Genomic DNA, 72,089 nt, shown 5'->3' with positions numbered 1-72,089 from the left:
AGATATAGTTACAAAGCTTTCATGTTTAAGCTTCAGTCATACAATGATTGAACACCCATCCCTCCACTAGTGCACATTTTCCACCACCAATGTCCCCAGTATCCCCCGCCCCTCATCCCATCCCTCCCCCTGCCTCTATGGCAGACAATTTTGCCCATACTCTCTCCCTACTTTTGGAATTATGGTTTCCTTTCTGCAGTCTTTGGACATTTGGATTTCTTACATATCCCACCTATTAATGTAAGTGCTTCAATAAACATAGGTGTACATAGATTATTTTGAATATAGTTTTTGTGGTTTCTGGGGTTAATGCCAAGAAAATGAATCAGTGTTTTGTATGGGAGGTCTTTCTCTTTTGAGGAATATTCATATTGTTAAGGAAGAGACTTTTGTCTGATGATTCTGCCCTTGGTACATTTTTCCTCAGCCCTAGTGCCTGGCCCATCACCAGCTGGGTGGGAACACTGAGGCATAGCCCTGCCCTTAAGGGTTCAGGTGCAGGAGGCTCCAGGTCTGCACCTTCCTAGCCTGGCGTTGTCCCTGCCTGCCTTCCCCATGGAAACTGCCACTTTGATTGGCTTCTGAACCACAGAGAAGTCTGCAAGGAAGAAAGGAACCTGTGAACTAGTCCTAAGAGCACATCATCTACTTTCTTTCCCTTATTAGCCTAAGAAGCACAGTGTCACTCCCACATAAATACAACACAAATACCAACCCATATCTTACACCACAGAGTCTCATGTGCACACACACACTTAGGTTGTATAGACACACACACACACAGACTCATACCTCAAACTCATTCCATACATGCACATTCCAAAGTCAACACTCACCATACTCACAGTAGTCTTCATGCCTCACAGATAACCACATTCTGTTGTGCACAAAGCATCCATAACACAAATACACATACTCAGCATAGACATATGAGCTAGGTGCCTAAAACCACACCACAAATGAGCCGTAGCCACATCTAGCCTCAAGAATACATCCTTGCACTCAGTACACTACTGCATCACTGGGCACATACCACAATACATGCACAACACGCACACTCCCACACTACACACATGTACCTTACTCAGACCCATCCACACACCATGTAACACAATGCACAAATTGCACATGTGCATGCATACACACATCTGTGTACACACCCCCCTCTCATGCATTCACTGCTTCTCACTTTCCTTTGTGTTTGTGGGCTTTGATTTTAATGTGTGTGTGTGCGTGTGTGTGAAGTACGATCGTTTTTATTGAACAAAACTTGCTTAGGAAGATGTGAGAGGAGAGAAAGAGAGGAAATATATGTTCAAGAGAGAACACTGGCTTCTCCAGAGTGGAAGAAGCAAGCAAAGAGACACGTAGACAAGCAAATGAACTACTTGTTCAAAGGAGAACACAGGCTTGAAGAGCAAGCTCACCCTCATTGTTGACTCTGCTTATTCTTGGGCAGCCCTGCCACAACCCTAGGGGAATTTCCAACCCCCTTCCTTCTTAAAGAGATGACAGGCTGGAGTTTATAACGCAACTTCTAGGGGGAAAGAAAAAGCAGATGTAAAGTGACTTAAAGAAGAATCATCATGCAATTTACTGTCCAAGGCATAGTGAGAGTGAAAGATAGGGCTGAACGCCATGAGTGAACATTATGGGTTACTGATAGGCATAAAAGGCCTATCCTGATAGTACTGGATCCTGTGGACCTCCCACGTAAAGGGACTAGCAGTGTCATGTTCCCTGCCTCTAGAGGCCTATGAAATTAAAACATCATGGAAGAGGGGAGGCAGAACAGTATATTAGGATGCTATAGTTCTATTAGTTCTATTTTTCTTTCTAAAATGGCAGCAATGACTCCTCATACTTCTGTAACTCAGCTATTTCCTCTCCTCCATTCTCTGATTCCCACTGCTAGGTGAAGAGAAGAAGGAAGCCAGGGCTGCTCAAGTCTCTGACTCACTTCTCTAGCCTCTGACTAGTCCCTCAGAAGAAGACGGACCAAATTTCCTTTGCAGACATTTTCTACCACCTCTATAAGGCAGGTGTAGGTGTACGGCTTGGAGGGGCTCACAGGACAGAGTTAACAACTGTGCTTCCTGATCTTCTGGGATCTAACTAACAGGTAACTTCTGATGCCACAGGGCCAGAGTGGGACTTCTGTCCTTTTGACTGACCAACCACACTTTGAGAAATGGGAAGTTTTGTTTAAACCAAATGAATCCACATTAGACCCTCTCACCAGGACCCTAACACAGCACTGGCAGGAGGCAGGGTAACATGTATTTCCCACAAAGAGCCTCTGGTGGCTGCCCCAGGATATCTGGTCATTTCACTGCAGCGAGGAAGGAAGGCAAGGGCACAGCATGAATCATTGCAGTTCCCATAATCCAATTTTCAACTAAGATCTGGTGCCATCCTTCTGAATCTCAATTACTATTCATAGGCTTCTTGAAGGAAAAATGGCATTTATTGTTACATATTAGTAAAATGCAAAGATACAGCATAACTGAGAGGAGGGTGGAATCCATACTGCTCTGGGTTTAAATCCAGAATGTACTAGGAAATTAGTAGTTTTCTTTGAACAAAATTAAACTCTATTTTTAAAAACTGAAACAAGAGGCCAATAACCCCACCTCTGGATCTTGTCAATGAAATCTGGAAATCAATCTGTGACCCACTGTAGGTCCTGTCTGACACAAGCTAGAGTTTCTGACCATACCTGGGATTGTTCTAACGAAGCAATTCTAGCAATTCACCTACATAGGCAAATATCACTAAAAACTCAAGGACCTGTAGACCCTGAAGAAGTCAGGTAAGACCCCAGGCTACAGGAGAGAGCCACAGACTGGGCCATAACAGTCATGGGGACTCAGGCTGGCTTTTCAAGTTCACTAGGTCATGGAAAATGAGTGACAGGAGCACGCTTGTAGAAGTGACTGCTGGATTCCTTAGTAGACCTCCAAAAGGGAGTATCTGGAGGATCGGTCCTCACTAGACACCTGCAAGGACCTTCACCTCCACTAGACACCTGCATGACACCTTCACCTCCAGCTTGGCTCGCTTCTATTAGATAAAAGCAAGAGCGATTGTCAAGTCCTGTGGAATTAACACAAAGATTGGCATGTCTACAGATCTCAAATAGAGACCGTTGTCAGAAAGTCTCAGCAAAGATAAGTGTGCTACAGCTCAACTATCTTGAGGTAGTGGACCACCTCTGCTTGGTCTTGTACACAGCGCACACAATCCCACCATTTTTTGACTATTGAGTCATTGCAGCTCTCACTCCAGACCAACCAACCTGCAGACACTTTAGAGATGCTGGAGTGAAAAGATGGAGATCTGCGAAGCTGGGAGCAAACACACAGGACCACTATTTTTAAAGGAATGAGCTCCAAAGTGTACAGAGGAGCAGACACTGTCATTTCTCGGCAAGCTTGGAGGAGACAAGGCTCACAAGCATTTGGGAAGAAAGTGGTGGTCTCTATGAGGTGACACACGTTCTCGAAGAGAAAGTCATTCCAAACTAACCTCATTTCCTGTTTTGACGAGCTTCACCAGAACAGTCAATTAGGGGAATGCCCCAGAAAGTGTGTCTTGCTTTCAGTAAAGCATCTGAAAACCTCTCATTGTATCCTATGTACATAAGATACAGAGATGGGCCAGATGATAATATGACCAGCACGACTCACAGAGAGTTCAAATACTCTCCCCAGGAGGCTGGCCCACGACACTGCTTCGGTGCTGCTACCTAACTCCCACTTTCTCTGCTGGAGATGGACAGGGCACTCAGAAGCTCTCAGGTGGACATATGAGAGGGGATTGGGGATTTACTCCCACAGGAAAATGTGCTTTGAGATGCCTCTCCATGACTCCACATATGGAGGAGGGGGAGGATTCTAAGGTGACTGGGAGGTTTGCACTGGATCTGTCCTTGGGAGGCAAGCAGGAATGGCACGTGGAGAGTCATAGGACCCTGTCTGTGCTCTATCCCACTGGCTTTTATGGAAGGCTTCAGGAATGATGGCATTGTTGCCACATTTGGTGGTCCTCTGGGGCTATTCCCATACCTCCACTATCTCTTCAGTCTCCTACCAACTATTTTTTAAATAGCTTGGAGGGAGAGAAATATATATATATATGTATATATATATACATATACATGTATGAATATATATACATTTTTGCAAATCTCTAGAAAAGGTTGCCTCAGAACACCCAGTTCCTAGTCTTAGGAAGCCTAAAAGAACCACCATGAGCAAAGCTCCTCTGCCCGTATTCCCCGGTCTCCGGCAACTCAGCAGTCATGCCCATAAGCCACCTCTGGCTGGTGCCAGATAATATGGTCATCAGCCACCATCCAGATCGCATGTCCTTCTCTCCCAGAAAGGAGTATAACATGACACTCGCCATGACCATGCTGTTGGACACCGAGTCAGGCTGTTTCATGCAGTGCGTCCATAGGAAGGGGGTGGCTGAGAGCCCTCCCCGCTCCAAGGGACCCAGCCCCAGCAGCAAAAAACCTCCAGAACTCAACCGCCACCATGCTCACTGCTGCTCTCCACATGCTCAGGCTGAGCCTCACCCATGAGTGAACCTGTTCTTGGACCGCGCAGCTGCACAACACTTTATACCACATACCCTACCTATACTCCAAGAGTATCGCACCACATTTGATGGGGTTTAAAGTAAGAGGCAACCAATCTTAGAGGGAAACATTTCTTTTCTTACATATATGTATATATACATATATACATACATATACATATATATATATATGTAAATACACAAGGCTCAACCTTTAACAACATGTTAGTGATCTCTTATAGAAGGGCTTAATTGCCCCTGAGTGAAATACAATAATCTTCACACTCTTTCCTCTAAGGATACTTTTTTGTAACATTTTCAGCAGGTTTTCATAATAAATAATGCAAAATATATTATTTAATTTCTGCTTTGGGGCAGGGATTGGGGTTCGGTATGGAAACATCCAAAATATGGTGGTGGAAAGGTATAATGGTGGTAGGATTGGTGTAATCATACATTGCGGACTACTTTGAAAAATAAAAAAACATTTTTTTAAGAACCACCATGAGGTGATTGAGTCTTGGACAAATACAGTCCCTTGTAGGAGTACAAAATCTAGGTGACATTAGACTCTAGTGATTCTACAGGGACTTGAGTATGACAGAGATGACAGCACAAGACTTCCGAGACTTCACTTTACAGTCTAATTCTTTCCACAGCTGTGAGCATTTTCTCAGGGTGTTAGGCCCTCGGTTCTCCCCCTGCACTCACGTTATGACCTTATTGTGAGGAGTAAGTAAGTCAGAGATGGTTTACACGCTTTGAAAAAGGGAAAGCTCTGAAATTCAAAATAGTGTTATTACTTGTCACAAGGTGCTTTCCCTCCAAAAGGGGGGGAAAAATCTGACAGTCAATGAGTGATAGCAGAAAATGATTCAGCTTCGGCATCTCTCTCTCTCTCTCTCTCTCTCTCTCTCTCTCTCTCTCTCTCTCTCTCTCTCTCTCCTCTCTCTCTGGTTCCAACCTTCAGTTTGCTGAGCCTCAGGAAGTTCATCTCAAAAGTCTTAACTCCCACAGTTTTCTCTGGTACCTGCTCTTCCCAAAGTTCTTCCTGGAAGTCCTGCTTCCCACTGTCCAAAATTTTAGCATGCAAGACCTCCATGGCGATCTTGGAGGAGGGCAGACAAATGCTGACTGGAACAAAGCCCTGGCAACTGCTTCCCACACTCCAAAGTTGCCACCGCCTCCAGCTGGACCCCACAACCTCAAGACTGAACACCACAGAGATCCTAATCTGCCCCAAACTCCACGTACATGAGTCTTTGTAGGAAAACTCAAGGTCTTCTTGGAGTTGAGGTGAGAGAACTCCCCCCATCTTCCTGTAATTTTGGAAGATCTGGAAACCATGCTCAGTTAAATATTTAAGTGCTTGAGGGGTGGTTTGAAAAATGGAGACAGTGGTAGAGGGAAGGTGAGGGTGGTGGTGTGATTGGTGTTAGAATATTGAGTGCATGTAACCGATCATTGTGATAAGTTTGCAAACCATGGTGTTAAAATAAAGTGCGGATGATGAAAAGAAAATTATAGCATGGCTGTGATAAAATAATTGTTCAGAAAGTTTCTTTTTGGGGCCTGGGTACTCTCAGATGCACTCTGGGGAAAAGGCCAGACGAATGGTGGAAACACTTGGGAATTGGCATCAAATGATGGCAAGTATTTTCAGTTCTCCTTGTTCCCACTATACACTGCTTTGAAAGCATGTCACTCTTGGATAAGCCCTGGTTGATATAAGAGATGAAAAAATTATATTGCAAACTCAAGAAGGGCAAATTGTTCTTCAGGACCACAGGATCAGTTTAACATCATGAGGCAGTTTCAGGGCTAGATCTCCCTGCGAGCCAATGGGCGAAGAGAACTTGCTGCTTGATACTTGCTACTTGCACCTCTGCTGTCCAATATGGGAGCAGTAGTCACATGCAGGCATTTACATTTCAATGAATGAAAACAAGAAGAAATCAGTCACTTCCTCAAGTCACCCCATTTGCCCGTCACAAAGAGGGTATGGTTACTAAAGCAGGCAATACAGTCCTAAAGCAAGAATTCTCAACTTTGGTTACATGTTGGAACTATCCAAGGGAGTTTTTTTGAAATACTGATATATCCCCACCCCCGCCCTCCATCTGGAGAAATAGCACTACTCCCCACCCAGCCACCATCGAAGCTGAGTATGACTGTTGTAAAAACTTTAAAAAACATAACCACTCTTAGACAATTCCAATATGTGACCAGTGTTTAGAAACACATTCCATCTAGGATGGATGGTTAGTTCATGTTTGCTCATTTTCCTGCTATCTGTGTAGATCAGCATCTTGATAAACACCATAGCCTCCATGTTTTCCAGATCAAGAATGCCCAGTTATATATATATATATATATATATACACATATGTATGTACATATATATATGTATATATAATATATATACATGTATATAATTTCATTTATTATGTTATTATCACTTGTATCACATTGCTTGTCATCCCGTTGCTCATCAATTTGCCCAAGTGGGCACCAGTAACGTCTCCATTTGTCTCTGTCGTATGCTAGTGTAGCCCAATGGCATCTGCTCGCTCCACGGACAGGGAGAGCCTTAAACTGTTCATTCAGGATTTTGATGAAGAAGTCTGACCATCTCATAGGTGGGTGGCCACGCAGTCTTTTGACATCCCATGGAATCCAGTCAGTAACAGCTCTAGTTAAGCAGTTGTCTGCTTAACACTGCATTACGTGTCTGGCCCATCTGATTTTTGATGCCTTGGCAAACGAGACAGCGTCCCTGATTCTTGATTGTCATCAACAGAGGTCAGAATTCTGGATTCCTTCTCTCACTTGAGTGAAACATGATATTCCAAGCATAGCTCTTTCAATTCCTCTTTGGGAGACCTGAATAGTGTTCTTATCCTGTTTTTGTAGAGCCCAAGTCTCTGAGGCATATGTTAGTGCAGGAAGAATGGTAGAATTGAAAAGATGTGCCCGAGCCAGAGGTTCTTTGTCCTCTTAACAATTTCTTCGACGCTCTTGAAGGTATTCCACGCTGCTCTCTTCCTCCTGCGTAGCTTAGGTGCCAGGTCGTTCGTCATGTTGAGTTCTCGACCTAGATATACATAACTGCTGCATTTGGAGACATTCATTCTGTTGAGAGCAAATGGAACATCAGGAACTAGTCAGTTTCTCATGAACATTGTCTTCGTGAGATTCAGCTGCAGTCCGACCTTTCCACACTCACAGTAGAAGTCGGCCAACATTTGAGCCACTTGGCTGATGTTTGGTTTTATTAGAACATGTCAGCAGTGAAGTGGAGGTGGTGTAGTTGCCGACCATCTATCTTCACTCCCATTCCTTCCCATTCCAGTCATCGCTTGACGTTCTTGAGGGTGGCACTGAAGAGTTTTGGTGAAATGGTATCTCCCTGGGGAACTCCTCTCTTTACATCGATGATCACTTCCTTGTAGAATGGTGAGATCCTGGTGGTGAATTCTTAATACAACTCATAGAGGATCCTGATGTACTGAGTTTGAATGCCCTGTTTGGCTAGGGCTTCGATGACCACTTCAGTCTCAACAGAATCAAAGGCCTTCTTTAAATCGATGAACGTTAGACAGAGCAGCATCTTTTTTTTTTTTAATTTTATTGAATCACTGTGAGATAGTTACAAGCTTTCATGTTTGGGTTACAATCACACAATGATCAAACACCCATCCCTCCACCAGTGAACATTCTGCACAACCAATATCCCCTCTAGCGAAATCTCACTGAGCTTGGTCACCATGTAGATATGGTCAATTGTGCTGAATCCTTTTCAGAACCCAGCTTGTTTGCATGGTTGTCCTTCATCTAGTGTTTTGCCAATCCTATTCAGGATGACTCGAGTGAATAATTTGTAGACGATGGACAATAGGCAGACCAGGCCACAGTTATCAATGTTGTGGATGTCTCCCTTCTTGTACAACTGGACAGTCTTGCTGGTTTTCCATTGGGACGGAACCTTACATTCAGACAGATAGCATGTGAAGAGCCGAGTCAGTGTATTGATGAGTGCTGGTGGCAGATTCTTCAGGTGTTTGGGTCTGACCTTATCTGTATGCTTGTATGTGTGTATGGGTGCTGTATGCTTCCTTTTTCTCTGCAGGTGCTGTGATGACCAGGGGTAGTACATGTTCTTGGTTGTCATATTTTCTGGGGCCATACTTTTTTCGCTGGACGTTTGTGCACATACTCACCAAACATGGTCACTTTTTAAAAACAATTTGTCTATGTATTTTTTTTTTTTTTTTTTTTTTTTGAGGATCTGACTATTTGTTGAAGTTTGTGTTTTATTAGGTGACTGTCATTTGAATGTCACATAAATGTACCTGGGTCTCTCTTTTTATCTTAATTCTATGCGTACCAGAACTTTAAAAGAATTATTAATGCTTATGTCACAAGCTTAACACTCTATGTTTGATAGATACAGTTACTGCAACTTACCATCACCAAAATGCCCAAGACACTCCACCATTGTCCTTAAGTCACTTCTAGTCCATGTCTTGATACCATCTACAACTCCTCCCCACTGTGCAGTAATCTCCGTTTTGTAATTCAAGGTTTGTCATCATTTGATACTACAATTTTCCTCATTTGAACAGTCAAGGATAATTTTATATGACCTCAGTATAAAAGGACAGACTGAAAGAATGTAGTGCAAGACCTATGAATCATCTCCTTGACCAGGCCCTCAGAGAACTAAGTTGTCCTATTTGGACTGAGAAGATATGGGGAATATGTAGAAGGAATACTTTGATATTTACCCATTTTCAGACATGTTTAATTATCAGGTGCAGGGATTTGGATTTGATGGACAGATTTATGAAATCAGAGCAGAGCATCAAAAGGAAATGGCAATGCAGTACATTCCACATGACCAGCACCATACTCCCCCACACTTTGTGGGCAAACCTCAGCAATGGCCACCAGAGAACTGTGAAGGAATGAAGTTCGAGGTGTGTGATATCCTACCTCTCTGAATGGAAGGGATAGCTGAGATGACAGAGGTTTCCAAAAACAACTCACAATAGGGAGATGTGGGAAAGTCACTATTTACAGGCCACAACCGAAGTGTGCATGGAAAGAGGCTTCTCTGGGGCTGGAGTGATAGCACAGTGGGTAGGGTGTTTGCCTTGCACTCAACCAACCCGCATTCTATTCCCAGCATCCCATATGGTACCCCGAGCACTGCCAGGAGTGATTCCTGAGTGCATGAGCCAGGAGTAACACCTGTGCATCACCAGGTGTGACCCAAAAAAAGCAAAAAAAAAAAAAAAAAAGAAGAAGAAAAAGAAATGGCAGGGTAATGAGAGAAGCAAATTAAGCACACGTTATCAAGATGTCATAACAGTCTATGTGGTCACGGCAGGGTTTAACTTCAGTCTTAAAGAAATTAATCTTAAAGAATATTTAGCACCCTCTAAATCTGTGAGTTTCAACCTTTCCCCAATCTTGTTTCCTTGTGGTCTCCTGTTTTACTGGTTGACTCTCCCATGCCTGGTTTACATTGTTTTCATCTCTGATCCCCTTAGAATATTCTGGGGCCAACAGTGTGCCATAGGGCCATCGGTGGAGACACACTGCTCTAATTTAGTGTTCAAGTGCAACTAGCACACAAACGACTCATGTTTGTTTAGCTTTGCCTTTAATAAGGGAGAAGGAATTAAGACACAAGACATAAAAGTAAGTTGCACAAACAGAAGACTGACCAGACTAGACCATGACACAACACCCACCAATGTTGAGGCCCTTAAAGTCCATGACAATTGCACCCATCCCAGGATACAAGCCTTTGCCCGTATTCAAGCTGTAGGCAGTGAAGAGCAGGTATCAGCGCTGGAGGGGGGTGAGTCCTGCTTTTCTTTGTCTGTGTCATTTTCGATCAAGTGTGTCATAGCGCTTCCTGTTTCATCTCCCAGTTATTCTGAAACAAAAACATGCATTAAAAAAAAACATACACAGGTCACTGCCAACCGCATTGAGAGACATCCAGTACCTAGAAACCAAAAAAGGGAATAAAATCATTAGTGTTACTGTAAGCTGGGGGCTCAGACTGATGAGCCTCTATTCAAATGGCCATCCATAAAAATTGAGGAGGAGGATGACAGGCGGGGAGGGCAGGGCATCTGTTTAAAAATAATTCACCAGAGACTGAAAAGGCAGATGTTCCCAGAAGCCCACTGCCTATTTACTGAAAAGTTTAAGTCAATCTGACCCTCTGGGTTGGGAGTCTGATCAGTGCACTTTAATGCTCTTGCTGCATGTCTAGCTGAAGATTCATATAAGACAACCTCCATATTTGCACTGGGGTGGTCAGAGTACCCCTCCCCCCAATAATTCAAAGAGCCTTGAAGGCTTGGGGGAATTCCAGTTCGATGAAGAAGGGCGAGGAAGGTGATGGTAGAGCCTCTGAGGCCCTCTTTCTTCCTATCTCAGAAGAACTGGCCTCTCGGTACATAAAAGCAATGTGAGCTGTCAAGATAGCCCCAAGAAGCCTCCGAGGGGTGGCAGGAATGTAAGGTAGAAGGAGGTTAGTGCCCTAGCCAGGCAAAGACCCTGAAGGCAGCACAGGGCGGCTGAAATAGCCTCAGAGACTATGATTACTGCTTTACCATTTATGACCAGTATGGTCTGATTCCCAAGCAACACAGGACTTGTAGAAGCTCATTCTCAGTTCTCCTAGACAAGTTGAAATGATCATTCCAAAGACACAGGAGCAAACTCTATGGAAATAAGATAGTGTTTTCTCCTACCACCCCCATTCCCAATCTATTCTGTATCCCAAGTAGAAAGCTTTGCACCTAAACTGAAGTGCTCTTAAGTCAGAGAAGGCTCAGAGAGAGCCCAGGGAAAAATAAAGGGATGAAGGTCAAATAAAAGTCTGCCCACTATTCCTCATCATAGCCCATGACCAGACAAGATGTAGGAGAAGAAATGGGCTCTGTCTACAACTACTCAAAGCTTCTATCTCCTCCACATGCAAACTGCCCAAGAAAAGTTCACTAGGAAAACCAGGGGTCTCTAGTACATATTAATGTTTATCAATGGGTTGGAGCGATAGCACAGCGGGTAGGGCATTTGCCTTGCACACGTCCAACCCAGGTTCAATTCCTCCGTCCCTCTCAGAGATCCCGGCAAGCTACTGAGAGTATCTCGCCCTCATGGCAGAGCCTGGCAAGGTCCTTGTGGCATATTCTATATGCCAAAAACAGTAACAACAAGTCTCATAATGGAGACATTACTGGTGCCCGCTCGAGCAAATCGATGAGCAACGGGATGACAGTGATACAGTGGTATAAAAATCTCTGGAAAAAGGGAGTGGTGTGTGTAATTTTTTAAAAGCACTCTCCATCCCTTAGAGATTCACTCACAAAGTACACCAGAAAATTTGAAAGACCCTGCACACTTAGAAACTTTTTGAAAAATATTTTAAGTTTACTTCGGTCTGCCCTGACATATCTGGGTATAACATTTTTTTTTTATCCACAACCCACCTTTACAGTTGAACTCAGCTGAGCCCTACGAAAACCAGGTGTGATCCTTGTCCCAAGGGCTTTTAGTTGTGGGGATACTCTTCATAGCAGAGGGTAAAGCTTCTCAATCGGTCCAGATGACACTCTTGTGTTTGGCTTTAAAACTCAGCATTTTCCCTCTGTATAGATTTCTCCTACAGCCCACTTGTATGAATTATATGAATGCCTGCAGCACATACTTTCTTCTCAATGGTTTCGTTTGCCAGAAGCTGTGAATACTTTCTGAGAGGTGATATCTGGCTCTGTGGTTCCTTACACTCTGGAGGAAACTCTATGCAGACAAGTCTGTTGGGAAAGTGCTCTTTGTGATTCGAGTTCTATGAGCTAGCATTTTCTAACATGACTTGATATCCAGCATGTGGGCCCAAACTTTCACAAGCTGTGTCTAACTGGGTGTAGAGAGAAACAGGAACTAAGAAATGCATCAGTGGCCGACATGGTCAAAGGGGAAACCAGGTTCTTAAGCTTCACCACTGCAGTAGCTGGAGGCTAGCAACCTGGACTTCTCTCCACTTATCCAACTTCTGGGTGTAAGAAAAAAAACAAGGTGTTACAGCTTCCATGGGCTTCACATATGGCATGCCCAACCATGTGGACTTGGACCAAAAGCACAGAGTGAGAGAGGGAGGGCCTTAAGGGTCAATTAGCCAACCCTTGAGTTCACAAGAATACAGAGGGGAGGAAGCTGGTGACCCTCTCAAAGCCACACTGGAAAGGAGCACTGTAGGGACTGAGTCTTGGGTCTCTCCATTACTCCTAAGATTCTGAATTCCAGCTTTCCTCTTGTAAGGCCTGAGCTGACTTGTTTGGCAAGGATGAGACTTATCCCAGGTGACTCTATAGATCTGGCTGACTAGCTATCACTGAAAAAACCCAAGGTACCCATCCCAGAACTTTGAAAATTTAGACCCTATATGGTAGCTATTGCCACTGCATGTCAGGGCACACTGGGTGTGGATACCATCAGAGTCTGTCAGAATAGCCTTAGAGGAGCTTCTGGTCTCACATGGGACACTCTTGTGTGTGTTCCAGTTAAGTTTGGGATTCCTGAAGGTTTCAAATATCCAAAAGTTCCCATTAAGCGTATGCAACCCAATATATTACCCAATTCTGTCTTCCCCAGGATCCAAGGAATAGCTTTGAGATTTTCACTTAACACACAGTGAGTTCAAGCCCTCATCAAGAAGCTGAATAGGAAACCAAGCCATGTCCTGGCTTCTGAGATAGCCCCCAACTCATGCCTTTTTTGTTTCTGATGGAACTCAGAGGACTGGTTCTGGTATGAGAAATGAAGAAGAGGAGAAAAACAGTAATGTCAACAGCCACTCCTAGACTAGATGGGATATTTTATCCTCAATTGGGTCCAAGTCTATCTTTAGGGCAGTAAGCCACAGGGACCACATCCCTCTGTTTTCTGTTGAATCCAGGGTACTGCTAGCACAGAACTACAAGCCACAGTTGTTTTATATATATATATATATATATATATATGTTTATATATATACATATATATATAAATGGAGAGAGGGGAAACTAGTGGAGGGAAGTGGGCACTGATGAAGGGGTTGGTGTTAAAACAATGTATGCCTGAAATCTAATCATGAATAACTTTGTGATCTAAAATTAAATTAAATTAAAAAATAGCTTTTAAAAGAAAAAATAAGGTGCTGCCAGCACCTTTCAACTGAGAGGCCCCTAGAGACACAGAGCTCAGATGTCCCTGAGATCTCACTCTCATTCTGCCTCTGTCTCCTTGGGTTGAATTTCCACCTTTTTGCGATCTCACAATAGGTGCCCAGAAGAGCAGGGTGTGCTCCCCAGCATGGCGCTACTCTCTCGGGACCCTCCTCTGTTTGTGTCTGGAAAGATGAAGCTCAACAGGGCACATATAGTTCTTTGTTTTTTCCTGACTAAAGAACTTGAGATATGGGCCCTTGTGTCGATGATTGGGCTTTTGGGCTGCTATAAATGGCAGAACGGGGAAGAAAGAAAACCTATATTTGAGAGGGGCCCTGCCCTGTTGCTGAAGGGAGATCTCGTTTCTAGAGCTAAAGCCACATAACTCTCAACAGGCGTGGAACCTTCCTTGAAGGGACCTCCCCTTGAGAGGCAATTTTTGTAAATTGTTCCATGCATCATTACAGACTACACATGGTTCAGTAACACTCTGTGTCCTTGTATACTCCTGTCAGAACAGGACTGACCCCAAACACAGTGATAGAGCTGCCATTTACTCAGCCTGTCCCAGATGCCAGGTGTTACTCCTGACCTTGGCTCCCAGTGAAGCAATGCCCATATCCTCTCGGGTGGGTTCTATCAGGGTCACCTCTATCCTCTCGGAAGAATCCAAGACACAGGAAAGTCCCACCATGAGCTGGGAAACGGTGGCGCTCAGCTTTCAATCCAGCAGACTATGAAGTGTTTCTTCCTCCTGGGGAATAGGCTCCTGAACACCCCAGTGATCTAGGATGTTTGCCTCCTTTTGGTAGAGAATGCCCTTAGTTTACACTAAGGGTTGGAAGAGAGGCAAGCGTAGGCAACCTATGATCCCCACTCCATAGTTTCCTGGTCCAGCTTTGCCCACTTTCTTTATCCACAAGCCAAACCCACCTTTCCAAGATCTAAACATCCGAAACATGTTAGCAAAACTGGTGGCCAGTATGAAACGGCTGCTTTTGCAACGTCCAGGATCCAGCATGTTGAGGGACCCCTGTTTCCAAAGAGGCTCTCAGATGTGGAACCCAGGTCTGCCTGGGTGCTGGCACCTACCATCTGTTGACAACCCGACTGTACTGCACTGTACCCCAGCTCCTCACAAGAAGGTTCTTTTGTCCACAATGTCCACAATGGGAAGAAAGAGCAAGCAGCTCAGATGCATCCTAGATCAGATGGAGTCTTGAAGAATTTCACCAAGTTACTGAGAGACATGGGGGAAATACCGTTATGGTTCGTTCCTTAGCCTCCACTCTGGATGCAACTTTGTTGTGCGGGGTGCTTAGTGATGTTAACCCTGCAGTGTGGCCACCATCTATACCTGCTAACTAAGCTTTATCACTACAGCACCACCACCAGCACAGAAACTACCAGACCAGCACCACCACCACCATCACTACCCACCAACACTAACCACTACCCACCATAAGCATTAGCTTGACTTCCAATGTCAGCATAAGGACCAGCAGCAACGCCAACACCAACACTATTACCAGCACCAGCAACATCACTAGTACCGCCAACACCATCAGCACCACCACCACCTCTATCACTGGCATCAACACCAGCACTATTACCAGAACTACCACCAGTGTCAGCAACATCACCCGCACCAGCATGGTGTCCCCTGTCTTGGTACACTTTGCCTACACACAGAGACTGCTCCGCTTGTTGGCATTTCTAAACCAGGAGGAGAGGTTTTCATCAGTTTGATCCTTCTGGCCACCTAGGAGGAGAGGGGTACACAGTCCACCTTGCTTCAGCAGTCAGCTCCCGGAAACCCCATAGGACAACTTATATAGGGAGCACCAGATAGGCAGATGGTACCAGGCAGCAAAGCCAAGAAAAACTTTTTTTTTTTTTTGCTTTTTGGGTCACATCTGCCAATGCACAGGGGTTACTCCTGGCTCTGCACCCAGGAATTACTCCTGGCAATGCTCAGGGGACCATATGGGATGCTGGGAATTGAACCCAGGTTGGCCCCGTGTAAGGCAAATGTCCTACCCACTGTGCTATCACTCCAACCCCAAGAAAAAAAAAATTTTTTAGTTTGTTTACCATTTAAAGAACCAAAAAAAAAAAAAAAACCACAACACTAACCTCACATAGGAAGTATGAAAAGAAGTAAAACACAAAGTTGGGTGAGTGGCAGGGCTGGACACAAGTGCCATTTTTGTTCCAGATGAAAATGCTGCTCTCAGGCCCATGTTCTACTTGGAAGGTGTGGGGATGCAGGAAGAGAAGGAGAGGAGTTACAGGAGATGGCAACGAACCAAGAAAGGCCACCCACCTTTATTCCACACCCAGGCAAAGGACAGCGTGTGTAGGAGCAAGACCCACTCAGGGCCACTGCAGGTGTGGCCCAGCCAGGCTGGAAGAAGACACCTAAAACAGAAACCATTATCCAGGCCACCCCACCACCCTTCCTCCTGAGAAGATCCACAGCCCACCACCCGCCCCACCCCTACAGGTGACTAGCAGGCCTCAGGCCAGCAGGAGACAGCCCCCTCACCAGCCTAACCCCCTCATTTCCCTATGTCCCCTTCACCCTCCCCCTGCAGGTCTAGCTGCATGTGTAGATCACGAACGAGAGGCCAGTGAAGGCAGACAAGCCAAAGATCAGTGCATCCCTGACCCTATAACTGTCTATCCCACTCTGAAGTGTGGCTCAACTGGATTTTTAAAACTAGAATCAGGGAATTCAGAAACAGAGTGGGACCAAACAGAAATGGACATTTCCTCTTTTATAGCACCCAACAATAGGAGGAGAGGAAATAGGAATCCTCCATCTCCATGATTAAAAGTAAAGACAAGCTCTATAAACTATGCATACTTTGGAAAGATGCCAGCTGAAGAATTCAAGTCATTTCTGTCCATATCAAAGTCAGTCACGGGGTGGGGGGAAGAGAGAGAAAGAGAGAGAGAGAGAGAGAGAGAGAGAGAGAGAGAGAGAGAGAGAGAGAGAATTTCTGTACATCAAAATCTCAAAATAGAAACAAAACCTGCAAATACAAAACCTGCAAATCATACTCGGGAGTCTATTGTGAACCCATGCTTTAGCATACTGTTGAAAAGGTTAATAATTTTCCTACCGAAACTGAATGTGGGTTGTGAAAGAACATTAAAATGAAGAAAATTTCCCCGTGGCTGCTATTTTATTATCACCAAAGCCATCGAGTTTCAGTTTGAGTTATTTGTATTTATTTGTGAAAACAAAGATTAGATAAGTAAAAACACCCTATTTATTACCCAGAAGTATCTAATTTTTAATACAGAAAAATACAACCATCACCTCCATATACACAGACAGTTGATAAAAGAAGGGTGCTCTCATCTTCCATCATTTGGAAAAAGTATATTGTCTCCTGTAAAGCATTAATATTTGTTTACAAACTGTGAAGTTACTTGGAAAGTCCTGGTAAACCAAGTTGTGGAAATTTTAGTTGACTACACGCTCAGGTAGAGAACTCCCTTTAAATTGCAAATCATAATTTTTGTTTTACATCTGTAAAGGTGTCCTACTAGGTGGAGACTTCACTGTTGGAGATTTGAGGAGAATGGAGTTTTAGTGCTGCTTTCAGAGATGAAATGATGTGCTGCTTGGAGACATTTATGACCTGAGAGGACCTGGCTGGAACTTGAGTTGTAGATGTCAAACTGGGTTTTAACTGAAATGTGTGGCAAATGCTGATGAGTAACTTGGTTTCTAAAGGTTTAAAATAAATCCACGGGCTGAAATGGTTAATCAGAACTGATGGGTGAGCAAAAGTTCTCTTCATGTACTTCCAGCACAACATAAACATCAGAGTGAAAAAAAAAATAACATGCAAAAAAATCTTTAGTGGTCTCACATCACCGAACAAACTGTTTTTCTACCTATTTTGTGATGCTGGCTTTTGTTATCAGCCCAATCGGCAAGTTGTGGCCAATTTTGTCATGGTTTAAGCAGACATTTTGTTCCCAAACTGCTTTCAACATTTTAGCTACCAAATACAGCTTATGAGAAATTGAATAAGCCACAATATAAACAGAAAAGGTACCGTTCTTCTAATTTACCTCTTTTTAAGGAAAAAACACACACAAAGATTTTTTAAAAGAATTTTAGTAAAATCAAATTCTGAAACAACTGAATCAGACTTTCTTGAAAGAAAAAAAGAATAATTAATGATTAACCCACTTATTTGATTTTGAAATCAAACTTCTCATATTCCCCAATTTTGACAACCATCACACCATAAAACTCACTTTTAATGTCACAACATGTAATTGGTTTTACACATGCACACCCCAAATATTATTTGAACATGATGAGCAGAATTCTGAAGCTGCCCATTGAATTCTGCTAAAGTTAAATAATCAGTTAGGCAGTTATTTACTACTGAAAATAAGCGACACCCACGTAGTTCATGTTATATATTAATATTGAAACCAAATGTTAGTCTGATACCGCAAATCATTTCATAAAAACACCGATTGAGTGAAAAGTTTATTTTATGAAACATTGCATATTCAGCTTAAAATGATAGAAAGTTGACATGACTTTTCGAATTTGGTTTGTACTCACTTCTAACAAATAGCAAATTGAAAATAAAAAAGACTGAAAGACTCCTCACTAAAAAAAAAATCCCAAAATAACTGCTAATCAGAAAATCAGAATTTCAGACACAAGACTGAAGAAAACTATTCTCTTTTTTTGTAATCCTCTCACATTTGAAGGCAAAGCAGCATGTACAACATTTTCAGCCTTTTAAAATACCAGCATGCCCACACACTATCTCAGATTAAACCAAGGAGAAAATGACACATTCTGAAACCATTTTCTAAAGCTTCTTTTCCTGATAACACTAAGGCATTTACAATCAAATTAATGAGTTTCTAAAAAGCCCAACAGCTCTCCATAAAGAGACAGAATTGTTCACGATTCTGTGAATATTTCTAAATTTTTTAGACAACACTGAGAGCTTGAGTCATTTGGTATTTTCATTTAGAAAAAAAATCTCAAGCTGTTTCTAACATCTATCTTAGAAACTATTCAGTTCTTCGGCTAATTAAGCTGAGTTACAATTGGGATAACACCAGTTGCTCAGGATTTCCCTGAGTCCAAACAATTAAAAAAATTGTTAATTCTCTCCCACCCCTCCACGTGTTCTTTTCACGAATGTGTATTTTCATAATCAACTCCTACTTGAAAAAGTCTTAAGTAGTAAAGAAAGGAAACACCCACAGACAAAAAGAAGTCATTATTTCATCTGAAAGTGGATTTTTTTTTCTTCAAACATAGAACCAGCAAATAAATAGTGGAAAGACTAAAAACAGGTAACTAAGCTCAGAGAGAACCCTGGAAAGCTCTAGAGACTGACATGAAACTTCTTTGGAGAAACTTCAATTCACTAAGAAAGATCACCACATTTGTTGTCAGTACCAAGAAAGTTCAAGGACAGGCAGGCAATGCTCTTGGTCGACTTGAAGCAATGCTAGAATTAATATTATACTATCTTCTATTCAACATAAAAAGTCCTGTCGTCAGACACCTTGTACAGAATGTATGATTCAGAATTGACACTTGATAAACTTCATGTTCTAATTCTCTGAATCTCATGGGACTCCTCTGATACTTTCAAGCAAGTACCCTGATGTCTGTTTAACGATAACAAACAAACCAAAATATGAAGGAGTTTTACCATGAAAGATGACAGATACTATGATGACTATGGTCTGCAACTGAGTTTGTGAGTGTCAGACATTTTCTGAATTAGTGTTTTGCCCTCAAATATCTGTCCTCCTGGGGCCAGCACTATCGAATGCTTGCATTCAGAAAGAGCTTGATTTCAACTAATACTTGCCACTCTTTGAGACCACGCAAGTCCCCTTTCCCCGATGTATGACTTGGGAGATGATGGTGATCTTAGTCATCTGGAAAGAGTGAAATATGACAAGGTCTTAAAGCACTTTCTTCAGAACCGTTGTCATTGTAACTCTGCCTTGCCACAGCTGAAAAGGCCGTGCAGACGGAACAAGTTCACCTTCAACTTTATCTGTAACCCGGCAATTTCTTTAGCGCCTACGTGGCACGGTGCAAAAGCTTTCATGACACAAAGGTTTAAAGATTTAAAAAAATTCTCAGTTTTTTAAAAATAAATATATAAGTAAAAAATATGAGCTCTTTCATATAAAAAATTAATGTTTTTAGAACAATGGCTTCAGATGCAGACAGCTAACTTGTTCTTGCTCTTGTCTATTTTTCCACAAAATGCATTTATGAACACCAAGATTTTAAAATACCCTGGTTATATTTAGAGACATTCTAAAGTATAAATAAAATGTAGTTTTCCCTTCATTTACTAGATATACCTTTTCACTTGAGAGCAATCTATCATGTATAAAATGAGACAACAATTTTGTTAGAACCGTCTGGCTTTCAGGGTTAAAGCAGGTTCAACTGTAAAATTAGAAGACCAAGTTATTGTTTTTTTTAAGAGCAAGTAATAATTTTCCAGAATCTAGAAATAACTGCACTGGAAAAAAATAATTAGTCAGACAGATAAGAGTGAGAAAAGCCCAGAATTCTTGTCCTAGAAACAGGGGCATTTTGAATTTCATTTTCTTATTTTCTGCAAAGAAAAAGCAAATAACTTTCTAGTCATAAAATTAAATGCACAAAAGCTAATAAACACAGATATAATGAACACTAGTTTATCTAGTTGAACCCAAAACACAAATTACATACCTTGCTAGTAATGAACTCAGCACCCTAGGTTAATGAAATGTGATGGTTGACACAGACCCGGACACTGAATTAGACAATTGAATCGATTTTACTCCCCAAATTATAGAATATAGGATGATTTCAATTGCAAATACAAAATAAACCTAACTAGTTCTCTCCCAGCAGGATCTATTGGCACAATTTTAGAGTATAGTGGGGAAAACGTGAACCATAAAGAATAGAGTATATTTCTGAATCTAAAACTTGTCATGGATGTTGGCTTGAGAGCTGTTTAATTAGCGTAGGATGGCAACCAATCTCTTTATCAAAGCCAGCTGAAAACAAAACTGAGAGAAACAGCTTGTGGTTTTGCAAAAAATCTATGTACATGAAGTATATTTTAAAGGGAGCTTGATCACTAGGTACAGTGTCTTCCGTGAGATGCAGTGGATTTGACATTTAAAGATGTCAGAGTTTGTCAGATTTGTCTCCAGTCCATCCTGAGTTCAGATGGCACCAGTTCTCTGAGCAGACTTGGTTTTGTTGTTTTCCAGCTCAGAAATCTAAGATTGGACTCTTCTTAACCAAACACAAATCCTCTCCAAGTTCTCTCACATCTTTTCCTAAGAGCTACCAAAAAGAAAGTGGAGCTGTAGGTGACAAGTGGAATACAAGTCCACTTTCATGCCTAATCGCCAGGATGATGACAGAGGAAACAAACCACATTGAACAAAGCAGGGAGGGAGAGAGTAGTTGATGAGACGGGTGTTTCCTGAAATAGACAAAGGTCGAACTTTCTGCCCACTTCTTCACTGCCATGTATTTGAAAAAAAAAAAAACACTGATTAGACAGACTTACATTTAACAGTGTCAATGATGATGAAGGAAAAAATCCAGTGTGACACCCAATGTTTTTACCCTGATTAAAACTATATTTTGAAAAATCCCATCAAAGGAGCCAAAAACTCAGGGAAACACATGCCTGCAGTATTTCAACCAGAAACATGAGTCAATCACTTAGTCTCCCTGTTTAATAATCAGAAATTAATGCTTTATGTTTTATGAAGAGATGGGGCAAGGGAATCACCTCTTCCCAGGAAGTGATTCTTGTCATCATCATTCCCTCTTTTCTGAAAGTCTCTTTCTGTCTTAGCTAATTTGATGGGAATGGAAATTAAACTCTGAGAGATGAATACAAGTCAAGCTGTAGCAGACAGACCCAAGTGAAGACGTCAAGCTGTAGCTAACAAAAGCCCTGAATCACAGAACCTCAGGCACGGAACCACACAGATCTCTCAAAAAGAAAGGGAAATGGTGGCTGGCGTTACGTGACAAAAATGCACATTCAGACAGGAACACTGTGCCCTACAGCCCCTCTACCTTCATTTAGGTTGCAAACGTCTGTCAGTCCTAGGATAAGAATGCAAGGACAACATGCACTTAGCACTGGTTTTTGTTGTTATTGTTGTTGGTGGTGGTGGTGGTGGGAGGGGTTGTTTGTTTGTTTAGAGGATTCCAGAAAAGAAAAAGCTTTGTAAAACTGTACAACTGTTGTGATTGATTTCTTTCCAGAGTTAATTTCAAATGATTTTCTTCCCCCAAACAACTCACTGTTAATTATTTTGTTTTTAAAAAAAAGGCAACCACACAAAACTTCTCTCCATATAGGTTGTCATTTGTTGAACAGCAGGAGATCCAGACCAGAGGAAATCCCCACCTGGGGTTCTAATAAAGCAACTAAAAATGGAAGCAGTACAGGAACCAAGGAAATACGTATCACTGTATCACCGTCATCCCGTTGCTCATCGATTTGCTCAAGCAGGCACCAGTAACATCTCCATTGTGAAACATGTTGTTACTGTTTTTGGCATATCGAATACGCCACGGGTAACTTGCCAGGCTTTGCCGTGAGGGCAAGATACTCTCGGTAGCCTGCTGGATTTCCAAGAGTCCACAGGAGCCAGGGATATGGCTCAGAGGCAAAGCACATGGACACACACAAACAGAGGTTGAGCACATGAACACACATGCAGCCAGCCTGTGGCTCAAGCACAGAGCATGTGGGCCACAACACACACACACTCGTACACACACACACACACACACACACACACATATACACACGCACACACACAAAGCAGAAGAGTTTTTAGTAACCTCTCCCTTGACAATTCTCTGGACCACAAGAACCTAGACCCTAAAAGCAACAAGTAAGTTCAAGTCTGGTAACAGTATCCTACAGAGTGCTAACATGTATCCGATACACTTAGGGCTTAGGTAGCTAGAAGTCCGATGTCAGGCTCAGGTCCAAATTGTTTCACCAAATTCTGCATATTTTTTATTTCTTTAACTCTTTTCAGTCCTACTGGAGTTCTTAATAGCTTTCCCTACAGTACTCTCAAGTTTTTGAAGTTGAAATAATCAAACCATTCACACTGCTGGCATTACTCAACAGGAAGTTGAAAACTAACAAACCTAGGGCACAATCCAGAGTTCAGAAAATGAACCAGGTGACCAGATGCTTCAGAGTCTACTGAATTCCTTCACATCTAGCAACTCTGACCTTCACAAAGCAAACCTGGAATATGCAAAAAAAAAAAAAATTACCCTTTACAGTTTATGCAACTTACGAAAACAGCTCCTTTTTAATTAGAAGAGTTGAACCTGAGTTAAAGAGAAACACACACACACACACACACACACACACACACACACACACACACACACCCCTCAAATGGAATCCAAAGAGTAAATACGAGAAAACATTCCTCTCCTCCCACATTCGCCCAATGGGCGTGGGACCCATCAGACCACACCCCACTTGCACAGGTTCTACAGCCCCGAGAGCCCCACTGAGTTCCCGCACCCTTGTGTCTGTCCGGGTCACAGGGCAGGGCTACGTGCCGGGCACAAGCAAGACTCCCTCTGGGGTGAAAGCTCAGGTCCCTGCAAAGAACAGGGTGCAAAGAAGAAGGGCAGCCCGAGGTGGCTCCCAGGCAGGGGGCCACCGACGGCAACCACGCGCCTAAAAGGAAATAAGTAGAGGGCAATAATAGTTGCAACCTCTTATCTGCCTTGCAACGATTTTATTAGCTGCAGAGAGCAACTCTCCTTCCAACCTCAAAGGCACCTGGGCCCTTTCTATTTCAAGCTTTTCTTGACAGTCTTGTGGCCTTCGTGCAAGAAATGACCAAAACCGGTACCTAAATACCAGGAAAGTTGGTCTCTAGGGAGGAGCGGGTGAATGGGGTTTTACCCTTCCATCTAGGTCTTCCCGCAGGGACCCTGAATGCCAGATTGCGGTTTTAGTTCTGAGTCCCTGCACTGAGGTCCCAGGGATAGCTTATCAACAGATTTGCTTTATGGATTGGTTTTGAAAAAGATGAATAAAAAGAGTGACAATATAGCACTACAGCAATGATGATAGAACTCATTTAGAAAGACAATGCTAACCCGCAAAGTAAATGGTGATATCATCTATTTCCGCAAAGGGACTTCCCATATCACCTCCCTCTTTCTCCAATCCTACCCCCACCAGGACAAAAAGTCCGAGACGCCACACATTTTGCCACCCCTACTCCCCTTCTGTGACTGCCTTTCTTGTTGTTGACACTGTTCCTGCTGTGTTTATGAAATGACACTGCCTGGCAAAGCTTTCTTTCTGCTGCTGCCTGTTGCTAGGGAATGTGCCCTAATCTCTTCAAGAGAACAAGGGTGGCCGCAATTCTCACTTGGCAATGAACAAGTACAAATGGCTGCTTTTTGTGACAAAGTAGAAATAATACTTGAAAAATATTCTCAGTTACATTTTTCCTCCCAAGGATGGGCTGATCCACCCTGCCAACAGGGACTGTATATTTTCTTCCTCCCCATGCCATGTGGAGTGTGTTTGGAAGGAATCTCATGTCTGTCACGAATGTCTGTCTTCCGTTTACCACCACTGTGCCTGAAATGACTGTGGACTTCTAGATTAGCTTGACTGGGGACCTCACTCAGTTGTCAGCTTTTATTTACTTTTATTTTTTTGGAGAGGGAAGCAAACCACATTGCCAGTGCATTTAAAAACACAAACCAAAGGAAACTGGGTTTCCAGGCTTTAAGCAGACACTAGTTACCCACGATTGATTTCTAAGAAATAACTTGGAAACCATTGTCATCTGTCATTAGGATTCATTTTAAAGCACAATTCAATTCAAAGGTAGTCACACAGATTACCTGTTTCTATTTCTTGCCAGTAAGAAACAAAAGGCAATGTTTGCCTGCTAGCCCAGACTCTTCTCCATAGGGCTGCCAGGCACAGCTCCTGCTGGTCGCTCTGAATGAAGATGGGAGACATGGCATGAGTTGTTCTCTCTGGGTACTGTCATCCTCCACTAAAGATAAGCCTAACTGTCACCTTGTGGCCTGAAAGACAACCTCCCTTAACTTCTCTCTAGGAGGATGAACCTTGTCACCAGGCAATATATAGTCCTGTTTCTCAGGCTTCCCTCAAGTAGTCATACCCCAAGGATGAGAAAGAGAGATTGGCTCCTTAAAGCTTGGAGGGCAGTAGGAGTGGAGAATGAGGAGGGGGATTAACATTACCCCCTCCCCCTTCACACACACAAACACATAAACATGTCAGCAGGTGTCTGACTCCAAGTTGACACTAAACGGGTAAGAATAGGCCCAGTGGATTTCCCAAGTGTGGGTGGGTATGGCTGACTTCCTAACTTGGGATGCCACTGAGTTCCAGACCCACACTGATGGCACCACAGATGAGGAAGACTGAAATTTGCCTTTGTCTGAGGAACCATCATCCTAGGCACATGTATAAATTATCTATTTTGTCCATAATTATCAAAATTGAGTCATAATTTGTTTCCTTCACCTTGAGAGAAGGGAAGAGAGTTGTATGCCAATCCTGAACCAGAAGTTCAGGATGCAGAAAGGACAGAGGATGCCTTTATGTCCTCAAACCCATGTTTGAAGTTGCCATTGAGGTTGGTGACCACCACCCTGCAAACTGTGACAGTCTGTCCATGGTGGCTGTTGGTCCATGAATTCCTGTGTGTGCCTGGTCTGTGACTTCTTCAGGACAAATCTTATCTTACAATCAGGCTCCCTGAATGAAGCACAAGCAAGTGCATGTGTTTCATGTTTTCAGAAGCCTTTATTTTTAAGAAGTTGTTTTCCATTTTTGCTTATAAGTATGTCTAAGGTAAAAAAGAAAACTTCCATGTTGGAGGTTTAAGCTTATACTAAGGGGCTGAGATCTCCAAGCTTGCTCAGATTGGGTCTGGGCCTCCTCCACTCAGATCCCCCTCCACCCAGATCCCCCATTTTCCAGTAGCTTGGCAGCCACACCCACAAACTGCCCCCAGTGCTGTGTAATCCCATCAATGGCCAAAATCCAGAGACCATAAAACAAAGCTCCTGGAAGCCAATGCAGCTGTGCAACCTCTTATAACCCAGTTCTCCCTCTCGGAGAACCTGGCAAGTTACCGAGAGCATCCTGCCCACACAGCAGAGCCGGGCAAGCTCTTTGTGACTTATTCTATATGCCAAATACAGTAACAATGATGGATCTCATTCCCCTGAGCCTGAAAGAGCCTCTAATGTGGCACCGCTGGGAAGAGCGAGTAAAGAGAGGCTGCTAAAATATCAGGGCTGGGATGAATGGAGACATTACTGGTGCCCGCTTGAGCAAATCGGTGATCAACGGGATGACAGTGATACAGTGATATTAAGGAAATATACATATACTCACCATATATCTGGGCCACCTCAGGTTCCTATCTGTTCAAAAAGGGACCAAGTATCCCCCCAACCCCCGTGCAAGGACAGATCAAACTCTTTTGCTCAGTGGAAGAGCGCATTCTGGGGGGAAGTAGAGACTTCAAGGGACAAAGGAGGGAGTATGGCTGTGGGCAGCTCCACCAGATTGTTCCTTCTGTGAAAACAGCATCATCTGGGGACCTATGCTGAACCACCTGCAAACATGATCACTAGCCCACGTCTGGCGCACCTAATCCAATGTTCTGCTGACAATTACCCTGGGCAGAGATGAAGAAGAAAAAAAAAGAGCTCTCCTAGGTGAGAGATGTTGGGAATGAGGAGGCCTCTGTCCACTGTATCTACACAGAGGAGCAAGGACTGGGCTGTAGGGGGCTTGACTGTGGGGAAGGGAACAAACCAATCAGGCCAAGAATGGAATCCAGCTTGATTTTCATAGCAATTTGGAGATTAGATTGATGAACAAAATGACAAGCTCCTTTTTTTCTCTGTGTTTGCAAAGTGCCCCAGTCTACAGGGATTTATAGCTATAGTTGCATCTGAACCTTAAATCTGTCCAGAGGGCTGACAAGACCCAGAGTCATAAAACTCAGGTTGGTGGCCGCCCAGGCAAATCACAGTTGAGCAGAATTAGGTCTGAGCCCACTGGTGTGACTTCCAGGGGTCTCCAGCTTCCAGGACAGTGCTGAGGTGTGGTGTCTGGAGAGCTTTTGTCCAGATTGAGTCAAAGCCTGAGGATAGAAGTGAAAGGGGGGATACCTTGGATCAGAGATCCAGGAGCAAGTGTGTAGTGCCATATTTGGGTTAAAATCCTTGAGTGTTTTGGGGGCTGGAGGAATAGTACAGCTGGTAGGGTGTTTGCCTTGCACGCAGCCCACCCGGGTTCGATTCCAAGCATCCCATATAGTCTCCTGAGCACCGCCAGGGGTAATTCCTGAGTGCAGAGCCAGGAATAACCCCTGTGTGTTGCTGGTTGTGAACCAAAAAGCAAGAAAAAAATTTTTTTTAATATCCTTGAGTGTTTGAATGGTCTGTGGTCCAAGTCTCTGTGCTGGGCTTTTAGGAAGTGCTTCCCAGAGGAATGAATGCTGTCACTGCCATAGACCACACTCTCTTCTTCAGGGACCCAAGATCAGGCATCTTAGGGGCTGGTAAAATCATACCCAAAATAGTAGCAATTTCCCCCGACAGACTTGGGAAATGATTAGGCAAAGTCGTGGACAGCAACACAAATGCCGTGCAACTAAAGACACATAGACTGGCTTCTGCCCCTCTCACCTACCTACCCTGAGTCACTGCACTGGCAAAAAGAATATACTGTGCAGCAGGAAAAGAAAGGAAGAGAGAGGGCAAGACGGATTTTCTTTCCCTGTGTTCAAACATACTTTGGACTTCCCTTGACCTGTAGTGTTCCCCCCAGGACTCTTCCCACCCCAGGTCTGCTTCAGCCCCTAAATCAACTCCTCCCACCCCCTCTCACTGGTTATCCTCCTGCAATCCCTCCACAGACTAGAGAAACAGAGCGCGGGTCTCTGGTTGTGGGGCTCAAGTCTCTGGGAGGGCATGAACACACTCCCGGACTCCTGTGTGTCCAGGAAACTCTAAAGGTGAAGAACACTAAGAGAAGTCCTAGGTGAGCGGTCAGGCCTCCTGTCAGGCCCTATTTGGGTGTGGGAGGAGGCAGCTGTGACTGGCTAAGAGATGTCTGGAGACAGGCTCACTCAACAAGCAGATAGTCGGGTCCATGGAGTTTCCCACAGGCCCTTGCCTGGTTTCTGCTTTGTCAGGTCTTCCACCTCACCTACAAGTCTCCAGGAGGGTGGGTGAACCCCAGACCACCTTGGTCATCGTGACAATTTTGTTTGCTCTGAGCTGTGGCTTGACAGCTCATATCACCCGGTTGCTGGGAGCATGGGCCTGTGTGAGTGAACCCTCAGCTGGAAAAAATGAAAAGGAAAAGTGGTGTTTCTAGTATTTGCCACTTCACCTCTGTTTCTTTTCTTCCTGTAAGCTCCTATATTTTGGCAATAGTTTCACTGATTCATTCTTATCTTTTTTAAAAGTAGAAATAGAAAACATTTCTTAGGTATACTTACTGTTTTTTTTTTTTAAATTCAGTAAGCAGAGACTGCAGCGATAGCACAGCGGGTAGGGCGTTTGCCTTGCACGCAGCCGACCCAGGTTCAATTCCTCTATCCCTCTCGGAGAGCCCGGCAAGCTACTGAGAGTATCCTGCCTGCATGGCAGAGCCTGGCAAGCTACCCGTGGCACATTCAATAAGCCAAAAACAGTAACAAGTCTCACAATGGAGACGCTACTGGTGCCCGCTGGAGCAAATCAATAAACAATGGAATGACATTGCTACTGACAGTAAGCAGAGAATATGAGGAGCTAGAAGGAAGAGCAAAAGGAAAAGAAGGTCTGGCAGGTCTGGGAAAGATGCAAGGGAAGAAGAAAGGAAGGAGGTAGGGAGGAGATAGCCCCATAACCCCCGGCAGCAAGAATGAAAGGTGCAGGGGCATCCCCCTTTTCTGATTCAAACAAAGTGTAGGACGCAAAAGGAAAGAGGTTGGGTTTTAGACTCTCACTGTTCAGTGGAGCAGAGGATTCTGAGCTCATCTGTTCTCATCCTTTTACTGCTCCCAGCTTGTTAAAAAATGGGGCTTGACCTATCCAGTCTTAGAACAGGGCCCTGTTTACAGTCGGACAGCACCTGAAGCAATTATCAGCTTGACTGTAACATCAGGAACTCCCGTAAGGGAAGTTAACCTCAGTGGGAGCATGATGTTCCTTGAGGGGTGTCTGAGGGAAGGGTTGAGGGCTCCAGCAAGGGCCATTTCTGGGCAGTGCAAATCGAGTTTTCATAGAAAATATTTCCACATTACCGACAATTCTGTCAAAACACTGTTATTAATTTAAAAAAGAGGAACACCAGAGAGACTCTCTGTCCCTCCCAGTTTTGGTCCTGTGAACCCTGCCTCAAGTGGATATGGGGCCTTTCACAAAATTGCCACTGTCAAGTTTGATAAGCCAGGTCCTGCGGTAACCAGACTCTTAAGTTTATGAACAGAAAGATGCAAGGGCTTCCCAAACATACAGTTGCCCTGCGTCCAGGAGCAGACCTGTGTGGGTTGACTTAGCTTCCACGTTCTGAGTTTGGAAGGAGACTGACAAAACTCCCTCCCGTGTCTGAAGCCAGTCCTCAGTGCCTGGTCCCCATTGAAGGCTCTCCCTGTTCAAGGGCTTTTCGTTCTAACCTTTGCAGCAGAACTGGAGGGCAGCTTTTCCTCTGAAAAGTTCATTTCACACTCTAATGGACACGTGCCTAGTGGAAGCTGATTTCTCATATACTAAGATACCCTCCCTTGGATCCACCCCATTACACAGGTTACCGTTTTCATTGTGGCAAACATTTAAAAAAAAAATCTCCTGGGCATTAGCAACCTTCACCTAGGTGAGAGTTAATACTCCTCTTCCCAGGCAAACTCCTTCAGGCAAGCTCACCAGCATTAGATTCTTGGGGTGGTTTCTTCCCAGGATATGGTTCCTGATTCCTTCTGTCATTTTTAGTTCCCTTTCCTCCATGTAGGAGTGCCCCGCTGAAAACACGTGGCTGGTTTCTGAGGAAGCTCAACATCAGGAAAACACTTAGCAGAATAGTATAGACATTCTCCTGTGAGTCCCAATTAGTGGAATTATAAAACTAAACGACTGGAACATCCCTGACGTGACAGGCCTTGCTGCTAAGTGGCACAAAATTCCCAGGGCCACTCCCCCACCCAGCAGGTTGGGCCATATCTGCTCGTTTCCTGAACACCACTGAAATGTCCACAGAAAGGAGGGATTTCAGTGTGTGTCTTCTCCAGCAAGACGCAGCGTAGAAAGCAAAAGGCATGCCAGTGTTTTGGCTGTGCTGCTGCCTCATTTGGAAAGAAAAAGTATGTCCTGCTTTTGTTTCCTCTAGATGCCTGTCTCACACATTTGTGGTCCTTTGCTCCAGCAATTTCTCTATTGCCCCTCTGCAGCCTCCTCCCAGGGTCATTAACACTGACCTTAGACACGGAGGTGTGACAATAAAACTGCACCCAGGCGAGGGGCTCAGAAATGCCATGTTGACAATGGCCGAGGACAACAGCTCGTGTGGGATTCAAGAGAATTAGGGTTAATTTCAACAAGGTGGATTAAAAAATACATATACATATATACACATGTATATACAGGCACATACATGTATCACAGAAGAAAGACAATGGTGGACAAAAAGAAGGACATAAAGACTAGGGTGGATGATCTCATTATTTGTGGCATATGTAATAACAGTTCAAGGAAATGCAAGGTATCAAAGGGGAAATACTTAGGTTACATCTGACCCTAGGTTTTAGAAATGAGGAGGACAGGGAAGGGAAAAAAATTCAAGGTGGGAAGAAGCAACAGATACCAGTAGAATTGAGGGGCCTCAGGCAACACTTCTGTGGGGTAGAGGTATGGTATATATATCACTGTAGCTCTATCCTCCCACTGTTCATTGATTTCCTCTAGCAGGCACCAGTAATGTCTCCATTGTGAGACTTGTTGTTACTGTTTTTGGCATATCAAATATGCCATGGGTAACTTGCCAGGCTCTGCAGTGCAGGCGGGATACTCTCGGTAGCTTGCCAGGCTCTCTGAGAGAGGGCAAACACCCTACCTGCTGCGCTATAGCTCCAGTCCATGTATATAACAAATATCCTACAATATTGCAAGCATGAGATCAAAACCACAACAAGCAAACTTAAAAATGTGCCTGTCAAGGAGGCAGGCTGGGGGGTTGGAGGGAACTTGAAGAAATTAGTGGAAGGAAGTTGGCACTGGTGATAGCACTGTTGTCAGAACACTATGCTATGAATATCTTTGAAAAGCATAGTACTTTAATGAAAACCGAATAAATAATGGTTTTTAAAATATCAAAGGTGACATGTGTGTTGAGAGGACACATACTGGAGTAAAAAATAAATAAGATGTAATAAAGTCCCATAGAAAAGACTTGGCAGGGCCGGAGCAATAGCACAGCAGGTAGGGCATTTGCCTTGCACGCAGTCAACCTGGGTTCAATTTCCAGCATCCCATATAGTCCCCTGAACACCACTAGGAGTAATTCCTGAGTGCAGAGTCAGGAGTAAGCCCTGTGCATCAGCAGGTATGATCCAAAAAGCAAAAGGAGAGAGAGAGAGAGAGAGAGAGAGAGAGAGAGAGAGAGAGAGAGAGAGAGAGAGAGAGAGAGAAAGAGAAGACTTGGCAAATTCTAGTCCTAGGTCAGGATGCAGAAATTGGTTTCATGAGCTAATTTAAACCACTTGCAAAAATCCAATGGATAGTTCTTGCCTACTTTCTTCTTGTAGTAAAATGACATACTTAAGGACAGGACACAGGGACTGATGACCAAGCAGATGGTTTACAGGGCTGGAGCTTTTCCATGGGAGAGCCCTGGGTTCCACCTCCCATTCTGAATAATCTCTGGGGCACTGCACCAGAAGTAGCTACTAAGCACCACCACACGTGGCCCCCCAACCAAAACATTAAAAACAAGGAAATGGAAACTAAATATAAACAAAGATGGTAAAGCCTGGACATCCCCTAATAATGCAGTCTGGGCCTCACCATCTTGGTTTGCATTTAGTTTCCATTCGCCAGCTCGCACACAGTGTGCTAGACACCTTGTGTTGCTGACTGGGAGAGCGCAGGCCTGCATGCAGGGTAAGGGGACACTTTGGTTTCTTACATGATTTTTTTTCTCTGAAATTGAAAAAAAAAACACTGGGTCTCCAGACACTCTAAGGTCATGGGGTGCAGTGGAAGCCACTCTGGTCTGGGAACCTTCCCCAGATACGTACCCGCCAAACTCACAAACCATATAGATGAAAGGCTGCAGGATTCAACATCCTGACTGCAGGGCTTATCAGCAAGCCAATCTAATCAGTGGCACATTTCCTTGTGGGGGAGGAGTGGCTGTTACAGGGGAGGTTGCAAAGGTCAGCGAAGAGTCCTAGACTGTGCCCCACCCCGCCCCATCAATCAGGGGCTGTCCAAGCTCCCTCTGGGCCTCCCATCCAGACTGAGGTGCTACCAGATGTGACTCATGAGACACCGCTTGTATTTCTATTATTTTTCTCAAATCAATAGTAGCTCTTAATGAGTCTCTAGCATGAGCGACTCAAAATCTCCACGCAAGTATATTCCTTTTACTGTGGCAAAATATACCTGACATAAAATTGATGACTTCAACTGGTCTTAAGCCCCCGACTTAATGTCATTTAGCACATTCACATTTCTCTGCACTTAACCCCAGCATCTGTGGAACATTTCCCCACCACCAACAGAAACAACTGCGACCCTTTAAACAATACCTCTCCATTTCTCTTCCCTATCCCAGCCCCTGTTAACTTGCACTGCACTTCCTTCTCTTTCCCCTGTGAATTTAGCTACCATTGAAGTGAAATCAGACAATACTTTTTTTTAATATTCATAAACATCATTAGCATATAAAGACTTCAAATGTATTTGATAACGCTATTCCCATTTCTGTCCTACTAAAGCAGAGAGACGGGAGCACGGGTCTTAGCTATTCTTTCATCGGTTTGGAAAATGGAAGTTGGACCCAAGCATGGAATTGCATTTGCAGTGTTTAGACAGAGTGTTCATGGGTAGACTTTAGGAGTTGCTGTTTGGGTTTGGTCAAAGACACATACAAAGGATTCTTTCCAAAGTCAATTCAGGAGTAAAATAAACAATCTACTATCTCGTACCCACTGAGTGCACTGCACACGAACACATACGCTCTCTCTCTCTCACCACTGAGCAAAGTTATATGAAACAACAGGAAACTCATCATGGATCCTGACAGTAGGCCCCGTGACTGTGAGCAGAAAATGCAGTGAGTAATTTCCCTGAAGATGCAGATGTGGATAACCCAGCTTGAGTCTTTGGTGTTTAAAAAACTAAAAAAGGACAAACTGAAAAAAAAAAAAAGGAAGGGGCAAGAAAAAGAGAGATATTCTTTGTTAGGAAAAGGCTAGTTTTAATGCTAAAATTCATCCTATTAATAAATGACTGATGAAGATGTTTGCTTCTAACTAGAAAGAATCACACACTTTGCTCCTTTTATAAAATGTGTATGCTTCAAAATCAGTTGTGACATCCCAGAAAATTAATTGAATCAGCAAGCAAATATGAAGCTCACAGGTATAAAATATCAATTTCATAGGCAAGCAAATATGAAATATTAATGTCATGCTGGGGGTAAATGTGGAGATAGCATCACTGCTCAGTATGTGATCTATTGATTAAAGAGCATTATTTACCATATCATAATAACAACAAAACATGTGAGTGGCCAAGTGATAGTTTTTACTTGAAATAATAATTGCTTAAGTCATATTTACTTAGATCTGAAGAGCTCTGCTAGTGTGCAAATTTACTAAGGCTTCACAGAAAGGAAAAAATCATGAAGCTAAATTCTACATTTTAATTAAAAACTGAGCAAATGCTAACTTGTTTTAATTTCTGCACCTTCTTTTATGGAGCTAGCTTTTCCCACAATACCCTTTTTGATATTGAAAAGAAATTGAAGTTAGTCAATGGATATATTTTAAAGGCCTCAGATAGTTTGAAATATATTGGCTATATAAAATACGCAGTATTTTTAGATAGTAGGTGTAAAGGATTAGATCATTCAGAAGATGATCTACGAAGTTATTAAAAGGCTTCTTAAAAAGAAATGAGAAACACTAGAAAAACAAATTCTCTGTTTAATGCAATTTAATGTATGCTTTCTTAATGATCTGGAAGGAGAAGTTAGAGGGGGAATATGTTTATATCTATGTGTGAAGAGACTGGATCTTTTGAACTCACAACCAAATGTGCAAGCTCTAAAATTATACCACTTTTGAACAAGCCCAGTACTGACCCTGGACCAGTCCTGTGCTGTTTGATGCAAAGGCAGACTGGGTGCAGCTCACCCATAGCAGAACCAGGCTCTGCGTCTGACCCCTCTTGCTCCATAGAATTTTGAAATCACTAAGTCACTAGACCACACACCAAGCAAGGAGTTGATCACATCACCAAGAGCAAATAACAAGGTTTCAAATGGAAATATTGTTAACTTTGGTCTGAAGCTGGTAAGACAACCTTTGGGGAAAGTTCTAACTGAAGTAGATCAAATTCCCTTTCAATCTGAGACTAGAAAATATTAAAGAATTAAAATATGCCAATCAAACTCTGTGTGCTGATGTTTTCAAGTGATCTAACATAATATACACTTGTCATGAAAATCCCTACTATTTTACAACACGGTCACTATGACCCTGTGTTTGGTCATATTGAATTTTGGGCTAACAGTAGACAATTTTTTTTCATGTCCCAGGGCAGGATCCTAGGGCTATGATCTCCACAGAAAGCTAGGCAGACGTTTCGCTGCACAACCACACACATACCCACTAGCAAATATTATGACTGAGTGGGGGTAAGTATACTCTAAAAATATCACTCACAAATGACTATTAGTCAACTCACAGTGGACTGTGAAAGCCACAGTCTGTGGAGAAGGTTTACAATGTCTACAGGAGAAGGTGGTGTGATTGTGTTCTAGAACTTCTGGCAATTGTGGGTGAGCACCTCATTTTCTAATGAGTAAGACTGAAATCAGTGAAAATGCTCAGCAATAAAGAGAACAAAATAACTTATCTGCCTCTACCCGCGATGCTCAGTCATCTAAGAAAAGACTTAATAATTCACGAAAACTGAGCCTAACTGTACAAAAGTAGCCCATTAAGTCTTTCAGAATAATTCAACCTAACGTCCTACTTTGGGATGTTCATTCAAGTATCTTATGTTCACAAACAGGGCAGAAGTCTGGTTCAGAAAGTACTTAGAAAGTTCCTTGCTGGAACCTTCTGTCTACTGGCTGGGGCTCACTTAGGTGGATGAAGATTTTTGACTCTGAGCATAAAGTAAGATGCTAAAAATAGTAATGAAAGTGCCAAACATCTAGCCTAGAATGTTCAATGTGTTGATGAAACACTCAGTTCACCATTTCTAGTAGAAAACACTGTGATTTGGGAGAAAAAAATAACACTTGCTTTAGGTTCTGTCATCAAAGGCCTCTTTCAATTCTGGAACCTTTCTCTGGAACCTGGTGGAAGATTCTCACACATTCTAGTTCTTCCCCAAAGAGGTCTCAGAGAAGACCTCACACTATGAGAAGTCCTGTCCTGGACCAGGGATTTGTTTATCCCAAGTGCTAGGTCACGGATGCCTTTACTCTCTTCCTCTAATTCACAAAAACAACCACCTATTCAATGTATGCAAGTCCAAGGGCGCTTCCCTGGAGAGTTCTACACCCTGGCCTTGCTATTTCTTCCTTTTCCTCCAGCCCAGCACACATGTCAGTGGATACATCTTGATCATGCTCATCTAGTTTTAGACATTGTGTTTAGTTTATGACACAAAACAAAACAAAACAAAACAAAAAACCAAAATCCCAGAGAGGTCTGGGGGCAGGCAGTGGTTCAGTTATAGAGGGAACTAGCCAAGAATAGAAATTGGGGGTCAGAGGAGGAGCGATAGGGGTTGACAGTGTGGTTCTTTCCATACCCTGGAGTGGGGCAGAAGTGAAGCTTTCTCTTGTCCCTTCTCCACTGCCAGAGAATGTACCAGCATGCCTATTTCCATAGATTTCCCTTTCTGGGACTCTGTACCCCTGATTCTTTCATGGCACCCAGCTATGGAAAACCCCAAAGAGATAGCATATAGTGCGGTACAAGAAGTAAGAGCTCGCATGCTGAAAATCCAGGACTTATTTTGCCCGTAGTCCCCTAAGAGAGTCCTAGCTTGAATATCACACGGTGAGTGACAATCCCTCCAGAGTCTGCCCCATCCAGCTGCTGCCTGTTCACAGAGCCGGAGCTTCTGGGACCCCAGCTGGCTCAGGCCAGGACCTCTGGAAGGCACAGGGGCTGTCTCCAGAAGTAGTTTTTCTTATCATCCTGCAGTAGTTCATGAAACTGTGTAAACTGTTGCTGTGCTTATTAAAGTCACTCTTTGAAAAAGAAAGGATAAGATTCACATTTTCTACAAGTATTCCAAATGGCAACAGCACAGGGGTGTAGCTAATTAACTGTCCTAAAGATAAGCAAAGGTTGCACATTCCTACTAAATTGTTTGCTTCTAGTTCTTACACACACACACACACACACACACACACACACACCAAACATGCTGAGGAAATAAAATATTCGTGTGTGCTCAGCATGAGAAATAAAGGGGGAAAATCATTTTTTCCATTGGAATGGCCTTACTTTCACCTCCTTAAAAATCTATAACTTGGTTCAAATATAGAGGAAAGTGCTGGAATGTTTGCACAGGCCCCACTAGTCCTGAAGGCTGGGGCCTCAGCGGGAGGCCAGCAGCTGCAGATCTGCTTGGCAGACTTCATTTCTTTATTAACACCACCACCTACAGGGACTGCTTTGAATAGGATGGTGCGGTGGCGCCCAGAAAGTCTTAAAAGAAAAACAACATTCAGAACAATTGCACCACATTTTTTTCAACTTCCTGTTTATTAGTATTTTATCTAAGAGCTGAACAAAAGTCTGTATAAATGGGGGAAAAGAAAACAAAGGCATACTCTGTAAAGTCTTACACACAAAGAAGATCTTTTCAAAGCAATTCATTCTAAATTTTTCAATTGAACCCCTTCAGGTCTTCCAAATGTCTCTAATATCAGAGGTAAAGATGAAATAAATGAAATGCATAATACTAAAAAAAATCATATTTTATTAAAAATTTTCAGAGGGCAAAATTTCTGGGTATCCATAAAGGAGTGTCCATTTCTATCCTGGACAAGTCTTTGTTTTCTAGATATACCCACACAAACCATGAAAATGCAAGACTTCTAACTCTGCCATGATGTATGCTGCAGGGCTTGGTTGTATCAGAGAAGGAGGAGAGTGTGCTCTCACGGTGAAAGTTGTCCACTGGGGTTCCCAGGCTCCAAGGCAGGCAGAGGACCGAGACACTTGTATTTCTCTTCATAGACAAGGGGTCCCTCAGAGGCTCATTCTAGCAGAGACACGAGGTCATTGCTGCATCTGCAATGACTTCTGGGAACTCAGCCTCTTTCTTTCAAATCTGGTAATTATTTTGTTCTGTGGGTTTCTTCCCTGCCCACAGTTTGCACAGGTTTAAGGTCAATAAAACAGAGAGGAAAGAGAGAATGAATAGCCATAGAATTTTAAAACACGGCCTTAAAGGCTGCGTTTTCTCTTGAATAATCTGGAGTGTACTACCTGTCTGTGGACATGGACTCACATAAAGCCTATGCTTGCTGCCACAGATATCTTCCCTTTTACATTTCTTATCCTAAATTCCATGACTCATTTATTTTATGTTTATTTTGCATCCTATTTTTTCTTCCCAAGAAACATACCTAAATATTTGAGATTATCCACTTAGAAAACAGATAAATATTTTTTCAGTTTCCTAATTATCAGGAACTTTATTATTATTTACCCCCAGGTAATGTTCTCTTATGACACTAAAATTTCTGGCCTTACTTCATGTTCCTGATAACCATACTTTACTCACGTAGAAATAAGGAGGAACTTCTCACAAATAAATCTCAGAAGAGTAAGAGAACAGTACGCTGCAGAGATGCCACCAGACCCCACACCAGGCTATCTCAAACAGGGGATCCCAGAGGGGGGCGGGTGAGCCCCACCCTCCTGCCTCAACACGCCTCATCAACCAAAAACCTCCAGAACTCAGTCACTGCCGTGCACAAAGCAAATATCCACAGGCTCAGATGAGCCTCATCCATGAGGAAATCAACCGAAAAACCCAGGTATGTGGGACTTGTGACCAAAATCCTCAGGCTCCCAAGGAGTCAGGAATGGGTAGCCTCCTCCAATCTCTCTGTGCTTCCTGTAGCCTGGCAGACACCCCCAGGAACTGCCTCTGACACCATTTAAGCTCATTAACGGCCATGATCTAGAGACTCACAAATAAACCTCAGAAGAGAAAGAGAGCAGCATGCCACAGAAACGCCTCCAGACTCTAAAGTCACCATCCAGTTAAAAATTTAATTCTAGCTGTATTACCCTATTTAAAATCTTACAATACCTGAAGCAACATCTCATACTTTATACAAGGGCTCAATGGCTCCAGGGTGACACAACAATCTTCACACATTCTCCTCTAAGGAAACATTTTTTGGATCATCTTCACTGGATTATTCATAACAAGTAATACAAAATAAATTATTATGTTCTGCTATGGGGGCAGGCTTGGGGGATCAGGGTGGAATAATTCGAAATATGGTGTTGGGAAGGTATAATGATGATGGGGATGATGGGATTGGTGCTCAAATATTGAATATAATAAATTATTGTGAACAACTTTATAAAAATTAAATTAAATTTTTAAAATGAGGAACAAATAAGAGGCAGTATCCCATTGTATGGGGTAACAAAAAGGATATATGTAGATAGAGAAGACATAAATCAAAACTGAACTCAGCACTGGTCAAGACCAGTTTAATCAGAAACAGACTGTGAATGTGCCAGAAAAACAAAATAAGTGTCTTTCTAAGTGGCTGAAAAGAACTGAGGAAATAAAAGTAACCTGAGCAACCATGAAGCAGTGAAGTTTATCAAATAATACAGTGGTCATCACAGGCTTGATTTAATCATCACAAACTCACTGGGTATGCTACAGACACGAAAAACAAAGAAATGTGAGTTATTTTATTTTTATTTATTTATTTATTTGTTTTGCTTTTGGGATCACATCTGGTGATGCTCAAGGATTACTCCTGGCTTTGCACTCAGGAATAACTCCTGGCAGTGCTCAGGGGGTCATATGAGATGCTGGGGATCGAATCCGGGTTGGCCACGTGCAAGGCAAATGCCCTAACTACTGTGCTATCGCTCCAGCCCTGAGTTATTTTATTTTGACAGAAGGCCTTGACAGTGGTCAAATGTGGGAAGGAGCATTCTTACTTTAGCATAGAGGGGTGTGGTCAAAATAAAACAAACAAACACAAAGCAATTAACAGAGACTAAAAGGCCCAGTAAACACCAAAAAAAAGCTTCCTCCCCACCTATTCTGGAAACTTACATCAGTTTTCCAAGGTGAGCCCTTCTAAAACTCCTTTACAGTTTGTACAATTAAAATAAAAATTTAAATGGATGGTAAAACATACCCCCAAAATTATAGAAAGTCAGATTAATTCTATTTCTATTTTTTGAAATAGGAAAGTAATGATAGAGCATTACACATATAGTCTTTCTCATCCAGCAGTTATATAAAACACTAACTTGTTGCAGAAATTTTATTTTTCTTTGGAGTTCAATATTATCCTCAGTGGAATCAAAGTTAGTAGAATAGAATAGTGTTTGAAGTGTTAAACATATAAAGACTCTTGATTTTCTGCATTATAATAAGTAAGCAGTTGAAGACTTCCAGAACCCAGCCACAGCCATGCTCAAGGCCACTCTCCACATGTTCAGATGAGCCTCATGCATGAAGCAACCGGCAGAGGAACCCAGGTGTATGGGACCCAAGGCTGAGATCTCCAAGGCTGCTTGGATCGGGACTGGGCCTCTTCCACCCAGATTCCCCATTTTCTAGTACCTAGACAGTCACACCCAGAAACTGCCCCCATGTAATCCCTTCAATGGCCAACATCCAGAGACAATAAAACCAAGCTCCTGGAAGCGACATCTGATAGCCTCATTCTCCCTCTTGGAGAACCTGGCAAGCTACTGAGAGTTTACTGCCCACATCGGGAAGAGCCTGGAAAGCTCCCTGTGGTGTACTCATATGCTAAATACAGTAACAATGATGGGTCTCATTCCCCTGACCCTGAAGAACCTCTAATGAGGCACCATTGGGAAGGATGAGTAAAGAGAGGCTGCTAAAAATCTCAGGGCTAGGATGAATGGAGACATTACTGGGCCCACTCGAGCAAATCAATGATCAACGGGATGATAGTGATACAGCGATACAGTGATAAGTAAGGCTTATAATTTTCTTGTCATAATAGGTCGCTCATTGAGGCCCAGACTAGCTTATTATAATCTAGACTCTTATAAGATGTTCACACAGACTTCACTTTGAAATAACAAGAAATATGCATCTAACTACTTTTTTTTTTTTTTTTTTTTTTTTTTGCGTTTTGGGTCACACCTGGTGATGCACAGGGGTTACTCCTGGCTCTGCACTCAGCAATCACCCCTGGAGGTACTCAGGGGACCATATGGGATGCTGGGAATCGAACACTGGTCGGCCACGTGCAAGGCAAAACCCTACCCGCTGTGCTATTGCTCCAGTCCTCTGCATCTAACTTTGATCAAAGCTTCTTTTAAAATATGTTCTTGATGATCTAAGCGTTGACTTGCTTCACAAAAACAAAACTGGTTTTAAGAACATCTCCCAAGTTTTGATATTTGACCTGCCCAGATCTTACACTTGATCATCATTGTACGGCTCTGAGTATAACAAGAGTAACACAAACCAACAAAAAGCTTGAATGGACTCAGACGGCGATGTCCTGCTCTATTCTACTCAGTTATCTCATAGTTTTTCAGTACTAACAGCTCACAGTACTAACACCTGCCTAACAGAACTGCACGTGTGTGGGTGATCTGCCTCTTGCTGTTTCTTAAAATAAATATTTTCAGATAAGGAGTTGATGGTGAACAGTTCTGTGCACTACTGAAGGATACAGAGTAAGACTGGTGTCCATCCTGGGGGTAAAAGTAGCAGTGACTGAAATGTGTCATGGAAAATGTGTTATGGAAAATTCCTGGTACCCATTTGCCACCTTCTGTGGCTCTCCCACCTGGTACCAGACCCAGGATGTGGAACCTCATCTTCCTAGTGAAAGATCTTCCCACCGCTCACACTTTTGGCTCTTATGTGTTTTATTATCTAGCATTTTTTAAAGTAAAATCATTTGGGGCCAAAGCAATAGTACTATGGATAGGGCACTTTGCCTTGTACATAGCTAACCCTAGTTCAATTTCTGGTAACACATTCAGTCAGGATTGATACTTGAGTGCAGGTCCAGAAGTAAGTCCTGAGTACCACTAGGTCTCTTCCTCACTTCCCCCAAAAAGAAGAAGAATAAATTTGAATTTAACATACATAAATGCCAGGACCCATCCTTATTCAGCTTTTGATTGACAGCTTAACCTGCAGTAGATTGCAGAATCCTCAACAACAGTTCAGGTGGGCTCGGGCCAGGCAACTGCTACAGGAAGAAGACAAAACCAAAAGCCATGTGGTTATGTAGGTTCAGTTCCTACCACCCTATAGGGAGGGAATATAACACAGGAGGAGATCTGGTACTTAGCAAACAAGATCTGGGTCACAAAGTCTCTGTCTTGTGTCTCCCAACCCACTACTCACCACTTAGAGACTAATATTATCTAGCCAATCAAGACAGATGATGGAAAGTCAAATTATCTGAGAATCTCTGCTACACCCAGCTGCCTTTCAGGAGCTCCAGAGCACAGACCAAGTAGATGAAGAAGACGACTGTAACCACCAGACCAGTCTTAAAGGGCTGGGCACAGGTGATACTGGTCCCAGACATCAGGCTTTGGAACACTCAGTAGGACCCTAACCCACGGTCAAGGAGCCAAACCAGAGGCAGCAACTTTTCAAGGCACTTCTCTCCCTGCAAGTGGCCTGAGGCAGGTTCAAATGTGCCTGGGGAGCAAAGGTGGTGTGTTTCTTCCCTGGGAACTCAGAGTGCCTGCAGCAGCCTCCACACCAGGTGTTGGTCCTGGTTTCACACCAGCTGCCCACAGCCTCATACTCTGGTCATCCTACTGTCACTGTAGGTGGGCTGGGGGGTGGTGATGCAAGAAAACATAACTTGGTTTCAAGTTCACTGGCAGCAAGCACCCTCATGCAAATGGTGGTCCTCATGCTCCCTCCCCTCCCTTGTCTTACATATTCATACTTCACTGGCAGTTCAACTGCAGGCATCAAGCACCCTCCAGAGTATTTGCATCAGACTTACTTCAAAATGCCCAGGTGCAATTTTGAAACAAGATTCTCCTTTCAGAAGGGCAATCTCGAATATAAAGTAATGAATTAGACGAAGTGTCAACAGTAAAAGCCTGAGGCTAACATCCTGTGTCTAACATAAATGGAGCATTGACAAGCATGTGCTAGGAATTACACAGATGGAAGAAGGAGATAACTGGGGTGTGTTCCTTGCTCCTTTGAGTAGGCCTGTGGGGAGACAGGCCAGCCTCGGGCACTTTAGACCGAACTGCAGGCTTCTAGAATCCTCCATCCCAGGAGGTTTAGGGAGAAAAAAGTCGATTTCTCATTCAAGTCACGTTCACCAAATGGAGAGATGCAGTTCTGGCTATCAGAGTTATGTGTGAAAAAAATTCCCAACTGGAAGCCCTATTAGTAAAATTTGTAAGGGGAGAGAGCTGCCACAAGGCATGAAATACTCTACCCATGTGAAATAAATTGTTTACTGATATTTTGAGATATGTTGTAGATCCAAATAATTATTCTGAGCTATAATTGTGATCTCATTTTCTTTTTGAGCTTCTCATACTCATAGTGAATGATTTGGATTTTGTTTTTCCTTTAAAGGTGTTAAGTGATTCACTTAGTTGATTCACAGGAGGATACTTTGGTAAGGGAGTCCCTTCCCTTCCCTTAAACACACTCTTTCTTGCTTCCAAGGTGTATTTGCAGGGTTCCTTTGGACTCTGCAGGTTTTAAGGGTTATGTGTGAAAAGAATCCCCCAGCTGCAAGGAGGTGACTAATGACTCTGAAAATTATCATGACCACAAAGAATTCAAGTCCATTTATAAAAAGTTCTTAAAATAAGTAGGTACTCAACATACCTACTCTGCGAACAGACAACATTTACAAGAAAAAAAAACTACTAACATACAAGATGCCTTCTGGAAAACCCCAGGTAGGAAGAAACCCTCTACGGGACGGGATGCCTTCCAGCTGGGCCACCGGGGAATGGAGTGCACTGTCTCCACACTGAACTGTAAGAGCCAGAGAACAGAAGGCAAGGAGAAGCTCTCTCTTCCATGCTGAGAATTTGGAATCAACACAGAGTCTGCTTCTGTCTGTTCTGCAAGGTCATGGGCAGGAGGCTGTGACCAGGATACCTAAGCTGCACAGTGAAAGTGCATTTGGGTGATAGTTACTGGATCCAGTTAGTTACTATCCAGTAACTGGATCCACCCCATCCACTCAGTAGTGTGGAACTGTAAGCTGGCTCTCTCTCCACTTACAAGTGTTACATCAAAGGCTTTACAGAGAGGTTAAGGAGCACGTTCCCCAAATCCAGAATTCCATGTATTTGTTCTTGAACCCTGTTGCAGTGTTACCTCCTATGGATATAACAAAACACAGAGGATTTGGATGTAATCATGGAACAGCATTTACTTAGCAGTGGCTTTCCTTTCTGTTCCATACTGTTGTAGCTCTTCTCCATCCAGTTAGATATACCTAGTTCATTCTAAGTTATGGAATGAAGGTTTAGGGTTGGAGCAATAGCCTAGTGGCTAGGGCATTTGCCTTGAACGCAGCCAACCCAGGTTCGATTCTCTCTCAGAGGGAGAGCTCAGCAAGCTACTGAGAGTATCTTGTCTGCATGGCAGAGCCTGACAAGCATATTCGATATGCCAACAACAGTAACAACAAGTCTCACAATGGAGATGTTACTGGTGCCTGCTCGAGCAAATCAATGAGTAACGGGATGACAGTGACAGTGACCCTGAAAGGATGTTGTCCAACAGCTCTGCCAGAAAGAACTGGAATCTAGGGTCATCATCATCACTGTCATCCTGTTGCTCATCGATTTGTTCAAGCGGGCACCAGTAATGTCTCTCATTGAGAGACTTATTGTGGGTTCAGGGTAGTCTATAGTGTCCTGTAAAGAACCACTTTCTATTTCTTACTCTGGGATGGGGTGGAGAATCTGGGTTCCCTTCCCTGTTCAGCTAGAGACTTTGCTCCCTATTCAACCCTTCTGTATTTACTGAAGAAAGAGCTTTGTCTTGTGCATTTCTGGTGGAACCATCAATTCTCATACATTTGCAGAAACACTGAAACCTAGTGCCCCCAGAAAGGTGATTATACTTTTACTGGGTATCTTGAAAACCTTTCTCTAAGCATCTTAGGTCCATACAAATAGCAGCTCCCACGCCTGGTCAACACTCTGTTTTCAAAGTGGCAAACATGTTTTTGGTGGAGTTGGCAAGGGGGTGAGGGGCGAGAAACATTGCCCAGCAATGCCTTACTCCTTGACTCTATGCTCAGGGGACTAAATGCAGTGCAAGAGAGCCAACCAGTGTTGGCTGCATTCAAGATAAGTGCCTTAACCCCTGTACCATCTCTTCACAACACTCCCAATTCCAAATTTTAATTGGATGTAAACTGGATTATTTCAAAATTTTCCCTAAATATATCATTATAAATTTACATTTAAATCAATACCTTCATATAATAAATGTTATACATACACCACAGCTCTAGAGCTGTATAGTTATATCATAGAACTATGGTCTATCATAAATCTACAGATTGTGTACATGACAATCTTATGCAATTTTATATTGGTGGCATGATTTTAGATATCAAATATTAAGGCACATATTGGCTAAGACAGCATATACCACCTCCTACAGCCCAGTAGCTTGTTGCAACAAAAACATTCTTTCTGGGGCTGCAGTGGGTAGGGGAATTACCTTGCATGTGGCCAAACCAGGTCTGATCTCCAGCATCCCACGTGTTCTCAAGAGTGATACCTTAGTGCAGAGCTAGGAGTAACCCCTGAGCATCACCAGGTATGACACAAACCTCCCTCCACCCCGCAAAAATTCTTATTTACAGAGCATAACTGACATTGTCATATTTTGCTAAGGTAGGTCTCATGATTATGTTCAGCTTCAGAAAGACAGGGCTATTGCAGTCTACCACATGTGTCTTGGAGACAAAAAAGAGAAAATCTCTGAACAACAGCAGTGACCACAACAGTCCATTACAGGATGAAGGAGAAGGAGGTGCACAGGAGGCCTCAGGAGGATAGTGCTGATGAGACTGAGTTCATTTTACTAAACCTGATTTACTGCCAATTGACAACTGCTAGCATGCATCTTGTAGTTTAATCTTCACAGTCACTCTCTGAGGTGAGCCCTAGAAAAGGACCTTTGCAAATGGAAAAATTGAAGCCCAGGGAGGTTAAAAGTTTTAAGTGAAGAGGCTTTTCTTGCTCCACTTCACATTTCTTGCTCCCTTATCAAAGATTAGATGATCATATATTTGAGGGTGTGTGTTGAGCTCCCATTTGACCCAGCAATACCACTTCTAGGAATATATCCTGGAGACGCAAAAAAGTATAGCAGAAATGACATCTGTACTTGTATGTTCCTGTACAATAGCTAGAATCTGAAAAAAAACCCGAGTGCCCGAGAACAGATGACTGGTTAAAGAAACTTTAGTACATCTACACAATGGAATACTATTCAGCTGTTAGAAAAGATGAAGTCGTGAAATTTGCATATAGGTGGATCGACATGGAAAGTATCATGTTAAGTGAAATGAGTCACAAAGAGAAGGATAGACATAGAAAGATTGCACTCATTTGTGGAATATAAAGTAACAGAATGGGAGACTAGCACCCAAGAACAGTAGAGATAAGTACCACCAGGATTACTCCACTGCTTAGAAGCTGGCCTCAAATGCTGGGGGAAAAGGCAGCTCAGATAGAGAAAGGACCACCAAGTAAAGGGTGCTAAGAGGGCCCTTTGGGATGGGAGATGCAGGCTGAAAGTAGACTATCGATCAAACATGATGGCCACTTAATAACTCTACTGCAAACCTCAGCACCCAAAAGGAGAGAAAAAGGGAATGCCCTACCACAGAGGCTGGGTGGAGTGGGGGTGCTGGGAGGGATGCTGGGACCATTGGTGGTGGAGAATGGGCACTGGTGGAGGGATGGGCACTCGACCATTGTATGACTGAAACATAAGCAAGAAAGTTTGTAAGTTTGTAACTGTACTTCATGGTGATTCACTAATAAAAATTTTTTTAAAAACTTAAGTGAAGATTAAACTGAAACTAAGTGGCATATTTAAGGTTAGTGTGAGGGGCAATCTGATTCCAGATCTGATCTTATAACTACCCCATTTGTTATTTTCAGGGTACAGGTTTGCTGTTCACAATATAAATATCACTCTGCCTCAGGAATCCTATGGAGAGAGATTCTGGAAAGCAATTTCCAAATTGAAAAGCTAAAGTGCTAGGGTAAGGAAGACTCAAGATGGCTAAAGATTCCCAAATATTCTGGTTTTCTCCACAATATAGCTGATCCTTAAGAAGGAGAAGTGGGTATCTAAGGAGAATGTCCTAACCTCACAGTAGAATTCTAATGGAATGGCATAAATATGGAAATAACCAGAGTCAGTAACCAGGATGCAGTATGTTCTCCATGTTTTTTGAAACAACAGAGCCACATGGAGCACTCTCAGAAAACACAAATATAAATGGATTACAGAGAAATAAAAGAACATAGCTAATGAGAGGAAGTAGGACTTCTTTACTTTTATCTGTATTTTCTGTCAAAATAATGTTAATGCTGAATAGAAGTTTCCAGCAGTCAGAGAGAAAGAGAGAGACAAAGAGAGAAACAGAGATTTTAAGAAATTGATTCATGTGAATGTAGAGGTGTGGCAAATTCATATTTTATAAAGTAGACCCACAGAATGAAAACCAAGGAAGATTTCCAATTTGAGTCTAGTGGCAATCTGTTGGAAGAATTCCTTTTATTTTTAAGGAAACTTGTTGTCTTTTTTGTTTTAATTAATATTTTTAACTGATTAGATAAATTCCACCCACATTATGGAAGAGAAATGCCATTTCTCCCCCCCAGAACAACTGATTTATAATGTAAACAGCTCCTTTGCAGAAGCATCTAGATCATAGCACTGTTGCACCATTGTCCCATTGTTCATTGATTTGCTCGAGCAGGCACCAGTAATGTCTTCATTGTGAGACTTGTTACTGTTTTGGGCATATCTAATATGCCATGGGTAGCTTGCCAGGCTCTGCTGTATAGGCAGGATACTCTCCTTAGCATGCTGGGTTCTACGAGAGGGCTGGAAGAATATAAGATCATATTTGGACAAATTTCTGGGCACCATGATCTGTTCAGGTTGACCCATAAAATTAACTTCCACGAGAACCATAAGAACATGTGAGTCAGCTAAGGCCCAGGACAGGAGAGGGATGCTAAAGGGCACCTGAATCTTGAGCACTGGGATTTGCCTCCTACTTTGTGAGCCACAGCATAGTGATGAGCTCTTAGAGCCACCATGAGTTGCTGCTCTGACATTCAAAGTGTGTATAAGTCTAGTGGCCACACAGAGCAAGGACAGGACTCCACAAATCCTGAGCTGTTGTTGCCAATCCTTGGCAAGATTCTAAAATGCTGGGGAAAAAAATAATGCCTTAGAAGACCTGAGGAAAAAAAAATAGTGAATTCCAGGAACTTTGTAAATTAGTAAATCAGTTCATGTCCAGCTAATCTCATCTTCTATTGCAAGGTTTCAAAACTGGTAAATCAAAGAAATGTGAGAAATAGCCTGTCTAGACCTTAGCAGCGTACTTGCAAAGGAAACCTTACAGACCAAGACGATACATACATTCAGTAGCATGTTTAGTAGTTTCACAATTGGTTGACTGGGACAAAGAATTCTGTCTGATGTCACCTAAAAGTAAGCATCCTTTCTGACATGTTCCAGACCTCTATTTTTATTGTTTTATTCACCACTTTTCAGTGATTTGGCAACAATATAATTAGTGTGTTTGTAAGATTTATCTATGAAAAAATAATGCATTTGTTTACTCATCATTGATACAGAAGATTCTGACAGAATACACTACTGGCTTAAACATTCCAAAATAGAGTAAACGAAGAAACATTAGGTTATGTGTTGTTTCAGGAAAAAAGGCCCATTTAGCTCCTTAAGTTTAGAGAATATGTACCGAGATTAAAAGGAAAAAATTATATAGGAATACATATCATAAAGACAACACTAACAAAAGAATAAAATGACCACCAACTAAGACAAGAGCTCTGACATGCTTAGTAGATTTCTAGAATAAAGGAGGTAATGGTTCATTCTGCTCTAGACAGGCAAACCTCACTTGAAATGCTTTTTCTCTTTTTACTATGATTGACTATAAATACATTTGAAAACATTTAGAGTGATCAGATAATGAGGAGATTTCTTTGTTGGATGTGAAACAATGAAAAGAATGTTGGTTCTGTAAATGTCTTAGAGGGACAGAGAACAGATAGATTGAGCTTTCCAAAGTTCAGAATATAGATCAGAAAGAAGTTGGCAACTTTTCAATCAATAGAATTTTCTCACCATTAGAGGATGGCTTGGTAACTAGTCACTGAAGTCTACAATGATCAGAATTGAGTCACAGGGCATATATAAAATTGTCCTCTAATATCTTCTAACCTCATACAGGAGTCTGGGAATGGAAAAATCACTTTGTGAAATGTTACAGAAGTATGAAAGAGCAAACTTAATGACAAAGATAACATTTTCCACAAACTCTATTATGTGTTTTTACATTTAACACTTGCAGCTGGCTCTGAAATATGTGTTATAATTTATTTCTATCATACTCATGATAATAGTGAGGTTTAGGGATGCAAACTATTTTGTCCAAACTCACATGTTAGTAAGTTTTGGGCTAGAAATTCAAACCCTACTTTGAGACTGCAGCAATGAAACAAGTCCCTCTCAAGGGACTGAATAAATCGAATGTATTCAAAAGAGTAAAACAGAAAAAAAAGTCAGGAGCAATACACAAGTTATTTGCTCAGATATTTCTTATCTCCCCCAGCCCTTACTTTGGTTAAGTGCTACATGATTAGAACATTTGGGTGAAGTTAAAGTCAAAAATTGAAAAGTAAAATAAATAAAATTCTTAAAATTTGTATCTGCCAGAAGCTAGCAGTGAAGAATTCAAGGTAGACATATTTTGTCATTAAAATTGAGCATAATCAAATATACTTAGCTGCATAATTTACCCACAGGTCAGATAAATAAATGTAATGAATCTTTAAAATGTATTATTAAAAAATAATTACAGATTGTGTTGTGTTCCCCCAAATGTATATTTCAAAAGATTCACTCAGTACCTGAGTGTAGGTCTTCATATGGGAATAGGACTTTTAAAATAGATGAGTAAGATAAAAATCGGATCCTAAGGATGGATTCAAGTAATCCAATATGACTATACTTATTTCAAGAGATTAAGACACAGACATGCATTCACACAGAGAAAACCTTTTGAGTACACAGCAAGAAGTCAGTCATTTACAAACCAAAGAGAGAGAGACCTCAGAAGGATTTAAAGTTGGAACACTTTGATCTCAGACTTCTAGCCTCCAACACTGGAGTAAATAAATCCCTCTTATGTAAGTCGTCCTTCTCTGGTATTTTGTTATGACAGTCCAAACAACGAAGACACATTTCAAAAGCACTATACTTTTTCTAGTTATTTACAAACAGTGGTATGGTATCCAGACCCTGAGGGGCTGGTATATGAATAGGAAGAATTGTGGAACAGTTCCCTCCAAACTCCCCCAGCCATGGACAGCTCTGGATGAAGTCTGGACTAAGTATGGGTTTAGGTTGGGACAAAGAAGTTGCTCTGCTCGTCTTTAGCATCCTGGCCTTGAACCCCGTGACACAGTATAGTAAGTGGTTGAGTGATGTCTGAGTCATGCGTTTGGTGGAGCACCTAAGCCTCCTGCTGGCCACCTCCCTGCTCAGTGAACGTGGCCCGAGCACAGCTGGTTGTTACATAGCTGGAGGTTCATTATCAGGGGATGAATGTCACCACAACTGCTCTCCTTGCACTTTCATTCTGTAACTAGCTTTTCAACCACATGTCACACATCAGGATCTGTTGTTACCTAAAACAGTGGCGGACTGTCCCAGAATGAGCCGCTTTATCTACGGCTGCCTCTGCCCTCTGGCAGTGGAGCTCTGCAGTACAGCTTTGAGGGCTGTGAGCAAACACCCCTGGGCCCCTAAGCCAGGTCTGGACTTATTACTGACAACTGGGTCTTGTCAGAGTTGTAGAGTTCAACCTTTTCGCACCTGAGACCTAGCACCTGTCAAGGAACTAGCAATTAATCACCACTGCTGTAGAACAGAGGCTTTTATGCTTTTACACCTGCAGACCAGCACTGATTCATGGGCCCACAGAGAAAACCCACTGGGCTAGAGACGTAGGGGCCCAATGCAAGATGCATGTTGTGTGACCCTTGCTCGAAACTGAAGACTTTCAAACTGGCCACAGAGAACCTGGAACCAAGCGCAGGCCTACAAGGAGGACCTGAACCACCACACATACATTGGTAAGGCCCACCATGGACCCTGCACAGAGAGGGTATAACTAGTGGCTCCCCACTAACATCCTATCCACAGGGCCAAGTTAAAGATTATGCTGGAAAGACTCATTTGAAAGGAGCTCAGAGGGCTGCTGAACTTCTCCGATGCTACTGAACATCTGCTTTGATGCTTTCTTCATTCTTCAACAAGACTGGTTTTTCCCTTGTAGGTTGGATCCGTTTTTACTCTTGAGTTGTTTTCATACTTCTGTTTAATTCTGCCAGGAAAATCAGTCATTCAGTGCACCTGGGTTGCATGTTTGCTCTCCCATTTCAGGTCAAAGTTTTTATGTTTGTTTGCATTTGGTTTTGTTTTGCTTTGGGGCCACAATCCAGTGGTGCTCAAGACTTACTCCTGGCTCTTTGCTCAGAGATCACTCTTGACAATGCTCAGGGGACCACATGTGGTGCTGGGGATTGAACCAGGGTTGACATGTGCAAAACAATCACCTTAATCCCTGTACTAGCTCTCCTCCGGTCAGTCTGATTCTACCAGAACTCCTTTGTCTTCTCAGGACATGGCTCAACCTTTACCCAATGAGTGCATCTGCTTTTCCATGATTTAGCTTCCAGTTGCCTCACTTACCCCTAGCTTAGCTGTCCACGAACATCTCCCCTCTGCCGTGTCTCTGTATCTGTCCACTGTGGCCCGTTTGCCCTCACTTATCTGCCTCTGACCTCTTCCTGTTTCTCTCTCACATTTTCTAACAGCTCTGAGTTTCCCTCTATCCCTTCACCTTGAAGTCACAGGATGTCTGAAAGACTAAGAGATTGTGTCAAAGCGCTCAGATCCAGATTCCAACCACGATCACCTTTTTTGCCCTTCTAACTCCCTCTGCATAGAACTTATGAACTTAAAGCATATTTTCAGCAGTAAAAGGTAGACTGTTTAATAGGTGGTGCTAAAAACACAGACTGTTTATTTAGAGAAAACTTAGATCAATTGCTGCAAATCATAAACTAAACCAATCTCCAAGAAAATTTTATTTCGAATCTCAAAATTTAAATGGTAGCATACTGGGGGTAAAATAGAGGAATATATTTTTTGAATCTAAAGGTGGAAATAGACTTTCTAAGGAATCCAGAACCTTTATGTTGGTAAAATAATAACAATATAGTGAATTATAGCAGAAGATTAAATGCTTTTGTAAAATAAAAGGTAAGTATGCAAAATTAAAGTCAAATAACAGGCTGGGAGAAATTGCTTGAAGCTTACAGTACCAAATATTGGGAAAGTCCTTCAAAACATTAAAACTTTGTTGTTTTTGTAAAAGGAAAGGAAGAAAGAAAGAGAGGGCAGGAGAGAAAGAGGTGAGGAAGAAAGGAGGGAAGGAGGGAAGGAGGGGCAAAGAAAGGGAGGGAGGGAGGGAGGCAGGGAGGAAGGAAGGAAAGAAGGAAGAAGGAAGAAAAGGAGGGAGGAAGGAAGGAAGGGAAAGAAAGACCAGAAAAAACGCAAAAGGACATCACAAATTAGCAGGTAATTTATAAAAGGGAAATTACCAAGACATAGACTTTCATTAAGCAAGCTAGCTGTGTCTAGAACAGCCTGCTAGTTTATGTTTTGCTTTTTAAAATATCAATTTTTCTACAGCTGTGCATTGCTCCAATTTTACTAGATTTAAACTATAAAATCCTTCATCAGGGAGAACCCGCTGAAACCCAGCCCAAAATGCAGGCCCTTTAAAAGGTAGACTGATGTGAGACCCAAAGTGAGGTGTGCACAAAAACATCACAAAGGAAGCTGGATAATGCGACTGATCCCCATTCTCAGGAAGGGTCTTCACGTCAAGAAGGATCACTTGCACCCGACTGGAGCAGTGAGCAGAGGAATAGGCAGGATGGAAACAGGTCTGATAGAAAGACTGCATCGCTCCAGCAGTCAGAATATGTGACTAGTGTCTTCTTCCTTGTCTTTTCCTTTTCCTCAAACTCTGGAGACATCCCTGGAAGATGACAGAGACATCCTCCTCCTCACTGCCTCAGGGCCCCAGTGAAGCCTCTTCTTTACTCTCGTGTTGTCACCCAGACCCTCTATGCTCAGGGCCACATCCTAGCTATTACCCTTCAGAAATGGCCTAACATAGCCAGCGGCTCACTTAACACCCTTCAGAAACCAGAGTTTGTACTCAAAGTTATGTGGCTGCCCATCAAAAACCACTCTCAAATGTTGCAGCAAAGGAATGATTCAAGAAATCTGAAGTGTGAACTAGAGAAATGACACTGTTAGGGTGTTTGCCTTGCAAGCTGCCAGCTCAGATTCAACCCCCGGCACCAAATATGATTTCCAAAGCCCTACCAGGAGTTATCCTTGAGTGCGGAGCCAGGAGTCAGCCCTGAGCACCGCTGGGTGTGACTCAAGAAACAACAACAACAAAAAGAATTCTAAAGTGGACACTCAGCAAATCTTGCTGGCCTAGGGACCGCTGGTTGAACCACAGACTCCTCAGCCACAAGAGCATCTCACACGGAGACTGGAGACCAGACTCCTCCAGGCACCTCCCTCACTTTCTTAAGTGGGTGAAGACCCGGGGACCCCTTTGGATCCACCCACAGGTACATAATGTTGGTGGCCTCTGGGGCTGAGACAGTGCTCCAGAGCACCCTTCCCCAGTCGATGGGGTCCCGCTCCCCCTCTGCTTTGAAGTTGAGGTTTCACTCTTTTAACAAACACTCATTGTTGAAGGCGACCCTTGCTACAAAAATAACTTTCCATGAAATACTCTGAAGAGCTGCGCCCTGACTGTAAAAGCCATTGCTTTATCAGAAATGCCTGTGTTGGTGTGTGGTTACGTCATGTGTAACTGACTCTGCTGGGTTTTCAAGGTGAAAATTGCTCATTTTGGTCATTTCCAAAACCCGACATTCTTTCACTATAATGTGGCAACTTCTCGGTTCTTTAAACTCTTTTTTTTTTCATGAGGTTCTCATGAAGTGCTGGTTCCTGTTTTTCTGAGCTGCGTGTCAAACCCAAGCTGGTGAGAGGCTCAGAGCCAACCCTTGTTCAATTACTGGAAAACAGGGTGGAGAAAAGACCCAAGAAAATGTGACATCTCTGGCCTTCGGAACCAGGTGTACCAAGGTCAGTAGGAGCCACGAGTGTGTCCCCGGAGGAAGGGAAAGGAGAGTGACGATGAGCTCTGGGCGAAAGTTCCCATCCCTGGGGTTCTCCATGCTCTCGACTCCGTTCTAGCCCCAAAGGGATAGAAAAGCCACAGAGAGACCAGCAGACGGGGACAGGCCCATTGCCTTTTGGCACATCACATGAAAAGTTGGGATGGTCTTTCCTTCCCTTTGTTCCCTTAAATATCAAAATCAACCCCCCCACCCCAAGGCCAGGACTGAACTGGACTGATAGTAAGGTGGGTAGGGCACTTGCCTGATACGTGGCCTACTGGGGTTCAATCCCTGGCATCTCAGTACGGTTCCCCGAGTCCACCAGAAGTGATCTTAGAGCCCAGAACCAAATGTAAGCCCTGCACAGTGCCAGGTGTAGCCCCAAAACTTTAAAGATAAAATAAACAGGAGACCAAATTCTCTGTTTGAAGCCTTTGATTGCTATTCAGGAAAAGTTTATCCCAGGCACAACCTTGCCTTCCCTTAAATGAGGAATGGTTTCTCCTCCTTGGTGGGCAGACACCTCTAGAGGGGCTTGCTTCCAAGGGGCTGTCCAAGGCACCAGACCTGACCCTTCACCCCATCTCCTTAGGGGAGTGTCCCCCGTTAGTGTCCAAGGGGCAAGCTGCTACCACAGACACACAGTGAGAAGGGCTAAGCCACAAACAGGTCTTCTTTGACAGCTCTGCAGACTGGCAGTGAGGGCCTAGCAGAGCCTCCCGTGCCCCAAAGGTGTGAGAAATGGTCTGTTCTGTTCTGCCTTTCCCCGTCTTCCGCTGTAGCAGCCTGAGTCAGTCTACTGCAGTGGTTCTGGGTGTATGTCTGGGCCCAAGAACACTAGTAACAACAATGTTCATCTTTATGGACTGGGGCCTCTCTCCTCCAGGTGACTTCACCTCAACCTCTTCCACCAAGAATATTCACCCTAACTCCAAATAGGGTGAATATGTGGAGGTCTCTTCCAAAACACGGATTTGGGGGGAGACACAACTTCACAAAGTTGTGTGACACCATAATACACAAAGAGGCCCTAAAGGATGACTCACAAGTATGGACTCCCACTCACTTCCTTTGTCATTTCCTACACCCATGCCTTCCCCAAGTGCATTCCATCAGCTTTTGTCCTAGACACTGACCATTAGCCTCCTTTCCTACAGGCGCCATGTCTACACCATGGAAAGAGCCCCAGGAAAGACTGCCAAGGCATGGAATTACACACAGCTCAAATCCTGCTACAGACCAGAATGTTCTTCTTCTGAAAATGTCTCTCGGTCTGGGACCTGGGGGGACAGGTTGGACAGTAGGGCTGTGTCACTGGGCCTCAGCAAGGCCAGCAGCTTCCTGGGCTCTGTGCTGCCTTCTGCTTCCACCCTGTGGAGGTGTGGAGGTAAAATCCAGGAGTCCCTCGGCAAAATCTGCTGAAACCTTGGCTGTGTCAGCCAGCACCGAGGGGTCCCCAGGCTCTTCCTCTTGTGAGCTACGTGGCCATGGGCTCTTCTCTGGAAAACAGGGATCAAAGTGTGTGAAACACTCAGAATGGGGCCTGGCCCAGAGGAGGTGCTTGTTGTGGTGGCAACTTGGGGTGAAAACATTGGCTTTGACCAGGGTTATGGGGGTGTTGGAAGGATCCTGAAGTAAGTTCTGTAGAACTCTGTCTCCATTCCCACCTCACTGTGTCAGGTGTCAAGGTGCTCCCCGGGGTCACTATTCTCACTATTCTCTCTGGCCTGTGACCAGGTTTCCACATATTGCTGTGGGAACAGTGTTCCAAAGAGTCTCAGGCATGTAATCCTGATGATGGACCCCCTTACCCGGCCCTTGGGACTTGTAGGGATGGGAATCCCCCACTCAGTGCTATTGTGCTTAGAACTCTGAGCCAATCATGTCCAGAACTCAAAATTGGGTTAAGAATAAAAAGAAGACGGTCAGAGACATAGTATAGGAGGTAGGTAGGGTACTTGCCTTGCACACAGTCAACCCAGGTCCAATCCCTGGCAGTTCATTTGGCCCTCTGAAACCCCTAGGAGTGATACCTGAGCACAGAGTCAGGAGTAGTCCCTGAGTACTGCCAGGTGTGCTGCCTCCACCCACCAACTAATTAGTAAAAGATAATTATGACAGTTGTTGGAGATAAGGGAGGAAGGAAACAGTTCCCTGTAACTCTTAGTTCTAGTTGCTTAAAAGGCATCAGAGGGAGAAGTATACACAAACCAGGGAACAAGTTACTAGGGTGGTCCATGGGCTGGGGTGATAAGGGAGATGGGGTGGGAGGTTTTTTTCATGGGAACCTTTGAGAAACTTTTATTTTGAAGCCTACTCAAAAATAGTTCAATCAGAAACTCAAGATCCTCATAACTACAGTTAGCGATGAATAGAGACAGTCTCTACTGCTACTGGCACACTCAACCAAAGTCTTCCTGGGACTGCCTCAGGAAAGTGCTCCCCACAAAAAGCTCCAGTGCTCCCAAGGGATTCCCTGAGTCCACGGATAGGGTGAAGACAGGGGTGCCCACCAAGAGAAAGCTCCCTTCCTTTGGAAGCAAGTCTTTTGAAGGGTGCTCAGTTAGCTGTGGTCTTACTGTCAGGGCTAGAGCTCAGTATGGAGCTGTGTCTCGTATATGTGAGAGCCTACACACACACATTGGTGCCACATTGGAGGCTCTTTCAGGGTAAAGGGAATGAGACCCATCATTGTTACTGTATGCGGCATAGCTGGGAAGAACGAGTAAAGAGAGGCTGCTAAAATCTCAGGGCTAGGACAAATGGAGATGTTACTGACACCCACTCAAGCAACTCGATGATCAACGGAATGACAGTGATACAGTACACACATGCACACACGCACACACACACACACACACACACGCACACACACACACCATGGATATGGGAGTTAAAATTGAAATATATGTAAAGCAGAAACTCACACCAGGCCCAATGTAGACAACCACGTAAATCCTCCCATCCAAAACTGAATCAACTCATGACCAGCAGGGACTGCTCTCCCCTAAGTCTCTGTGAGATGTGAATGCAACCTTCTCTGCCCTCTCTAGCTACCTCTCCACTGTGCTGAGGGTAGCACAGCTCAGCCCTTGCAATGATCTCCTGGGTTGGGACTCTGTTACTGAAACACAAGCAATTTCCATTCTAAGAAGACACCTTCTAACTGCCTCAGCGGCTTTCTTTACCAGGGAGGTTTGGAAAGGACGATTTGAAGATCCTAATAAGTTTGGCACCAGAGAGTAGGGGAGCTGAAGAGAAGCCAGGAAAATGCTGTCCTGCTGGAAAAGCTGTCTGAAGAGCAGGAGCAAAGGGAGTAAGTGGAGAGCAGGAGGCGTGGGCCCCCAGGGAGCCTTCTGAAGGAACCCTCCCTTTTCTGTGCACTCAGGGATAGACTCAGCCATGAGACGTGCCCGGAGGCCTGTGCAGTTGCTGCCACAGCAACTCTCTCACACTGGAACCTCCCTTTGCAGTCACCTCTGATGCTGCTGGGGGGCAGTCTGCACTTACTGCATCTCACCTCTGCTTCAGAGCTGCTTCCCTCAGAGCAGGCACTGCTGGGGACTTCAAAGGGCCTGTCAGGCTCAGCTCTGGGGCGGAACCTGCTTAACAGACCTATCAGAAGCCAATCAGAGGCATCTGATCCAGAGCCTCTGAGGGTGAATCCATTCTAACCAACTCAGGCTGTGACGTGGGCAACTCAAGGGCCAGGAAGTTGAACCCTGCTGCCAGGGTTCAGCTTACAGCTGTCCAGGGGTTAGCCAGCCTTGACAAAGTTCCTGGTGCTTTGAGGTGAGGGAAGCTGGAAGTGGTAATGAGAGGGGGCAGAATCTTGAAGGGGAGAGAACAGGGGTGGATACCCACCAGCAGTCTGCCCAAACCTCTCCGTAGCTGTTTCCTGCCCCATGCTTTGTCGCGGGGCCACATCAGGCATTGATTGTTTAATACTTCTCCTTGCCCTTCCACCCACATCCAGGAAAACAGTGCAACAACGCTGAGTGAAAATCCACAGCTATGCTTCTATGCTTCCCCAAAATGTTTTAAAGGAGCAGCCTTGAAGAGGATTCCGGGGTGGGGGCTAGAAGTGAAGGGGTGCACTCTAGGGTCATTGCAGCTATGCTCCATTCAGGTCCAAAGGGCCTTCTGGGGGAGGGCTGATGGGTGATATACTTGGTGGGAGGGTGCATGGGGCAAAGCTAGGAGATTAAACTGCAGGGATTTTACAGTTCTGCTTACGTTAAACAGGGTCAAGGCTGAAAACTTTAGCACCTACTATATGAAAAGAGGGAGCTATGGCTTTGCACACAACTCTAAGAACAGTCTGGGACCCACAGACAAAAGTGTTACCCAGAAAGTGCAGCCTGGTGTCCAGGCCATAGAACACAAACGTGATGGTGTGAAGGTGGACATAGAAGAGCTACAAGTCTCAGAGGGCAGTATTGTCTCGAACAGCCCGATAGTTCAGCTGGTGCTCTAATCTCTCAGGAAAGAAGAAAGAGTAAGTACCTAAGTGGTGACATCCGTGCACTTGGAAGGACTCGGAGCAGCAGCGGCTGAGGCTTAACTCAGCAACTTCTGGAAGAGAATAATTGCTCAGAGCCTGTTCATGAATGTGTTGACTTGTGGCCAGAATTATGGCCAGGGCTCTGCCTGGATTCAGGGCACACTGTGAAGTGCCCCAAAGGCTTTGATGATTCAGGCGACATGTCAGCTGGCACTCAGTAGCAACAATCTGGGCAGTCTCTGGAGGGGAGTTGACAGGATTTAACTGTGGTCCCTTAAGGGTTTTTATAGGGGGAACTCTGTGGTGCCCTTTGAACCTAGAGCATTCATCCTGAGGCAGTGCAGAGTATCTTTGTCATGATGATGACTCCACTTTGGGTCACCGAGCACCTGTCCTATGGGTTTCCTTGCCTGTGCATGCAAGGTCAGAAGTTTCCACACACACATACCTTCCCCACACACAGTAAGCCCAAGGGCCCAGGAGTCTACTGCACTGGGCCTCTGCTATAGAAAATCAGCCCGACACACAACTGCACAAATCTGCTTCTTGCACATCTGTACCTGCACTCAAACCACTTAGCAGAAGAGGCTTTCAGGGACCACACCAGTGACACTGTCCCTGCAGTTCCCCCTCAAAATCATATCTGTTCATTGCCTGCCTCTGCAGGCCTCCAAGGTAACTGAGCAGGTTACGGGACTCACCTCTACTCTCCTTCCTCTCGGCAGCTGGGATTTGGCAGCTGCCTGTTCTGGGGGAGAGGGAATGGGGGGCCAGGACTGAGTTTCCTCCAGTGCACAGACTTCACATGTGCTGCCTTCAGTCCAGTCAAACTCACTTGGCCACTGCTTGTAGGTGTCTTGTCGGTTCTGAATGAACCTAGTTTAATGCTTAAGGAGCCAAAGTCAAAATGAAAAACAAAACCCATCCTCTGAGTTTTTCAGAGGGTCCTGAGGGTCTCTGACACTCCTCTAGTTAATCTATAGAAATGTTTTGCACAAATAAAGCCAAGAACACCTTCCCCCCGTGGGGAAACTCACAAAAAACTGCATAAGTTCAGTCAGTCTGGATTATGAGCTCCTTTTCTGGGACCCTGACACCACCTCCCTCTCCCATCCCCCATCCCCCCCAACCTCCACCCCCCAGAAATCTTCAGCCCAGCTGATAGAAATGCTGAAGGTATGTGGTGCTGGGCATTGCCAGGGCTCCCTGAACCATCAACCCACAGAGAGGAGGACTCAGAGCTTCACCTGGGGCACCTGATAGCAGACATCAGCAGCCACTGCCCTGCCCACTGCTCCAGGCTTTTGGGTTCCCACCTTAGGGAACCCATCCCTTTCTGAGGTGCAGAGAGCACTGAGCAACCCCTCAGAGACCCAGTGACTCTCCCTTTCTCCAGATGCTGCCTGATGACCCAGAGGCCTGGACCAATGACTCCAAACCTGTGTTCTCCAGTAGGGAACCAAGTCACTTCATGGGTCACAACCCCTTGGCTGAAACAAACTGCATTTAAACAGAAATTTACAGTCCATTCTCCAGTCCCCTCCTGTGTCTCCTGGCTAAATTCAGAACCACGCAGGAGAGGACATTTGCGGAAGTTTCTGAGGGATAGCGCTGCTCTGGAAGAAATGAGAACAGACACAGGGATAGTAGATGCATCCTGAAAAGCCTTTGGAGCCATCCTTTCCCAATGCTGACATGAGCACTGTGGCTGAGGGAACCCAGTAGCCAAGCACCAGAGCCTCAACCACTCTGCTGTCCAGGGGGGTAGGGCCAGGGATCTCTGCAGACGCCCACAAAGCAGAGTTCAGTCCTTCAGGCACCAGCTCCATGCTCCACTACACAATCCCTTCTGTGAATCCCCACTGCAGCCCAGGCCCACCTGCTGTATTGGACACAAGGAAGACAAGATCCAGGGACCCAGACACTTTTGAAACAAAGTGTTCAACTTCATTTTCAAGTCAGAAGAAAGGGCTGAAGACACAGTAACAAGGATTAAGGCACTTGCCTGACACAAAGCTGAGCCTGGTTCAATCTCTGGGACCAGGCAGGGTCCCCTGAACACCTTTAGGAATAATCCCTGAGCACAGAGTTAGGAATACACTTTGAGCACCACCACACGTGGCCCCCAAAATGAATGTAAATAAATAAATCAAAAGAAAAATCTGCAAGTGATGTGAAGGCATAGGGATAGACGCGTCTATCTGAAGATACTCCTCTTTATTCTGATAGCTGCTGTTTTTTTTTTTTTCTTGACAGCTAAAGCGCCTCAAGTTCATGGAGTCAGAGAGCACCCTTGAGTTCTTGGGTTCTTGGTCACAACTATGAAAGGAACCTGACGTCCCTACCGACCCTTCGTGTTCACCCACAGACAGAATTTCAGCAATAGTTTTTCCGACCTCCCCTGCATTGCACAGGGGAATACGCTCTGAAAACAATCACAAGAGAGTGTTTGTAGTCTACTTTTGGCATGCATCTTTCAACCTGAATGGGTCCTCCCAACATCCTCTACTTGGTGTTCCCTTCTCTATCTCAGCTGCCTTTTCCCCCAGCATGTGAGGCCAGTTTCCAAGAATACCTCTATTGCAAACTACAACACCCAAAAGGAGAGAGAACAAAAGGGAGTGCCCTGCCACAAAGGCAGGATGGGGTTGGGGGAGATTGGGTGAGGGTAGGGGGAGGGATACTGGGATCATTGGTGGAGTTTTGGTGGAACATTGGTGGAACATTGGAATGGGCACTGGTGGAGGGATGTAAACGATCACTGTATGACTGAAATGCAAACATGAAAGTTCATAAGTTTTCAGCTGTACCTCACGGTGATTCACTAATAAAAAAAAAGTAAGTGTTTTTCCCCAAAGACAACAGATCTCTTTAGCATCATCTTTAGCATTTCCCTTCTTCTGTGTTGTCTTACGATTTCAACAAGACTACTGGAGCTTCCCAGTCATCATCTCTGTATTTCACACCAGAGCTAGGAGTACAGTTGGTGGTTATTGGGTAACAGACTCCTGTAGGAGCTCCCCCAGCTACCAACTGCTTTCAGTGGCCACCTTTGTCTAGGAAGGAGCTGAAAGAGGGATAAAGTGAGCCTCTGAACTAGCACATAACAAGCAATGCTCAGGAAGAACTCAGGTGGCAGGTGCAACCGCAGTGCACGTAGCCCCCCTCCCAAAGCCATCCTCACTTCAGTGCCTCAGAGTCACAACTTAGATAACTGGGTGACATGAGACCTCTGGCATTTCATCAGATTAAATTACATGCCTACACTCTATTCCTTAAAGCTAAATCTCTTCTCCCTCGGCCTTTTTGCTTTTTGTTTGAACTTTGCTGGTCTATAAAGTGAGTGTCAGTAGTTTCCTTGTATGACTCTGACCCGGAGAACAGCTGGCTGGCAGGGAAGGGATGTATCAGGAGCCCCTAGCTGGGATTCCTGGTGTGTCCTCCACTGTGTGGGAAAGACCCAGAGTGTGGACTTAGTTCTACATTGTGTCCTCTGTCAGCAGGAAATGCTGAGGAGGCGAGGGATTCCCCAGCTCTCTGTACAGCTCAGGGGCCTGATGTTGTCTGCCTAGGTCTGTTTCACCAGAAAGACAGAAATAGGAGAGATGTTATCTGCCCACTCACTCCCGCTTCATGGGTCAAAGGATCAGATCGTTGGGTTCAAATCCAAACTCCGCATTTGACACAGTTTTATCTTAAGCTTTTCATTTATAGACCCTTGCTCTGGAACCCCCAGAGTCCCCTTCTACCCCAACCCCCCACCTGCACATACAGTCTCATGTTCCTCATCTGAACAATAGGGATAAATGATCGTGATAGGATTGGCTCTCATGTTTGCAAGGACTAAGTAAGGTCAGGAGTAGGTAGTATCTAGGATAGTACCTGACATCAAATAAATATTCAATAAACAGATTTATGTGAATTATCATTCTTTCATTGGATAAATGCTAAATAATTGGTGAAAGGAGAATGAAGAGAAATTCTATTTAGATAGAATGCAAAACTTCTGTTGCTTCAAATGCTCTCTTTCTAGTTGAAAGCTTTTGAAATCAGTCTCTTGGTCTGATACGTACGATCAGTGAGATCAAGTGATTGCTTCACAAAGTAGACCCCTGCCCTCATGCAGTCACACAGGAGCTAAGTGACTTATTCAAATCTACTCACAAGACTAATAATGTCATAAAACATAAGTTTAGTCATTTTCATAAAAACCCTGTCGTGGAGACAGTGTTTTCTCTCCTACATCCATTCTTCTGTTTCCTATGTTGTCAACACCTGGTGCTATTTGGGACAGAAATGTGCCCCTAAAATCCATATTCCCTAGGCTTCTCTCTTAGATTAGGTGACAATGACTGGATGAGAGTTAGTCAGGAATTCTCAAAAGTTCTTTTTTAAAAAGTCTGACATGAAGGCTACTTGACCCTTTGCCCTACATCCTCCTTCCTTCAATGTGGAATGCAGAAGCAATGCCTGGAGCTCTAGCAACCCTTTTGAAGCCATAAGACAACTTTAAGAAGGAAGCAACACTTCATCCATCTTCACCTGACAGTCTGCTTCCTGTCTTTTTATGTTTGAAAAGAAAGTAAGCCTGACTTCTTGCAGGCAATGCTGGTTTGTAAAGTTTTCCTTTATAAATGAATCAAATGAACTCCTTGGACCTCACTTTATTGAAGGTTTCTCCATTGAAAACAACTAAACAAATGCAGTTCTACTATAAAAGGCTAGGGTGGTGGTGGGGGGGGGGAGTTTATACTCTTGCAGAAGTCCTCCCTATAGGACAATCAATCCTGAAAGCAAAAGGGAAGCAGGAAGCTCAGAAGGGCTAAGATCTGCCATCACTATTAGCTTTTATGATTATACAGGATGCAATAAAACCATTTTGTTTTTTAATCAGAAAAATCCTCTGGTGCAAGCCAAGCCTCCCACCCCCTCCTCCTTCCTGCAGGTCCACTTTAATCTGATCCTCATTGGTTGGTGGCGTCTCCTTCCCTACTCTGTGGTCCGGTCAGAACGGGGAGGGGGGAATGCCATCCCCAGTCCTGTGGGTAGAGAGGGGCCCTTGGGGCCTGGCCCAAGAAGCAATGCAGGGAAAAAACTCCCCTCCAAGCCTGCAACGTTTACAACAGATTAACACAGCAGATCTGGTGCTGGGCATTCCAAGTCTCCTCTCTTGGAAACAGCTGCATAGTGACCTTGCTGCTCCTCTCTGGCCACACATTCCAGACGGGGCACACATGCAGCAAAAGGACATGATTGGGGCTTGGGGGAGGCCTGTGGGAGGCCTGAGAATGATCCCTGGGATTATCCAGGAAGGGCTGGGCTGTGAGTTGGAGGTATATCTGACTTTGTGCTGTCAATATGAGTCAGCACTGTGTACTGGAAGGACTTTCAAATAAGCAGCAGCTAAAAGTCGAGTGGTGCTGGCTGTAGACAGGAAATATGAGCACAGGGTCCGGCAGCTTCCACCCTGGGGTCTTGACTTTGGCCTCAGTTTGCTGGATGCTCTGCCAAATCCTCCTGGTCTACCCTTCCTATATCTCCTACTCGAGTGTGGGATTCCCCTGTCCTAGAAGAAGCTGCTCTGGAAACCCTGGACCTCTACTGAGTGGAGTAACCTGCCGTCCTTCATTTCTTCCAGGTTGGGTATGTTTGTGTTTGGGGGGTCAGAGGGTTGAGGGTAATGCAAAGAAAGCATGCGGTTTGGGTCGGACCCACTGAAACAAAATTTGCTCTGGTTGCCATAATTTTGACTACAACAATGATAATGATGATAGTGGCGACCCTGATACCTAGAGTCCCAAGTTTTCCTGGACATTAACAAGAAGCATTCTGAGAAGTATTACCTTCTTGGGACAGGGGCTGAGAATGCAGAAGCTACCGTGTAGGTGCCAGCGCAGGGAACATCTTGGACCAGGGGACAGAGAGACCATTAGTGGCAGGTTCCCTGTGACAAAAGTGCCAGGGAGAGACGGAGAAGTGCCTGAGTTTATTTCTGAACCAGCAGTTGTTTTCTTATCAGATGCTACATATTCTTTGAGTCCTGTGCCAGTCATCACTTATCCTGCCAAGAGTAGCCCCTCGAAGGCAGGCACTAGTGCCTCCCCCTCACCATAAAGAAGGCTGGACATGGAGCCATTAAATCCCTTCTTCCCTTCCAGGCTGAGCTTTCCACTCAGAGACAGGTGGGGACTGCTTTGGGGAATGTCTTGGCTGTCTCGGCAGGAGGTATGAGAGACAAAAGGACATCAGGCACATGCCTTCAATTTGCAAGCAGACATACTTGGTTTGGGGTTTGGGGCCATATCCAATGATACTCAGGGCTTACTCCTGGGTCTGTGCTCACTCTGGCAGGGCTCAGAGGACCATATCAGAATAGAACCGGAGTTAGTTACATGCAAGACCAGTGCCTTTCCCACTGTACTGTTTCTCCAACTTCAATCCCTTTAAAATCACTTCTGGGGGGCATTTTGTGGTAGTGCACATGCCTTACACAAATGAAACCCTTGCGTTTGGCATCCCATAAAGAAGCAAATGTTGATTCGTATCACAAAATGCTCCTCTCTTGTCCCACTGCCATTCTTCATGCTTGGAACCAACTCCTTTCACTAACGACAAACTAAGACAAAGCAACAAATAGTATGAACAAACCTCCCATGTTCAGAGATGGCAAACGGCTTTGTTTCTGGCCCAATTTCATGGAATCTTCTGACTGCAAAAGCAGAGCTGGAGCCATAACACAGTGGGGAGGGCACTTGCCTTGCACTCAGCCGACCCAGGTTTGATTCCTCCACCCCTCTAGGAGAGCCCGGCAAGCTACCGAGAGTATCCTGCCCCCACGGCAAAACCTGGCAAGTTACCGTGGCGTATTTGATATGCCAAAAACAGTAACAAGTCTCACAATGGAGACGTTACTGGTGCCTGCTCAAGCAAATCAATGAGCAACAGGATTACAGTGATACAGTGATACAGCCTCACCCCATAGACTCATTTCTCATGGCTGGTCAGAGCTGAGTTATGGGCACTGTCCATGCAGTGGCAAATCCACACAAGGTTGTGGGAGCTGATCAACCTACTGACAGCCACTGGTACACACCCAGGATGGTCAAGTCTCACCCCAGCACACTGGTACATCTGGCCCTGGTCCCTGGCACACATAGAGGAGTGGAGACAAGGGACAGCTCAAGAGCCTGCATGAGGCCTGGGAACCGTCCGTGACTTGTCCCTCTCACAGCTGACGGATTTTCTTCGAACCCTAGGGAGGATTCCCACTAAGGGAGCCTGACTGGCTGAGGGCTCTGCTTTGACGCTGGGCCAGAGATGAGTTTCAGCTACGGGAGAGCCTCGGGCCTCCTTGGATTTACTGGAAACATCAGGGCACCGACAGAAGGGCCAGGTAGAAAAACAGCCCCAGTGGCAGGCACGGGTGAGATGACCTCTCTGTGCAACCCTGTGGCGAATACTGGCAGTGGGGATCCTCCCTGAAGCCCACCCAGGCAGCGGAAGCTCCCTGAAGACCAGTGGCAGGCCTTAGGCCCGCCAGCCTGGCTTCCGGGCACTCTCAGAGCCCTAAGTCTGAGCCCAGCACGGGCTGGCCAACCAAAACCTGTTGGGGACGTGGCATTTAGACGACTGGGACAACATCGGGGCCTTGAGCTGTGATCCCAGCTGACCGGCTTGAACTTGCTTGACAAGACTTTCCTTGACAGATAGACTTTCTTTTATCTTGCGGAGAGGTTTTCTTCCACAGAACACTGTTCTCTGATTTTTGAAGTCCACAACCCCGCCACCTCCGCTTCTGCCTGGCGTTGCCGAGAGAGGCTTTGCAGCTCAGCCTGGAGCACCTCTCTCAGGCTCCCCTTACCCCCTCAGCCCTGCCTGGTGCCCAGAGAAGCAGCTTTAGAATCCGCATCAGCTCCACGCAGCCCAGTGCTTCATCAGCACTCAATGGATTATTTAGCAAACCCCATCCATCCTCCGCTTGTTTTCTCAATGGAGAACCTACAAATCAGACACATCCACTAAAGAATGTGGTATTAGCATGGGAGCCCCTAAGCCACAAGACACAAAGGAGATGGAACCAGGTTTGGGAGTGGGGTGGGGGAATCACCCACATGACAGAGGCATCCCAAGGAGATTTTAACCCAAGTTTAACCCAAGTGCAAACAGCTAAGCACTCCTCTGGAAGCCACCGGGCCACTCTGCCGAGCTGGGCTCTTAGCTGTTCCAATTTTAGAAGCTGGGAGCTGACTCATTATTAACCCGGCAAGCCCACGCACTCAAATGACTGTACTGAAAAAGCTCCCTGTCATGCCCTCCTTACTGCTGTGCAGTTTTCTAAGCAAATTTGAAAAGTGTTTACCATAAGGTATTTATGCCATTTTAACCGTTTCCTTTACAGTAATTAGAACGACATTACCAAAAGAAAAGTCAACCAAGTTTCCTGTATTTTTACTTGACAGTACAGCTAAGCTTCATGTGAAGAGTCGCTCAGTCTGAGAAACATAACAAGTTCAGATCAAGCTCCAGCCACGAAGGTCCCCCATGCTCACCCCCTGACCCCCAAGCCCCAGTCTATTCCCTCCCTGTTTTACACAGTTTGTAATTATCAGTGCTACAGAAAAGAGGAGAAAAAAGTACAAAAACTTTCCCGGAATCTTTCAAGCACTTTTGGAGAGGAAAGTCCAAGTTCTGCCTCTCTCTTGTGCTCCTCACTCTCACCAGGTGGCCAGATAATTGCTCCTGCACATTTTCCTTCCCCTCTGAGGAACAGAAGCTTGCCCGACCTAAACAGCCTCTGGTTTAGCACAGATTTCATCCGCTTCCAGCTCTGGACTCCACTTTGATGCCGCAAAGGGGCTCCCACAGCGTAGGCAGGGAAGTTTAGCATCACTCTCCTGAGACAACACTGTCTACCAGCTACCAACTCACAGCTCACAACTCCAGTCAGCTGAAGGATAGGAGTGACTGGGCTGAGTAGGGCATGCATAGAGGGAAGACTTTGCAGAAATCAAGATTTCTCCATGGTGTTGCTGCCTTCCCTCCAACACACAACAGCTTGAGCACAGCTGGGGCTGAGGCCAGCTGCAGAGAGGACCGTGAAAATGACAGAAAGACAGACACTCACCAGGGAGAAGCTAAAGGCTCCACCTTCCCGGGGAACTGAGCCGTGAAGAGGCAGCGGCCAGCTCCGGATCTCCAGGCCTCAAAGATGAGTTTGAAACTTCAAAAGCAACCACTCGACAGTCGTTGCTTTCTGTCCATTCCCACAAAATGTCCACACGATTGAGACCCCCCAAAAAAAAACGGAAGAAAAAGGAAAAAAAGGCGCACACCTCAGTCTTCATTCTCATTGGAACGAGATGACTCATGCTGACTCACAACCACCACTTCCTCTCCCGACATTCTCTTCATACTTGTGAGCTGGGCTGGTCCCGTTCCCAGGGTCTCTGCAGCCCTTCCTGGAAGGACAGCCTCCTGAGCAATGCCAACAAGACCCAAACTCTGACCTCACAGCATCATCCTCACAGGGAAAATGCTTTCCTTAGGAGATGTGAGAGCAACTGAAAAATCAAAACTCAGGCATCCTGCCTGCATTTGAATTTCAAATGTAAACCAAAATTTGGTGCTGTTGTGACAACAATGCCTGCGTTTGAAGTTCCTGCTCTTTTCAAACTCTTTCAGGAGGGAGGGTAAAGGGTGCCTTCTGTAAGGAGGTGGGGGGGGGTTGCTTTACCCTTGCATGGTTTTTTTTTTTTGCAGAGCTCCCCCCATGCAATATATCACAGGATCTAAAACTCATGCTTCCAGGGCTGGAGAGAAGGACAGTGGGTGAGGCACTTGCACATAGTCAACTAAGATTGTATCCCTGGCACTACATATGGTCGGCCAGGCACCACCAGGAATCATACCTGAGCTCAGAGCCAGAGAAAATCCTGAGCACTGCCAGGTGAGACACCTCCCCATCCACAAAACATCAAATCCCCCTAAAATCTGTGTATCAGGAAGGTGTACCTCATGTTTAGAATAAAGCAACTTCTGGAATCTTTTCTCTCGGTCTTCCAGACCTCAAGAAAATGCCAGATTTGAATGTGGGAGTTCCAGAGGATGAAATGCAGATATCACAATGAGTTAAGCATTGCTGATGAATGCTTGCATTGCAAGATTTGGGGATAATGAACTGGAGTGGAGCAATCGTCCCCAGTTGCCACATTTTTCAGTCTGAGAGGCCACGGAAGATTGCAGGACTCATGTTATACAGGAACTCTGTAACAGACAATGAGAAGTGTGAGGTCCACTATGGACCACCCATGGTGTGGATGCTAGAGTACACTGTAGGATAACATTGGTTTATCCTTTCTGCCTTGCTGCAGGGAGCTTAAGTTTATTGGGTTACGCTCATCACAGTGCTCCCATTCCTCTGTGTTTATTTGTAACTTCGTTCTTTGTGCTCTGTTAACTTGTAAATATTGTTTTTCTCTTCTCCTTAAGTCCTTTGCATAGTTAATTCAGAGCAATATCCTTTTTGTATGGACACAGGAAGACAGTGCTATGCTTTTGTAACTTGGGAGTTAATTCACTCTGAATGATATTTTCATTCTGCTGGACATCTGTTCCCTCAGCTTAAGCCTGAGTTGCTCTTACTTCCTAGTACCCCAAAAGCAGGGTCCTGACGAGGGACTGGATAGACCTAGGGCAAGCAGTGAGCTATGTGCTACCCTGGCATGGAAATGGGCCTGGCCAAAGTGCCATAATGCTTAACTACAAGTAAAAAGCTTGGTCATGGACAGTGTACCACACAGGGCTATGGGGAGCTCTGGTGCCTTTTCCCCCATATCCTACATGGGACTATAGAAGTCCTACTGTGACCCTCTAACCCCCCTACTCCAAAGGAGACAGAGCAAATAAAGAAGTGATATTGGGAGGAGGGCTGAAGAGCTGGCCAGCAGTCGTTCTGTGCTGAGGACCTTACCGAGGAAGCCTCCATGTAGAGTTGTGTTCATGACAGGGCAATACTTGCTTGGGATTCTGTGTCTTGGTTTCCTTCACAGAAAAATGGGAGCATTTTCTAACCAACACCAAGTGCTCTGAATTCCCAGCAAAAGTTTTCAGCCCCATGGTTAAATATTCTTATTTTAATATTATTCTTATTATTTCTTATTCTAATACTTATTCTTATTTCTCCAAAAATCTCCCAGTCCCTCCTCTCCTGCATATACACATATGTAAAAGCAACAGGAATGCACTCACATGCCAGTGTAGAAAGTCTGTTGGTTTGGGAGAGATTTGGGAATATCTTTGTGGTGCCATCCCTCATGTTGCATTTGCTTTAGGGGGGAGGGAGGTAGGGCAATAACATTTAGAGCTGCTTCCTCTCAAAGGACACCCCAGGGAAGGGGGCTCAGTAGTCCCTGACACATTGTAGACATCTGGAGAGCTTACATCTGGAGAGCCCATTGAACAGGTGTTAAAGATCTGATGGGTTTTGTCCTATGTTTTAAAAGTTCACCTCCATGAAAATGAGTTTAAAATCAACTCAATAAATCCCCAGGGGAACTGAAAAAGTGCAAAGTGAAATGAACACCAGGCATAAACGAAACAAACTTGAAGGGGTTGGGGACAGTAGGGTCCACGGGTAGCTGCACACTCATGTCCATGTCCATCAGCAAGTTCCTCCACAGCCACACTCTGCTCCTGGAGACCTCTGGGATATTCCAAGGCCAGGCCTGGGGCACAAAGCCAGGCATCCTCCACTGCTTGGAAGGGAGTTGAATATTTGTTCTGGGGTGCTGGTGCTCTGAATGCTCCCACCATGCTCTGCCTGCTCCTGCTCTTGCCATCTTGGTTCCCCAACACGGGCTTCCATCAAGAGCATCTCCAATGGACAGAACATGGTGAGAAGGGGGAGGCCAGTTTACTAGGCAAATAAAGAAATTGCTCATGAAGGCAAATCTTTCACCACCTCCCAGGATTGTTCAGATGGATTGTTCTGTGGCATGTTCTTCTGTACCTGCTTTATTTCAGCATATGGCACCCAAACGGAAAACTGGTGACATTTATGACACTTATTCAATTTTTATTATAATATAATTTTTATTATAATATAATTTTTATTACAATAATGGCAGAAACTGGCAAGGTACGGAGAGTTTCCTGCCCACATGGGAGAGCATCGCAAACTCCCCATGGTGTATTCATATGCCAAAACCAGTAACAAGCTGGGTCTCATTCCCCCGACCCTGAAAGAGCCTCCAATGTGGCATTGTTGGGAAGGACGAGTAGAGAGAGGCTTCTAAAATTTCAGGGCTAGGACTAATGGAGACGTTACTGAGACCGCCCAGAAATTTTTATTTACAAATTTATGTTTTTAATTTTTGCCCTCAGACAGTTCCCAGATGGCCTATAGGCCATTCCTTGCCATACCACACTATTCCCTGCTGGGGTTGAGGGTACTGCTTAGATCTTTGGATGCTCGGGACCACCAGGACCATACCTACTGGATGAGCTGGTTCTGAGACTTTGGGGGGCAGGGGCTTGAACTCAGGTCCCAGAGCCATGAATCTTGACCACTGAGCAATCTCCATAGCCCCAAAGAGATTGAATTTTAAAGATAGTTTTTTTAAATTATAAAGTTGATAATATTTTAAACATAGCTACCTTGAAAATGCTTTTAAACCTCTACATATTCTTTCCCTGAAAATCACACTGTAAAGTTACTGGTTTCATTGAATTACTCCTAAAGACATCATAGTTTAGCAAGTTGCTTTTCCCCCTCTACCATTTTTACTGAGGGGCATGACCTACACATTAATGCATATATTGCTCCAACACCACAACCATCACTAGAGTGACCAATTCCCTTCACAAATGTCCCAAGAATCCCTCCCATCCACACACCCCCATCCCCAACACAAACACAGGTGAGTTCATTTATATAGACAAAACCTCTAGTTCTTTTATTTTCTTTATTTAGGGGCTGGAGCAATAACACAGCGGGTAGAGTGTTTGCCTTGCACGCGGCCAACCCAGGTTCGATTTCCAGCATCCCATATGGTCCCCTGATTACCACCAGGGGTAATTCCTGAGTGCATGAGCCAGAAGTAACCCCTGTGCATCACCGGGTGTGACCCCAAAAAGCAAAAAAATTAATTTATTATCTTTATTTAAACACTATGGTTTACAACGATGTTCATAAAACAGTTGTTACAGGCATACGGTGTTCCGACACCAATCCCACCTCCAGTGTGACCTTCCTTCCACCATTGTCCTCATTTTCCAAACCCACCTCCTGAAGCCTGCCCCCTCAGCAGGCACAAAATAATTTATTTAATATTGCTTTTTACAGCTAAATGTTGAATTTAATTGCAAAAAGTACTTCAGTTAAAAAAAATTGTGAAAATTGTTATATCTCACCATGAAACATTAAGTCCTTACATGAGGGCTTCCTAGCTGTTGTTGCTAGGTAAGTCTTCTGTTTTATTGTTTTTGTTCGTTGAACTTAATTAACTTCGATGTTACTTATCGTTCTAATTTGGTGGCCTCCCACTGGGATGTTAGTACTGTGGAATTTGGAGTTGTTGCATGGTTGCATATGCAGTTGTGTGCTCCAAGAACTCCAGGACCTGAGCATT

The sequence above is a fragment of the Sorex araneus genome, chromosome X (assembly GCF_027595985.1).
Source record: "Sorex araneus isolate mSorAra2 chromosome X, mSorAra2.pri, whole genome shotgun sequence".
NCBI classification, from domain to species: domain Eukaryota; kingdom Metazoa; phylum Chordata; class Mammalia; order Eulipotyphla; family Soricidae; genus Sorex; species Sorex araneus.
Note: the sequence above shows the minus strand (reverse complement) of the source record.